We start from the raw sequence: 61,209 nt of genomic DNA on the forward strand, positions 1-61,209 counted from the left end.
CTGATGTAAAGGCCATGGAGGGGTTCTGCTTACTGGCTTGCTTCCCCTTACTTAATCAGCCTGCTTTCTTTCTTTCTTTTTTTTTTGAGACAGGATTTCTCTGTATTGTTTTGGAGGCTGTCCTGGAACTCGCTCTGTAGACCAGGCTGGCCTCGAATTCACAAAGATCTGCCTTCCTCTGCCTCTTGAGTTCTAAGATTAAAGGCGTGCACTACCAACGCCTGGCTGATCAGCCTGCTTTCTTATAACCCAGGACCGCCAGCCCAGGGATGGTATCACCCACAATGGACAGGCTCACCCCCACCAATCGCTGATTAAGAGAATGCCTTACAACTGGATGTTATGACGTCATTTTCTCAATTAAGTTTCCCTCCTTGCAGATAACTCTAGTTTGTGTGTCAAGCTGACATGAAACTAGCCAGAATTTTTAAGTCTTCCAACTTTTCTTTTTTGATTTCTCAAAAGCATTTGGAAAATTTTAATCAGTGTTCATTAAAAGTTCATTTGAAGATTTTAGAAAAGTGAAATTATTGCAAACAAACCTTGCAAACAGGAAGGCATTGAATTTATTTCAGGGAACTGAAATTAAATGATGAAAATTCAAATGATTTCTAAGAGTTAATTTTGCAATTCTTTAATTGAATATTGGAATATCTTGACTTTGACGCCTCTTTTGATGAAGTTCCTATTTTTAATTGGATAGCCTTATAGTTTCAACCAAACTAGAATAATTTTGCAGCATTAAATTTATACAAACCATTAGGAAGGATCAAAAGTAGAGACAAACTATTTTAAATGTTTTGTCACATTTAAAGTATTTGTTAAAGAAAGATACTCCTAATAGAAGCAAAAAGCCACTACTTGAGAAACTATTTGGCCATATATATATATATATATATATATATATATATATATATATATATATGGCCAAGTAGTTGAATATATATATTTCAACAAAATATAACTTGAATGAAGTAGCCTCTAGGTATAGAATTTGTACCACGTCAGCTAAAGGTAAGTTTTTTATCAATCAAGATGTGCCTTACTTATTCATCTATGGTTAGTTGTCATTCAACAAGGGTACCAAGATTGTTCAGAGAAGCACAGAACTGTCTATTTAAAAAATAGTGCAGGGAAAACTAGATATCCTAGCACCACACCATGAATTTACCTTCAATACACCACAACATTGACAAAAATAACTCAAAATGAATTGAAGATGTAAATTTAAGAGTGGGAATTGTAAATTCTTACAAAGAAACATAGATGAACACATACAAGACCTTGAATTGAGAGTCTCTTAGATATACTATTAAAACACAAGTAATTAAAGAATGAAGTCAATAAATTAGACTGAAAATTGACAAATTAAAAACATTTATTTGTGAGTATAGGTATGCACATCCCATGGCACATGCATGGAAGACACAGGACAACACCTGGTAATCAGTTCTATCTTTCCACCATGTGGGTCTTAGGAATCAAATTCAGGTTCTCACTCTTGGTGGCAGACCCTTATATCAGCTGAGCCAGCCCTCTGACCTGAAAACAAACAAATTTTAATAACTTTTGTACATCAAAAGATATTACCCAGGACATGAATAGATAGGGTTGGGGATCTAGCTCAGTCAGTAAAGTGCTTGCCTGGCAGGCATCAGGACCCAGGTTCCATCTTCAGCATTCGTATAAAAAGCCAGGTATGGTATAAAACTTGCAATTCTAGTTCTAGTGAGATAGAACTGTGCAACTGGTTAGCCCTCATAGCCTACTTCATGAGTTCCAGGCCAGTGAGACCATGTCTTAAAAAATGGTGGGTGCTACCTGATAAAGAGCACCCAAGGTTGTCTCTGGCTTTCATATGCATGTGCACATATGCACACCCATATCCACACACCTACCACCCCACACACATAATTGACTAGTCACTAGTTGATCTGAGTGGTGAAAGGCTAAACTTGTTGGCTTGGATTAAGAACAATGTAAATAATGGTTGTCATTAATATAAAAAACATAACTAGCCAAAGTATGAAGACTAAGTGATAGTGGCATGCTTGGCCTTAAACGGGACAGCTATATCACCCTCCAAGGTCACAGAACATCATGGAAGAGGAAGTGGAAAGAATGTAAGAGCCAAAGACTAGGGAAGACATCTTCTGGAAATAGCATAGCTGTCGCACTCCTGAATGTACTGTAGCTGTGGTTATCCAAACAACACTTGTACTAGATTAAGTGTACTAGCATTTCATCATGGATCAGAAAGGGACCCATGAGGCCCCATCCTTCCTGGAGGGACTATTGGTGCTTAATGGTTGTTGGGAGGTGGGTGGCATTATTTTTTGAAAACTGCATCCTCTTTAGTTTGCATACTTTTCATTTCAGGACAAAATAAACAAAACAAATGGACAAGATATAATACACAACGCCCAGACCTGCTATTTGCTGAAGGAGGAGAGACTTTTCTGCCTTAAGACATTAAAGAAAGGAGTGACAAAATAGTCTGTAGGCATCAGCAAAAAGCCAGTTGGGTCATAGTCAGTCAAGGCTTCTGGGGAGCCAAAGGGAAAAATATACAAAGGGCACAGGCTTCCCAGTGGGAACACCACTTGCACGTGAAATGATAGTATCTTTATCATGCAAAAGTGGTGGGATCAGCTGCACTCAACTCCTCTACTGTCATTTCATTTTCATCAGTGCCCAGAGCTAGTATGATCATGCAGTAGATGTAGTTGGAGTGGGTTTTGGGATCCTCAAAGGAGAAGTCCGGGGAGAGTAAAGTGGTTTTAAACGGTAGGACTACTAGGTTCTGACAGCCTTGCCAGTTATTCTGCCTCAGCCTTTTGCTTCAGGATTTCCATAATGGGGTGGTCAGAATTGATCTCTATGTGCTTTTTGCCATTAAGTAGCAAATTGTATATTTGTCTTGGAGTGCTTGCGCTTTCATGATCTGCTACATGATGACTGTCTATCCGTAAGTGATTTTCATAAGGCAGCATAGTGAAGTGACAAGCTTATTGGAGATTGTCACATTTTCAACTTTCTTATCCAAGATCTTCATGTGCTTTCAGAGATTCTCAAAATTTCCCTTGTTCTACTCCATTTTCTTCTCCTTCTCATTCCCTGGTAGCTCCATGCCTTCATTGATCAAAGACACTGGACTTTCCCCCATACAACTCCTTTACCTGCTGCTTGCTGCATCTATAAATAGACTTGTTATACATACCACCTCAATGCTCCACTTCTTCATATGCTCCATGAAGGCAGAATTGCCTACCCAGTCTTTGCTTTCAATAGTGATGTAGTAAACCAATTTCTGTGTCTCCTTCATGGGACATACATATTTTGATATGAAAGTTATCTCATATCCAGACTGAAAGGTGTGGTCGCTAAGTAGCTCCGAGAGACATCATTGCTAGTTGGTGGAATATTCATGGATTCCAAGATTTATTTTCTTAGAGAACACCTCATAGAATTTCTTGTAGTTCTCTTTGTCTTCTGCTAGCTTAGTCATAATTTCAAGGTCTTTCTTCACAATGTTTTTGTTGATGGCTTTCAAAGTTTTGCTCTGTTGGAGCATTTCTTGGGGGATGTTCCTCTTTGGATCGGCCACATTACAGATGAAATTGAGATAGTTTGGTATTAACTCATCATAGCTGTCTGTGATGAACATATGATGGACAAAGAGCTTTATGTTCTCAAAGAGGACAACAGGAACTTTCCAAGACGTGACAAGCAGTGCCCTGGATTCCATTTGACCTTCTACAAAGTGTTCGACTGCCAAGGGGTCTTCCCAGACACTGATGAAACTCTTACAGAATTCACTATATTCTTTAGTGATACTACCAGGAGTTCTGGTCCTAATGGTCTTGGTCTGGCTCATTTATTTCTGACCAATGTATTTCTCCTCAATTTTCTTGTTTGTTTTTCTTATTTTTGCCAATATCATCTGATCTTACATCTTCAATCTTAGGCTTCTCCTCATTCTTATTGTCCTTTTCTTTCTCTTCCTTTGCCTCATTATCACTGATCTGCTTCTGTCTTTCCTTACCCAAAGAGTGATAGGACAGCTCATGAACTGTGAATGCTTCTTAACTGCTTCATTGACCCTCCTTTCATCTAATTATTCTGTCTAGTCTTTGGGGTGAAGGATCACTTCTGTATCCTGGCCAACAAGCTCACCGTGATATGCCTGTACCATCAGCAGAAGACTCACAGGCATAGTGTTCATCATTATTGTGCTTTGTGATCACAATTTTCTCTGCCACCAGAGAAGCAGAATGGAATCCAATACTGTCATTTTTGTCAACTTGACTCAAGCTAGGGTATATGAAAAGAGGTAACCACAATTGAAGAAAATCACTCCATAAGATTGACCTGGAGGCAGCTGGGTGGTGGTGGCACACACCTTTAATCCTGTACTTGGAAGGCAGAGGCAGGCAGATCTATGTGAGTCAGAGGCCAGCTTGGTCTATAGATTGAGTTCCAGGACAGCTAAGAGAAACCCTGTCTCAAAATACCAAAAAAACCCAACAACAGAACAAAACAAAATGGCCCAGAGGCATGCTTGTGGACTCATTTTTTTCCTTTCCCTTTCCTTTGCCCTTCCTTTCCTTTCCTTTCCTTTTTTCCCTCCCTGCTTCTTTCCCTCTGCCTCCACCCCTCTCCCTTCCTCCCACCTCTCTCTTTGTCTTTCTTTTTTTGAGAGAGAGAGAGAGGAACTTTCTGTATAGATCAGGCTGGCCTTGAACTCACAGAGATTCTGTCTGCCTCTACCTCCCAAGTGCTGGGATTAAAGGCATGAACCACAACTCCCAGCCATTTTTTGAGACAGAGTTTCTCTGTGTAACCCTGGCTGTCCTGGAACTCACTATGTAAACCATGGTGGCCTCAAACTCACAGAGAGCCACCTGCTTCTCTCTCCCACGTGTTGGAATTAAAGATGTGTACCACCATGCTCCACTCCTATGGGGCATTTAAAATTAGTGATTGACATGGGAGGGTCCAGCCCATTGCAGTTGATGCTACCCTTGGCAAGTGATCCTGGTGTGTATAAGAAAGCAGGCTGAGCAAGTCATGAGAAGCAAGCCAGTTAGAAGCATTATTCCATGGCATCTGCATCAGTTATTGCCTTTAGGTCTTTAGGTTCCTACTTTGAGTTCCTGACCTGATTATCATGAATGACAGACTACAAGCTATAAGATGAAATAAACCATTTACTTTCCAAGTTACTTTTGGTCATGATGTTCTATCACAGCAAGAGAAAGCCTAACTAAAACAAACACAAAACTGCTGAATCCTGGGAGATGTCTGCACCAGCCTGGAGAGCCTCCATGAAAGTTTTGTGCCAAACTGAACAATGGTTTCAAAATTATCTCTGAGATCAGGGTGGTCATGCCAATGCTTGTCTCCACCAAAGTCAGGGTGTATTTCTGAGTGTTGGAGATGATGTCAATTTTCAGCATTTTACCCCTGTCCAACTTGGATGGGTCTGCCAAGCTATCATAGCAACTCCTGCCCAAGACATGGGAAGCATTAGAGATCAATTTCTGCAGGAAGATTTCCTTATTAGAATAGAAAGTATTCCTTTTTTGGTTTTTCAAGACAGGGTTTCTCTGTAGCTTTGGAGCCTGTCCTGGAACTAGCTCTTGTCAACCAGGCAGGCCTCGAACTCACAGAGATCCGCCTGCCTCTGTCTCCCGAGTGCTGGGATTAAAGGCGTGCACCGTCCTAGAGAGATCAGGGATAACAGGAACATACCTGAACATAATAAAAGCAAATATACAATAAGCCAACAGCTAACATCAAACAAAATGGAGAGAAACTCAACGCAATTCCTCTAAATCAGGAACAAGACAAGGCTGTCTACTCTCTCCATATCTCTTCAATATTGTACTTGAAGTTCTAGCAATAAGACAACAAAAGGAGATCAAGGTGATACAAATAGGAAAAGAAGAAGTCAAGCTTTCACTATTTGCAGATGATATGCTAATTTACATAAGCTCTATTATAGAGCTGTAGTCCTGAAAACAGCTTGGTATTGACACAAATATAGACAGGTAGACCAAAGGAATCGAATTGAAAACCCTGATTTTAACCCACACACCTATGAACACTTGATTTTTGACAAAGAAGCGAAAATTATACAATGAAAAAAGAAAGCATCTTCAACAAATGGTGCTGGCATAACTGGCTATTGGCATGCAGGAGAGTGCAAATAGATCCGTGTCTATCACCCTGCACAAAACTTAGGTCCAAATGGGTCAATGACCTAACATAAATCCAGCCACAATGAAACTCTTAGAAGAGAAAGTGGGAGATACTTTTCAACGAATTGGTACAGGAGACTGCTTCCTGAACATAACAGCAGTAGCACAGACACTGAGATCGGCAATTAACAAATGGGACCTCCTGAAACTAAGAAGCTTCTGTAAGGCAAAGGACACAGTCAACAAGACAAAAAGGCAGTCCACAGAATGGGAAAAGATATTCACTAACCCCATATCTGACAGAGGGCTGATCTCCAAAATTTACAAAGAACTCAAGAAGCAAGTCTCCAAAACACCAAAGGATGCAATTAAAAAGTGGAGTACAGAACTAAATAGAGAAATCTCAATAGTGGAGTGTAAAATGGCTGAGAGACACTTGAGAAAATGTTCAACATCCTTAGCCATCAGGGAAATGCAAATCAAAACAACTCTGAGATACCATCTCACTCCTGTCAGAATGGCTAAAATCAAAAATACCAACGACAATTTATGCTGGAGAGGATGTGGAGAGAGGGGAACAGCGGAGTGCCAGTCTGCAATTCCACTGACAGAGAGTCTGGGAAACAGGAAAGAGATATGCATGGTACTCCAGAGAAGAGGAATGAGGTAAGATCTCCTCAACAGATTGGGAATATGGCAGGGGTTAGGGCGGAGTTGGAACTGGAAAGAAGAGAGGGGGAGAAGAGGAGAGAGTAGGTGATGGGGGAACAGGAAGGTGGAGTTGGGGGTAGAATAGGGGAAGAACAGGATGAGAGATACCCATAATAGAGGGAGTCATAGGTTTGAAGAGAGAGCTGGCACCAGTGAGACCTCTAGAGATCTACAAGGATGACATCAACTGGCAAGCTAAGCAATAGTAGAGAGACTACCCTAAATGCCCATTCCTGATAATGAACTTGACGATTACCTTATATGCCATCCTAGAACCTTCATCCAGTGACTGATGGAAGCAGAGGCAAACACCCACAGTTAACATTGAACTGATCTCCTGGAACCCAGTGACAGAGAGAGTGGAATGATGAGCAAATGGGCAAAGAATGGGTAGCAAAGCCAGCAGGGACGGCTGACTTGAACAAGGGGGAGCTCTTGGACCCTGGACCAACAGCTGGGAGGCCAGTATGGGACTGATCCTGACCCCCTGAATGTGAAAGTCAGTGTGGGCAACCTGTGTGGCCCTGGGCAGTGGATCAGTGTTTGTCCCTGGCATACAAATGGACTTCATGTGTCCATGCCATGGGGAAGGATGCTCTCTCATCCTAGACTCTTGGGGGAGGGTCTGGACCCTCCCCTGAGCAAGGTGACAGACTCTGGATATCCCCTGTGTGGAGGGAGGTGGGAATGGGGTGGGAGGCTGGGGGGAATGGCGGGGGGGTGCGGGAGGAGTGGAGGGAGAGGGAGCTAGAATTGACATGTGAAGCAAGCTCTTTTCTAAAAAAAATGTAATAATTTTTTTCTTGAAAAAAAATAGAAAGTATTCATGATGAGGGACTTTAGTTGACCAAGTTCTGTCTCCATTTCTGTCTGGTTGTACACATCTTAGGCATCTTGAGAAGGAAGCACTGCATGAATCCAGACCAGGTTAGCGTCAAGGCTGTTTAGAGTAAAAACTTGGTTCATCTACGTTGGACAGGGATAAAAAGCTGAAAATTGACATCATCCTCAAACCCTGAAGAGAGTAGGGCAGTGTGTCAATTTTTTCAGTGCTCCAGAAAACTCCCACCCATGCTCAGGCAAGACAGTAATTAAATTCAGTGGTTCATATGAAAACAGAAAGAAGGAAAGTAGGAGGAGGACTTTTTGAGAAGGATTCCAGCAAGAGAGTATGTGGGTGGGGGGTAAGAAAGAGGAATAGGGTAAAAGAACTAAAATTCACTTTAAATATGTATGAAACTGTTAATCAATAAAAATTAAAGTGTATTTGTTCTGAACATTTCTATTTTGACATTGTATTGGAGGTCCTAGCTAGTGGGAAAAGGCAAGGAAAAGAAATAGAATGAAAATGGAAAAGTGAAAAAATACAATTGTCTTTAAGAACAAATGAAATGATCATCTATGTAAAAAGTACTAATCTATCAAAAGCTACTAAAAATGAAATTAGTTACCACAATTTCACAATACAAGATCAAAATAGAATATTGTATTTATGAACAATTGTAAATTGAAATAATATCATGGATAAATAGCATCATTAAAAACATGAGATGTTTAGACATATATCTGACCAAGGGCCTGAGGGGTCTGCAGCCTGTGTCTATGGTCTTGCTCATGATATCCAGCCACATGAGACTGAACCTTGGAATATGTACCACAGGAACTAGTTTCTAGGCTCCAATAAATAGCTAGGCCCTCTTGGCTCATCATCAGAGTATCCCTTTCGTCTGGTTATTGTTACCTTTTGATACAAGTCAGTGGTTGAAATTGGCACCAGTGCTTATGGGATATTGTATAAGGCCCATGATCTGCATAGTGGCTACTTTATAGCCCTTAAGAGTCCCCAGTGGAGGAGGAAGTGGGCCTTCCCATCAGCATGGGTTGTGAGGTAGTCTTACTGAGGAGACTGGAAGCATGTCTATGCCATTCTTTCTGAACTGACCAAGAGACTAAGGTGACCCTAGTGTTTGAACATCTAGACCAAGACCTAAGGACATCTGTGGACAAGGCATCTTCACTAGGTTTGCCACCTAAGACCTTAAAGATTCTCATGTGACAGTTTCTAAGAGGCCTAGATTTCCTTCATGAAAATTGTATTATTCACCAAAAGCTGATGTCAGAGAACAGTCTTGTGACAAGTGATGGGACATGCAAGCTGGCTGATTTTGGCCTAACTGGATTCTATAACTACCAAAGAGAGAGCCCTTATATCTGTGGTTGTTACATTCTAATATCACATTACTGAAGTTCTGAAGTCTACATATATACCACCTGTGAATAAGTGATGTGTTAGTTGTATCTTTGCAGAGATGTTTCCTTAAGACCCTCTGTTCTGTGGAAATTCTGAAGTTGACTGGCTATGGAAAATCTATTTTTTTCTTTTGATACAGGGTATCTCTCTATAGCAATGGATGCCTTGGAACACATTATGTAGATGACACTGGCCTTGAACTTGAGTTCTGGGATTAACAGCATGTACCAATATGCCCAGCCCAAATCTTTGATTTTATAGGACTGCTTCCAGAAGGTAACTGCCTAAGGCCTGGACCAGTGCAGTCAGTGGTATTGGAGATGCAGGGCTCTGAAGCACATCCAGCTGTGCTGCAAATGCTGACTATTCCTTTTTTCTTTTTTCAAGACAAATATTCTTCATGTAGCTCTGACTGTCCTGGAACTTTCTCTGTAGACTAAGCTGGCCTTGAACTCAGAGATCTGTCTCCAAGTGCTGGAATTACAGATGTTCACCACCATGTCTGCTTGCAAATGCTGACTTTTAATCCACAGAAATACATCTCTTCCTTTCAAGCCCCTTCCTGTGGTACTCTTTTTACTAAGGTATGTATGTATGTATGTAGTGGGGGAAGGTTGTGCCATGCTATGCAAGTGAAAGTCCCAATGATGAAACTCAGGTTATCAGACTTTGTAGCAGGTACGTTTTACCTGCTATGATGGTTTGAATAAAAATGTATTTGAATACTTGGTCACCATGGAGTGGGACTGTTTGAAAGGATTAGAAGGATTAGGAAGTATGCCCTTGTTGTAGGAAGTGTGTCTTCGGGTGGGCTTTGAGGTTTCAAAAGCCCATGCTAAGCCAAGTTCACTCTTTTTCTATTGGCCAGGATGAAGTTCTTATCTATTTCTCCAGCATCATGCCTGCTTGATACCATGCTCCTCACCATGATGAAAATGTACTAAACCTCTGAAACTTTAAGCCAGCCCCAATTAAAAGCTTTCCATTATAAGAGTTGTCATAGTCATGGTGTTTCTTCACAGCAGTAGAATATTGACTGAGACAGAATGCTTCATTTGAGTTATTCAAGTATTCATCTATGCCTCTACCCAATCCTGCACTTTTAGTTTTGTCAAAGTGTAATATACACCTTCTTTTAAAAATCAACTTAATTTCTATTTTTATTGAAATATTTTGCACACAACATATTTTGATCATGTTTTCCACCCCCCACTCCTCACAGATCTCCCCCATCTCCCTACCCATACAGCTTTATGCTCTTTCTCTCTTTCAAAACAAACTATAAACAAAACCCCAAATAACAAGAAACAGAAAAAGAATCCCATAAAAACACAACAATGAAAACCAAAACAAACTTACAAAAGAAGGAAAAAACGAACAAACAAACAAATTAATAAAAGTCAGAACAAGGCAAAATGAATTGAAAAAATCCACAAAAAAGAATGGTGTTCATTTTGCTGGTCAATTACTCCTGGGCATGGACCCTCCCTGTGGTGTGATTGATATAGCCAGCTACTCTCCATTGTAGAAAACTGATTTCCCCTTTTCCAGTGGGTATCAGTTGTAGAGAGTATTTTAAGCCTTACATGACAGTTCCTCTTTTTGAGTCTTCTACTCTTGTTCTTTTATTTATTTTTATCCTGTTGGCAGGGGTGTGGGTGAGCCAGTCTTGAAGTTACTATCATGGGAGAGCTGTCCTCATTACTCGTCTTTCATGTGGCAGCATGGGCTAGGGAGAGATGCCCCCCAATGCCTCCACCCCCCACATCTCGCCCATCAACACATGAGGCAGGTGGGAGAGAGAGGTCAGAAGGGTGAGAGAGCTGTACTTGGCCATCTCCAGCTGCAACACAGAGGCAAACCTGTTAGTGGCAGTTGGTTGAGTCAGCCCCGAAGTTGTGCGCCTGGGAGAGCTGTTCTGTTACTTATCTATCATGTGATGGCATGGGCAGGGGAGAGATGCCTCCCACCCCCACACATAAATGCCTGAGACAGGTGGGAGATACTGAGGTCATAAGAGCAGTCCCTCATCAGCTGCAGCACTTAGGAAAGTGGCCCCTATACCTTGCCTGGGCAACACAGTAGAGCTGACCCTGAAGGTGTAGGTATGGGAGATCCCACTCTGAGTGTATGAAAGCAGGAGAACTGGCCCCATCCCTTGCTCATTGATGCAAGGGGTGAACTCACCAGGGCAATGCAAGAGAGCTCACCCTGGTGGGGAGGACAAAGGAGTGCTGGCAGGCTGACCAACTCTGCAACTACCCAGACCCAGAACCATGGTTATATGTTGGTCTACCCTGACATCCACCACATCTGGGATCTACTGGAGCACATGAAGGGACCAAACATGCAGACCCAAAACTTCAGGACTTCCACAACATAGGGCAGCAGCCAGATAACCAAGAGGAGTTGCAGTAAGGGCTCAGCATCAATAGTGTAGCACAAACTATTGTTGAGGTACCTTGTTCTTAAAGACAAGGCCCAGACCAGTGACTCTGCAATTAACACTTGCAAGTATATAGATAAAAGAGTTTACTGCGTGATTCACTGTATCATACTACAGCTTCTATGAGATTGATTTTTTCCTTCCCTCTTTTGTTTTCTTTTCTCTTAAATTTTATTTTATACTACTTTATTTGGGGGGATTTGCAGGGGGCAGAGAGTTGATACAAAAGGATGGGGAAATAAATTAAATGGAGATGCATGATGTGAAAGTCACAAAGAACAAATAAAATGAAGGAGAAAAAGTCTGACCAAACAACTGCAAGATTTTAATGCTTAATGTAGAAAACATTGCTGAAAGATCAAATGAAACATCTAAAGAAATAGAGAACTATTTTTACGAATATAAATACAACTGTCACTTACAAATATTATGACAGTGCTCTCTGACTTAATCTACAGATTTAATACAGTCTTAATCAAAATCCCTGCCAGAAGTTTGGGTTTCCAAGTCGAATCTAAACTTTGTATTCCTGTGCAAAAATATAATGCCAGATTTATTGTTAGATAAAAGAATGCTGGAAAACATTTATGGAATATTTAGTGTGTGCTAGATATTGCTTCATGTACTTTGAATGTTTTGATAGATCTAATCCTCTTAATATGTTACCCTCAGTTTATGGATATGCAAACAAAAGCACAGAGTGTGAATAATTTATCTGAGCTCATCCGATTTTGATTCAGAGAGTTTGCCATTGAACCCAAGCAAATGGAATCCAGAGTTGCACTTTTGAGTTATTTGTAATACATAGTTTTGTATCCATTACCATTTGGTGCAAACAACCACAAGATCTCAGTAACAATGATAATTTAGTATGCATATGTCTGCAATCTGGACAGAGTGGCTTTTGTTGGGATCAGTGGAGTAGCTCCAAATTCATGCCGCATTCAGAATTGCTTCATGTATTTATTCTCCTTGAATGACAGGATTAGCCAAGGCCCATTCTCTTGGTAGTAATAGAAGCAAGAAGGACACCTCTGGTGAAATTAAGGTCCACATCAATCTGCCTATTATTTTCCACTCTAATTATTTAAATAAAAATTAAGTAAGTAGAAATGTGAAGGTTTAGCCAGGTGTGGTGGACTATACCTAATTCTAGTACTTGGATGACTAATGTAGGAAAATTGCAAGTTGGAGGTCAACTAAGGCTACATAGTAAGTTCTAAGCCAACCTGAGCTACACAGCTACTGTCTCAATTAAAAACAAACAAACACCAAACAAACATTATAACCAACTAACAAACATAAAACCCTACAGCTTTCTTTTCAGATCAAGGAATCCTCACTCTGGTTTTCTGATAATAGAGGGAAGTGACAGTAGAGCCAAGCATGTACTCCATAGGCAGGTTACATTAGAAAAGTCAAGAGCAAGAGGAGGGCCATTTCTTTTCAGTTCAGTGACACACACAACACATGACAGAATGATAGGGGAAATCCAACTTTGATCTGGATTTGTTCAAGGTCTTATGGGGAGGAAAGCAAAGCATCCCTGAGGAGGAGAAATGTTAGAAGAAATGTCAGAACCATAGAGAGGAAGGCTTTGTCTCCTCTATAGTATAAGGGCCAGGTTCTGGCATCCTTGACATAGAACTGTTATCAAATTGTGTTCAAGAATTATTAGTAGTCAAACCATAAAAGAAATGGTTACATTTTTATTATTGAAGAACCTCCAATTTTTCCTCATTTAAACCTCATTTCCTAAGATTCTGTTTGGCTCAGTAGCTGACACACATGTTTGCCTTCTGACAAGTATTTGGGCCATTTGGTGGGGTTGTCCTGAGTTACTCAAATGTAGTCCAGAAAAAGCTTGTTTTCCCGGGGCTTATCACTGATTGCAAAACTAATTCTGGCTAGGGAAACTGGCAAATTCAGCTTAGGGCTTGTGTATTTTTTGTTTGCAGTGTGTGTGTGTGTGTGTGTGTGTGTGTGTGTGTGTGTGTCCATGTGCACTTTGTGCAAAGTTTCCACATGGAAAAGAAAGGCAAGATGTTGCCCAGCTGGATTGTTCTGGCAGACCTTCTTCACATAATCCTTTTGGAAGTTTCTGCAATGCTTCTCTCCTTTTCCATTTCTATAGAACTAAAAAATTCACCGAGTCTGCACAGATGTGACCTGAAGTCATCACTGAGATGATTTCTGACTGCTCTTTCTGGGATGGCAGAGTGTAGGATGGGAGGTATATGAGTATGTGCCTTTATATAAACCAGATATTGTTGGACGGAAAAAAGCTAAAGTCGTCAGAAATGTTACAATATACACTTTGGTCATGCTTTCAGAAGCTGCTCTGGTCATGGGCAGTAGCATTTATCATTTCTTAGCAGTGAAAACTGTTTAGTGCAGTGCTATTCACAGTAGCAAGAATAGAAACAAACTATAAATACGTATCAATTGATTATTGGCTATAGAAAGTGTGTTACATACACAGAATAGAATGTTATTCAGGCATTAAAAGAATAAAAATCCTGTCATTTGTGACAATATTGGTGAGATTGTAGATTATTATTTTAGTGATGGAATCTAGGCACAAGAAAACAAATACAACATTATTACATACATATGTGGTCTAAAAAGAAAAATCTAATTGCTAGGTCTCTAGAATAGAATAATCATTACAAGAGGAGGGTACAGTAGGAGAGGACGATGATGAAGAAAGCTTAATTGGTAACACATTTGTCATTAAAAACTCCATCTATATTGAGATGTCAAGTGATATTGTCATTGTGTGTGTGTTATTTAGGTAACTAGCAAACCCCCAAAAGGGAAACACACAAACACTAACACCACCACTAACAAAACCAAATATAACAGGAATTAACAACACTGGTCATTAATATCTCTTAATATCAATGGTCTCAATTCACCTATAAAAAGATATAAGCTATCAGAATGGATAGGAAAACAGGACCCCTCCTGCTGCATGCAAGAAATGTACATCCACCTCAAAGACAGACATTACCTCAGAGTAAAGGGTTGGGAAAAGATTTTCCAATCAAATGTACCCAATAAATGAGTGGGTGTAGCTATCCTAATATCTAACAAAATAGACTTCAAATTAAAATTAATCAAAAGAGACAGAGAAGGACATTTCATATTCATCACAGGAAAAATCCACTAGTATGAAGTCTCAGTTCTGAATGTCTATGCCCCAAATACAAGGGCACCCACATTTGTAAAAGAAATACTACTAAAACTTAAAATCACACATCAAATCCCACACATTAATAGTGGGAGACTTCAACACCCCACTCTCACCACTGGACAGGTCTGCCAGACAGAAACAACATAGAAATAAGGGAACTAACATATGTCATGACTCAAATTGACTTAACAGACATCTATAGAACATATCAACCAAACATAAAAGAATATACCTTCTTCTCAGCACCTCATGGGACATTCTCTAAAATTGACCACACACTCAGTAACAAAACAAATCTCAGCAGACAAAAAACAATGAAATAACCCTCTGTATTGTATCAGAGTACCATGTCTTATAATTGGAATTGAGCAACAACACTAATTGCATAAAGCCCACAAACCCAGAATTTCAAAGAAGAACTAATACTTATACTCCTCAAGTTTTTTCACCCAATAGAAACAGAAGGGACATTGTTAGACCCTTTTAGAAGGCCATAGTTACCCTGATACCCAAATCACACAAAGGCACAACTAAGAAAGAGAATTACAGACCAATCTCCCTCATCTACGTTGTTGTAAAAATAGTCAATAAAATACCAGCAAACTGAATCCAATAACACATCAAAAAATCATTCACCGTGATCAAATAGGCTTCATCCCAGAGATGTCGGGATTGTTAAACATATGAATATTAGTCAATGAGATCCACCATATAAATAAACTGAAAGGAAAACATGGAAAGAAAAAATGTTTTCATATGGAAAAACAAAAAAACCAGGATATCCAAAACAACCCTGTACAATAAATGAACTTCTGGAGGCAGCACCATTCCTGACTTCAGGCTCTACTATAGAGCTACAGTAATACAAGTAGCTTGGTATTGACACAAAAATAGACATGTGTATTAGTGGAATTGAATTGAAGTCTCTGATAATAATCCACAACTATGAACACCTGATCTTTGACAAAGAAACCAAAATAGTACAATGGAAAAAAGAAAGCATCTTCAACAAATGGTGCTGGCATAACTGGATGTCAACATGTAGAAGAATGCAAATAGTTCCATATCTTTCCCCATGAACAAAACTCAAGTCCAAGTGGATCCAATACATCAACATAAATCCAGTTACACTGAACCTCATAAAAGATAAAGTGGGAAGTATCCTTGAATGCATTGGTACAGGAGACCACTCCCTAGATATAACACCAGTAGCACAGACTTTGAGGGAAATAATAAATGGGACCCCCGAAACTGAGAAGCTTCTGTAGGGCAAAGAATACTGTCAGTAAGACAAAATGGCAGCCTACAGAATGGGAAAAGGTCTTTACCAACACCACACCTGACAGAAGGCTGATATCCAATATATATAAAGAACTCAAGAAACTAGACACTAAAATACCAAATAATCCAATTTAAAGATGGGGTACATATCTAAGCAGAGAATTACCAACAGAACAATCTCAAATGGCCAAAAGATATTTAAAGAATTGCTCAAAATCCTTAGCCATCAGGGAAATGAGAATCAAAATGACTCTGACACACAATCTTACACCTATCCGAATGGCTAAGATAAAAAACCCTGATGACAGCTTATGCTGGAGAGGATGTGGAATAAGGGGAACATGCCTCCATTGCAGGTGGGAGTGCAGACTTTTACAGTCACTTTGGAAATCAGTATGGTAGTTTCTAAGAAAAATTGGTGATCAATATACCTCAATAACCTGCAATACCACTCAGGGCATATACCCAAAGGATGTACAATAACACCATAATGACATTTGTTCAACAATGTTCATAGCAGCATTATTTGTAATAGCCAGAACCTGGAAACAATGTAGATGCCCATCAAATCAAAGAATAGATAAAGAAAATGTGGTACATTGACACAATGGAGTATTAAGCAGTGATAAAAAATGACATCTTGGAATTTGCAGGCAAATGGACGGAATTAGAAAAAAATCCATCCTGAGTGAGGTAACCCAGACCCAGAAAGACAAACAGGGTATGTATTCACTCATAAGTGGATATTACACATAGAGCAAAGGATAACCAGGCTGCAATCCACAAACCCAGAGAAGTGAGATAAAAAGGGGGACCCTAAGAGGGACACACATGCCAGGCATTGGTGGTGCACGCCTTTAATCCCAGCACTCGGGAGGCAGAGACAGGAGGATCTCTGTGAGTTCGAGGCCAGCCTGGTCTACAGAGCAAGTGCCAGGATAGGCTCCAAAGCTACACAGAGAAACCCTGTCTCGAAAAACCAAAAAGGGGGGGGGACACATGTGAGGTCCCCAGGAAGAGAAAATAGTTAAACTGGGGGAGGGGATGGAAGAGAGGGATAGGGGATGGGAACATGGGGGATCAAGAAGCCAGAGTTGGGGGAGAGATGGATGGGGAGGAGCAATGAAAGAGATACCTTGATAGAGGGAGAGCCATTATGCAGTTAGGAAGAAACCTGGTATTAGAGAAATTCCCAGGAATTCACAAGGATAACCCCAGCTAAGACTCCTAGCGATAGTAGAGAGGGTATCAGAAGGGACCTTCTCCTTTAATCAGATTAGTGACTACCCTAATTGTCATCATAGAACCTACATCCAGTAACTGATGAAAGCAGATACAGTGACCCACAGTCAAGTACTGGGTTGAGCTCCTGGAGTTCAGTTGGAGAGAGGGAGGAGGGATCATATGAACAAGGGAGAGTCAAGAGTATGGTGGGGAAAACCACAGAGACAGCTGACCTGAGCTAGTGGGAGTTCAGTGACTATGGACTGACTACCGGGGAACCTGCATGGGAACAAACTAGACCCTCTGAATGTGGACTGCAGCTATCTGGCTTGATATGTTTGGGGAGGGGCTGGCAGTGGCACCAGGACCTATCCCAGGTGCATGAACTGTCTTCTTGGAACCTATTCCCTATAGTGGGATACCTTGCTCAGCCTTGATACAAGGAGGAGCGGCTTGCTCCTGCCTCAACTTGGCATGCTAGACTTTGTTGACTCCCCAAGGAAGACTTTACCCCTCTGAGGAGAGGATGGGAGTGAGAAAGGGGTGGGGTGGAGGGGCGGGAGAAGGGGAGGGCGGGGTAGCTGGGCTTGGTATGTAAAATGAAAAGTATTTTTTAAACAAAAAAAATTGGAAAAAGGAGAGTAACACTTTTCATTCAGAAACCTGTATTTTTCCTTCAGTTTCTCTCAAAGCTTCCCTAATGGACACTAGGCTATAATCCAAGCTCCTTATATTGAGATCAAGTACTGAAAGTAGTGTAAGACAAGCCTTGGGGCCACAACTTTAGGAGGCACAATTCCCAATGTGGGTCAAATCATGGCTGGCACTTGAGAGTGAATGTCATTTCAAATGCTGCTTCCTGTGTAGCTTGCTTGCCTACTCTGGTGGCAACACCTTCGTATTGACCTCTGATGTTCCGTCTGGCTTCCTCTATGACCCCTCCTCCACCTGAGTCCTCATTTGTAACAGTGGACTGCTTTGCAGTTCTTGAAAGTCTTATCAAATGACGACATGAAACAGCATGGCTTCATACTCATCCTATATGGCCTAGGTCCCAATATCATGTCAGAAGGAGGCAGATGCGGTCCAGAAGTGTATGATATCCTTTTACAGTCTCAGGTTCCTGATTGTTGTGGCCTGAAGGTAAAATGTCCCCTACAGACTCATGTGTACAAATACTTAGTAGGATCCATCTCAGAATAGCAACAACAAAAAGTATTGTGAATACAGTAGTGACAATTGCTATTATACCTCCTAATGACCATGTTCTGTGCTCAGTGGAGATGCTGCTTTTAGCACTGGCATGGGTGGAGAAATGTTCCCCAGCTCTGAGTTCATTGAAGTTTACACAGTGAAGTTTAAAAAGTACATTTTTAAATGAAAGTTGGAGAGAAGTCTATGCTGAGAGAAAGGAGTAAAAAGGGATAGGCAAGGCTGATACAGAGAGTCATGTGGGAAGGAAAGAAAGACATCACATTGTCTTTCATGTGGGGTGTGTGTGTGTATGTGTGTGTGAACTCACCCTCCCTGGGGAAAGGAGGGGGTATTGGGTGAGTGGTGGGAGGGGGTGGGAGGAAGGGAGGGAAAGGGAGAGGGACGTGAGATTGACATGTGAAGAAACCTTGTTTCTAATTTGAATTTAAATTTAAATTTTTTTAATAAAAAAATAAAGTCTTATCAAAACATCTGTCTTACTAGTGCAGAGGGACAGAAACTCATGTAATAATATTGTCCTTAGGATAAATCACAAACAATAGGAGAACAGCAGATGTGAGTGAACTTTCATTCATTTTACTATAGGAAATTACATATAAAGAGGTAAATTTACTGTAGTAACCATTTTAACCACACACACACACACATACACACACACAAAACTGGTGGTAAGAATGATTATATTGTTGTGTAACCACCATTGTCATCTATTTTCAGAATTCTCTTCACTTTGAAAAGTTGAAATTCGTATCCACCGAATAACTCCTTATTCTCCCACCCCTCAGCCCCTGACCACTAGAACATGAGTCTCTATGAGACATTCCACATTCAAGCCACAACATGTAGGTAACTCATAAAAGTAGGACTAGATAGTAATTGTCTTGTACTTAACATTCCATTTGAAATCCAGAAACTTTATTTATGTTGCATTATGTGTCAGAGTTTTCTTCAGTTTTAAAGCTTAGTAATGTTCTATTTCATGTGCATACTGCATTTTATTTATTTATTCTGTTCATGAACACATGTTGTTTGCGTATTTTAGCTGTTGTTAATAATGCCACTATGAACATGTGTGTTCCAACTTTCTTTGAGACCCTGCTTTAAAATTCTTGAATATATATTCAGAAATAGAATTGCTGAATTACCTGGTAATTACAGTAAATGTCATGTTTACCTCAAAGACATTCAGATTGACAAAAGCTGAACATGTAAAACAAAATTGTAGAACACACCTTCTATTATAATCACTGCCATAATGCCATCATGTCTCATAACATGTGGTTGATCTGATGTGATTTAAAGTACCCTAGCAAAGATAATATGAATTTTGTGCATGTTAGCTTTAATCTACGTGATAGGGTTGGCTAATGTACATTTGAGATTCTCTGATTAAGGATGCTCATTCCAGAGATTATGAACTTTCCATAGACTCTAATCAGAAATCAACATCCCCAAAGCAATTGCTATAATTCTTCAAATGCTTTAATCTCAAATCAATATTATAGGCTTTGTTAATTAGCCTAATGGATGTTAGAAATGATTTTTCATTGGTGATATGAATGACATCTTAGTAGTGTGCATTAGGTATAAATATTGTCTAGAAAGTATTGCCCTTGTACACTGGGGTATACAGCCAAAATTCTATATATAGCCTTTTAGAATGTTGCTCTAGAGTGAGGATTCCATACTTTTCTCCTGCTTAGCCATTTATTGAAGGATTTGTTTACTTGATTCTAACCAGAAGTTTTGAAAATTCAACACTTCAAATACCCGCATGTAACTCACACGGATCTGTCATAGTTTGAAACTGCAATTTCTTTTACAGGATCATGCTTTGGTTCTTGTTCCCCTCTGTTATTGTCAGAGTCTGTGGAACCTTTGTAAGGTGTGGTCTGGCTGGAGAAGTAGCTTACTACAGGATGGTCTTTGAAAGTTATAACCCAGTTCTGGTCTTGGTCCCATTCTCTGCTTCCTGGTTTTCTATCACATGAACAGCTGTGACTGCATCCTTCCATCACCACTGATAGAGTTGCACTGCCATGCTTTCAATGATCAGATGAAGGATGGATTGAAATTGCTCCAAAATTGGGAGTGAAGAAATGGCTCAGCTGACCAGACAGCATGCTTGTCTTGAAGAGGGCTTGAGTTTGGTTCCTATATTCACAACTGCCTGTAACTCCAGTTTGAGGGGCATCTGATGCCCCTAGTCTCTGTGAGCACCTGAACTGACATGCAAATACCCCCGTACATACATATAATTAAAAATTAATAAAAAGAAGTCTTTAAAAAAGAAATATTCCCAAAATGGTAATGCAAAGTCAGTCTTTAAGTTGCCCCTGTCAGGAATTTTGGCCACAGTGATACAGAAGTAACGGATACAGGACGTTTCATGCAAGGTACACTCGGAGTAGCTAAGATGTCAAGAAGACAGCTTCCTCGAATTTCCAGGTCAGGGTAGGTGGCTGTCTAGGGCTCTCCTTATGTGCCTATATGAGTGTCAGAATTTGGTCCGATACTTGCTGCTAGCTTCCTACCTGGCAGTGTGATTGTTGAAGAGATCCATTGCCCTCATCTCTTCCTAAAATGATACCCATCCATTAAATATATCCTAAAATCACTGAGTCACCTGCTTGCTTAGGTTGAGTTGCAGCACATACTCCATTTGAAGCAAATTAAAGGGGAAACTGAAACTGAAAATGAAGTATTTATTCCAAGTTGGAGATGTTTTCTTGATTGTAGAGGAGAGTTTACTGCCATCCTTTGGCCCTTAACATGTTGTAACATATAACCCCTGCCCAAAAGAACTGGGAAAAATCATTCCAATGAAGCTGGGTACACCATACCTTGCAACTAGGATTTACTTGCTCTCAACAGTAAAATTTACTCAGTAAAATTTTCAAATTATATATAAATGAAAGTTAAATATGAAATGTTTTAGAACATTTTTCTTTAATTGCCTTTATCCTGAGAAACATAAAATGTTGGATATATCTAAGCACAAAACATTGTCTGCTAAATGTGTGCCTGCCAGGGAAAAAATCCTGATAGTTTATGATGCCACAGCAAAGGATTCTAGACTTATCTACCTGGGAAATCATAAATTTTTTGACAAACAATTAAGTGGGACAAAAGAAAAGTTTTAGTTTGAGTAAGAGCTAACTTTTCCTTTAATTTCTGAAGCTGTAATAATGGAGAGGCACCTTACATGCCCTTCCTCTATAATGAGACTGTTGACTACTTTATATGTCATCCTAGAGCCTTCATCCAGTAGTTGATGAAAGCAGAAGCAGACACCCACAGCTAAACAATGAACTCCTGGAACCCAGTTGCAGAGAGGGAGGAGGGATGAACAAAGGGATCAAGACTAGGCTGGAGAAGCCTACAGAAACAGCTGACCTGAGCAAGGAGGAGCTCACAGACTCCAGACTGACAGCTGGGGAACCTGAATAAGACTGAACTGGGCCCCCTGAACATGGGTGTCACTTGGGGGCTTGGACAGTTTATGGGACCTCTGGCAGTGGGACCAGTATTTATCCCTAGTGCACAAATGGACTTTGGGAGCCCATTCCCTCTGGAGGGTTAGTCTCTCAGCCTGGATACACGGGGAAGAACCTAGACCCTGCCCCAAATGATGTGACAGCCTTTGATGATACCCATGAGAGGCCTCACTCTCCCTGGGGAGTGGATGGGGGGGTAGGATGGTGGGGGACATGGGGAGATGGGAGAGGGAACTGGGATCGGTATGTAAAATAAGATTGTTTTTAATTTAAATAAAAAGAAAATATACAAATTAAGAAATTTAGCAGATGAAAATAATTCCTTAATCTGTGACTATAATTTATGAGCAGAAAATTTGGGGCTATAAATTCATGATATAATTATAAAACCAGAAGACAGATTTTCACATACTGCTCATAAGTATATCTTATGTATTATTGCCATAATCAAATATTACAGAGGCCTATCAACAGGACACATTTTAATGATATATCCACAATTGCTGCTGTGCTGATGAGCGACTTATCTTGAATGGTAAACAAGTCACTTAAATGGCATAATTAATATATTTACAGAGTTTAAACATTGTGCTGATTTTTTGCCTCATACTCTGTGGTATATTATAGACTTTGGAGAATTGACTGACAATTTCTCAGCATCGTTAAATCGTCTCATGTGTGCACAAAATAGCAGCCACTTAAAGCAGAGGCTGTGGTAAGACACAGCAGCATGCAAACTCACACTGTTTCTTATTTACCACTCATTCCGGGATCCAGGGTGGAGGTTGTCAAATACTCCCCCAAAGGGCTCATATGCTGCTGCCACCCTTTAAGGCCCTTGGATAGCTTTCGGCCTGGGTCATGGCATTAAGGATGTTTTAAAGTTGAGAGAATTCTGGATCACAGATTGTGATGATGTTGTTAGGAATAGAATGCATCCCTGGGAAATAGAGAGTAAAACTTAGAGAAGGAAATATGTGGCATGTGAGGAACATGTACCCAAGTGTGACATTCTCTTATACTTGCCATTTTTTGTTTTTTTGTTGTTTTTTCAGAGCTCAGGGCAGGGAAAACAGAAAATGAAATTGAACATTCAGTGCAATGACTTGGCACCAGATTGCTCTGAAAAGCTGTCAAAATCAAAATTTTTATGTCAATACATATTAATAGTTATTTGTGAATAGATAAAATCTCTGGAATTTTTTTAAAAAAATTCTGTTAATTTTTAAAAACCCTTCCTTAGGGACTCTCTTTGGACTCATGGATTCCCTGACTCTATTTTCCAAAGTGCCCACTCCTCCTTCTGAGACCAATAATGTAGATGTGTCACCTTCAGCTCAATGGCTCTCTGACAACCCTCACTGGCCCGAAAGCAGATTGAAGGATCTCAAGATGAGAAGTGGCAGGCAGCACAATTCCCCTTTTGAGGGATATTGAAAGTCTTAATCTTAGGCCAAAGACAGTTAGGGGAATCAGAGACAAAGGAAACACAAGGATACATGTATTTAGGTCCAGCTTTTACCGGTAATCGGGTACCATTTTTGCACAGAAGTGAGTGTCAGTAATTTTGAGCCTGGAGAAAATCAGATGGGATTGCCTTTGAAATCTGATTTACTGGAAGTCCTGAAGTAGAGGATGTTAATTTTGTAGTGGAAGCTGAAGGGAGAAGAAAGGAAGATGAAAGGATGTCTTTGTTTTGTTCTTCTACCAGGGAACACCCAATGGGAACACCTAATGAATACATTCCCAGGAACTGAACTTAATTGCATGTTCAGAGGCTAAAATGACTTCCTGTGGTTAGTGGATTGAACACTGTCTTTGGATTCAAATCTAACTGGAAGACTTTAGAATAGTTTCTTTATCCTCTGTAAGCCTTACTTCAATCATCTATAAAATGGGGATAAATTTGGATTTATTTACTGAAAGAATACACTAAAGCATCTAGTACTACAGTACAGAGAAACTGTGTAGTCTTTTATATCAATAGCTCCCAGAAAGTATATCCTTCAGCATTTTTGTCCTTGTGTAGTAAGAAGCTTTAATCAAGTTGACCTTACGATCCACTTTAATTGACAAAGTATGCTCAGGGATTAAGCATAAGAACTGCAAGCTCCTGCTTTTGTGGTTTTAGTAGCTCTGAACCATTGTGTAACATGTTCAGCTATTCTGCAGAAGAGAATTTGTGGAGGGAGATCTCACACACACACACACACACACAGAGAGAGAGAGAGAGAGAGAGAGAGAGAGAGAGAGAGAGAGAGAGAGAGAGAGAGAGAGAATCCTGGCATTCTAACTGAGCCCAGGCCTCAACCAACCTGAATTCAAGCACATGAATGATTACTGGCAAGACCAGCAGAATTGTATAGCCAAGTTCAGCCTAGAGTGTGCATTTGTGAGTAAATATAATTTTGTTTCTTTAGCACACCATGTTTTGGGCTATTTTCTTTTGCAAGAATAGACAAGTGAAATAGGGATCAGGAAAGTTGTACAGATACTATGTATGCAATAGAACCAAGCTGTCCTTCTGCTCCTCTCTTCCTACATCAAGTTTGTTTTCTAGGTCCTTCTTGAATACATTATGGCTTTTAAAGTTGCAGTATACACTCAGGCAAGGCTGAAAGGTTTAGAATCTATGTTAGTTACTTTTGTATTTTGTTACAAACTACTGATAGGGTCACTTTAAGGGATTAAACGTTTATTTTGGCTCACAGTTTCAGATTGTTCTATCCATACTAACACAACATCTATACTAATATAACATCCATACTAACACAACTAACATACTAACAGTGTGTCTGGGTCTATTGTCAGGTGGAGTATTATGGTAGCAATATATGATGGAGGAGCTTTTTCATTTCATGCTGGGTAAGAAATAGAGAAAAAAATATAGGAAGGGGTCATTGACAAGGGACCCCTAAGGACCCTTGCCCAGTGAGCTACTTTTTTCACTGATGTCTCACCTCTTAAAGTTGCCAGGACCTCTTAAAATAGCAACATCAGATGGACACCAAGACCCTGAGTAATGAGCCTTTCTGGGGTACAATTCATATTAGACCATAATCAGCTTATTTAGATTTCTGATGAACTTTTCTCTTCTTAACCCAACACCACCCTGCCATCCCCGCTTTGTTCTCCTCCCCTCCCCTTTCCCCTCCTCTTCTCTTGTTTTCTTTTTGTGAGACAGGGTCTTTGTATGCTGCAAAGACTGGACTTGACCTTGAAATCCTTCTGCCTTAGCACCTTCCAAGTGCTGGGATTACAGATGTGTGCCCTCACACCTGGTTTGCATTTTTCTGATATAATTCATCAGTTAGTAGTCTATTTGTAAAAGACTCAGCCAGTTCTTCACTTTCAGTGGCAATATCACTAGTTTGCTGTTTCTCGGGAGCTAAATTTCCCCCTTGTTCTCATCTTTCTGTAGATGCAGGAGAAAAGATCAAAGCCAATCTGAGATATGGTTGACATGTGGTCAGCTTGACTCATTAATTAACGAAGTACTTTTCATGGCTTTCTGTAGCATGAGCAATGTGATTTCATGCCTTAGCAAAGCTATAAATTACAAATGTCATGGGTGCTTAAAGTGACTCCGAGTTCAGCAGTTAAAAACACTGGCTGCTCTTCCAGAGAACCTAAGTTATTGTCTATATAGTTTATTGTTATTCTTTCCATAAGCTATCAGCCAAAAGAGGCTCCTAAAATTTACCAAGAGGGCAACATATACTGAGTGGACAGCTTGGGTTATCTGTCCAATCAACCCTGCAGCAGAGAAAAGCAGTTGTCTCCCATCAATTTATCTGGACTAGATTTTCCATAAGCAAAATTAATTGTACTAATAAGAAGGTTGAGGAGAGAAAAATATGAATGCAGTGCCTGCATATTCTTTGAGACTTGTTTATTTTTTAAGTGGGAAGTTTTATTAGAAAAGGAAGAGAGGGAGGAAGAAAAGAGAAAAGGGGTAAAGAGATACAGAGAAAGGGAGAGAATGGAAGGGAAGAGGGAGACAGGAAAAGTCCTGTCTGGGGAAACAGGGGGGAAAGAAAGCTTGTTTCTATCCTTGACTCATCCTACTTTGAGTAGGCTAGCTTTGTTTCTGCCGAGACTTTGGGGAGCTGTTGCTTGTCCAACAGAGGATTTCACATATAGTTAATCCTAGGGTTAAGATTGACTTTCATTGAGCCACATATTTGATGTTGGTCATGTGGAAATATTTTGAAAGTACAATGTCATAGAGATAATGTAACAATCTTCCTGACAGTCATGATTGGCTCAAGGGCAGTGCAATCACCCCAGATGGACCAACTGGAGCTTTGCTGGGAAGTTTTCCTTGTATAAGTATTAAATATGTAAGCTCCATTTTGCTGTAATTACTACATGTTAAGGTAGGAAAGCATCTGAAATTCTTGTGGATATTTCAATTACCTAGAGAGGAAATCTTAGAGACTAAAAGTCATGGAGAGGAAGACTGAAGTGAGAGATGGATAAAACCCAACACATCTTGGTTGCATCAGCAAATGCCTGTGCTCATCTAGTACTGAAGTTGAAGTGCTTATTATTTGATTCTTCAAGTGCAAAAGGGATATCTTTCTGTTTTGTTTGTGTATCTAGTATAATTTCAATTGGGGTTTATTTCTCTTGCAATTGAATAAGTCTTGGCAGATAGACCAATTGTCGATTTTTATAATGCTCTTATATATTTAGGGACAAAAGCTGCACTTTCATGAGGATGAAACCTGCCAATTTGAGGATTGCTATATTTTGACAGAAGAGGTAGAGACTTTTTCATGAAAGGGTAGCTGGCTTGGGTTCACTAGCATGGAGAGGTCATTAAGAATATGCATATCGACACTTATATGTTGCAGGCCCAGACTACTGACTATGAAACTGAGGCTAGTGGAGTCTGTGGGTTGGATTTTGCCAGTCAGTCTAATAAAACAGTCACTACTACATACATGTAAACTAAATCACAATGGAAAACCCGCTGAGTAGAACAAAGAGTTTGTAACTTACAATTGACTATCTCTTTTCTTCTCTCTCTCTCTCTCCCTTCATATCTATCTATCTGTCTGTCTGTCTGTCTATATCTCATCTACAAAGACAGCCAAATTATTATCCACAAGTCTTGTTGTAGTGCAAGAAATAAAAACCAGGACAGCAAGTCATGAAGGACCAAGAAATAGGTAATACAGAGTTAACTGTGTGGATGTAATGGTTAGTGTTCCCCTGTTCCAAATGCCCAAGGCACTCGCCCTGGGGTAGCCAGTGGGAACAAAGTGGTGGTGTTAAAAGCCATATGGAGCTGGGGATTTGGCCCAGTTGGTAGAGTGCTTGCTTAGTGTGCACAAAAACCTGGATTTGATTTCTAGTAGCACATACACCAGATGTGGTAATGCATGGTTTTAACCCTAGCACTTGAGATGAGGTAAAATGATCAAGTTTAAGGTCATCCTGAGCTACATAATGTTTTTTAGGCCATTCTGAGATACATGGGAGGAGAGAAAGACAGAGACAGAAACAGAGAGAGACAGAGACAGAAATTATTTCATTGTACTGGAGGCCAGAAAACCAGTCAGTATCACTGAGGCAGAATCAGGGTATAGATAGGTCTGTGGCCCTCTGCAGATGCTAGGTGATTATCCCGTTTCTTGCATTTTCTAGCTCCTTGTGACTGTCAAGCATTGCTTGACTTGAAGCTCAGTCACTCCAGACCTGACTCCTATTTCCACATGGTTTTCTCTGTGTATGTCAGATTACCTTCTGCTGCCCTCTTATAAGGATATGTATGATGTCGTGTGGGGCCTTCCTGGATAAGAGGGGATATTACTTCCATCTCAAACTTCATCACATATGTAAATCCAATTTTGGCATCTAAGATAATATCCACAGGATTTGGGAAATAGGATGTGACTATCTGCTTGGAGTGCATTTTGCTGTCAAGGATCAGTTTAGGAAATGTGGGATCCTCATTTCAGCTGTGGAGTGCCCCTTCATTTTCTAAAGAGTTGTAAACACATTGACAATTCTTGTTTGTGTGTGTGTGTGTGTGTGTGTGTGAGAGAGAGAGAGAGAGAGAGAGAGAGAGAGAGAGAGGGAGGGAGAGAGAGAGGGAGGGAGGGAGGAAGACACAGAGAGAGACAGAGACGGAGAGACAGAGAGAGATATGTACATGTGGTAGACACCTGTGACCTGTGAGTATGACAGAGAATGCCGTGCTCCCATGTGGAGGGCAGAGCATGATGACAAGCATCTTTCTCTGTTGCTCTCTACCTTATTGCCTTGGGACAGGGTCTTTCATTGAGCCTCAAATTCATGCTTTCACACAGGCTAATTGGCCAGTAAGGTCTCAGTATCTGCTTGTCTTGGACCCATAGTTCTGATATTACAGATACGCATAACCTTGCCTGACTTTTTATGTGGGTGCTGGGGATTTGAACTCAGGTTCTCATACTTTGAGTGTAATTGCTCTTCCCCACTAAGTCACCCTCTTAGCCTCTGAGTCTTCTTGTATACTCTCTCTAGTATAAGCATTTTTCTGTTATTTATACTGCATACAATCAAACCAGCATGATTTTTAGGTTCATTAACATACTAAAACTGTGTTCCTAGGTTCATTCTCAAAATTTTTTTGTTTGGATGCAGGTATTCTTGAGTATTTTCAGCCACAAGTTTATGAAAAAATTGTATGGTTATTTGGGGGGGGGTAATGCTTACCTGTTAGTTAAAGTCATCCCTCCCAGGAAGTTCCTAGATGTCATACTTGCTCCTCTGCATTTACTTATGGCAATAGTATATATCGGACATATACAAACCAAAAATGTCCCTATACAGGCTACTCTAACCTGCTTCCCCCTCCAGTATGTATGTGCACACGTGCACGTGTATACACACACACACACACACACACACACACACACACACGGTAGGGGAAGAGTTTTACATTACTGGAAGCTTCTGGATAGCCGTTTCAGTTCTTTAATTTTTCTTGGCTTGTTTAGATTTGGGCAGAAATGAATTTTCACCTCTTATTAAATGTCAATACAAATAACATTTAACTAGCTTAGTGCTTTCAGCCAGCTTTGAATTACTCAGGAGTGCAAGTGTTTGCAACAGGCACACTTGCTATGTTCTGTTTTTCTCTTACTTAGCAGAGAACATTTCAGGTACCCATAATGCTAGGCAGCCTTTGGCAAACACAAGCCACTCCTTCCACTTTGGCAGGCACAAGAGCTGCGAGGAAGCTGTCAGCATCTGCTTGAAACCATAAAGGGCAGAGAATGCAGCTTGTAATGTTGACAGGCTCTTCATGTTCCACGCATACGGGTTGGCAAAGCACAGATCTTGATTAAACACTTACTTTCATATTATTGGCTCTCAGAAGAAAATATTTAATTCTAATCTGATGGTAGATGATTTTTCTTGGGACTTGTGCCTCTCTTGATGACCCCAAGGAAAATTTGATTCCATTTGAGAATGCAAATGAATAGTTTAGTTGCATGGGTGACCATGTCTGGTCACCAGACCTAAGTTGAGCACAGCATCTCCACTTTGGGGATATTTGTGTCTTTTAAGATGATTGAGGAACTTGGATGGATTTCCCTTTTTGCTATATACTACTCCTTTAGTAAGTGACAGATTATATTCAATTTGCTGTGAAATCCATAGTATGACAGGGTTTTACCTGTTGACAAAAAAGAAACAATTTCCTGAGGAAAGCTTATCTGATGCTACTTTATTGTTTAAAATACTGATGTGTCATTCTTTGTGGAATGAAGAGTGAACTCATTTTCCTTCATTCATCGGTCTCTATCACAAGCTCCTTGCAGCATCTCTTCAATATTATCAGGCACCAGGCATTTGTTACTATGAAGTGATCCGCAAGTACATTTCATTAATTTCTTCTTCCCTTTGTCCTCCGCCTCCCCTTCTTCCTCCTCTTCCATCTCTCTTTCCCTTTCCCCACCTTCTATCTCTCCCAGTATCATTTCATTTTTTATTTTCCCTTTGCTCTTTATTCCTTGCCTCTTCTCCCCTCATTTCTTTCAGCGCATACTTAATGAAACACCTACAATGTGAAGGAGTCTGTACCTGGGGGTGGCCAAGAAAAACCTAAAACAGCAGTGTATCTCCTAGTACTGTGTCTGCATTGCCCAACTTTGTCGGGGAAGGTCAGAGGTGTCTTCAGAGAAATAATAACTCTGAAGAATAATTGGGGCTCAACATGGTGACAAAGTGGACATGCTTATTGTCAGCGTAGGCAGTAGCACAAACGCAAGAACTGGGATAAGAGGTACCACACTCAACCCCCCAACCCCAACTTTCCCTGTGTCCATTTACTGAATACCTATAATACAGTCAACAGTGCTGTAGGCCCCGAGACAAATAACCCTATATAAAAGGCATTATTCCTGCCCTGGGCAACTTATTTGCTACTAGTAAAATGGCACATGATTTTCTGTGATTGGCATGTCTCATAATGTGTTCCTAAACTCTCTCTAGTTCCATGAGACTATTCAAATAATATTTGGGAAATATTGCATTTCAAACTCTCTCTCTCTCTCTCTCTCTCTCTCTCTCTCTCTCTCTCTCTCTCTCTCTCTCTCTCTCTCTCTCTCTCCACAAAGTACAATTTTTCAGACAAGTCCCTGGGAAGTCCTCCATCAAGAAACCTGTTATTTTCATTTATTCAGCCTTTCTCCAATGTATTTAACCAGCAGAGCCTTATTTTAAGTAGTAGTTATTAAAATCACATGAAGCTAGTTTTCCAAAGGAATCTCTGCAGGCAATACTCAAGTGTTCCATTCTCGTAACCTCTGCTTATTATATCAGTTACTTATTTTCATAATAATGATGCCTGAAACAGTCACAAAACCTCCATGGCATACAACAATAAACACTCCGTGCTTGAAACAGTTGACTAGGTGTCTCTGTTGCCCTTGGCTGAGCTTGCTATTGGTCTGACAAGCTCTTCACAGGAATATCTAGAGTGAATTGGCTGTGGCCTGCTTGTCTCTGCCTCTGGTAGAGTAGCCTAAGTTTACATTCTTAGTGATAGATGGAATATAAAAGGCAAGTGGTCCCATTTGGTAATTTCCCAGACCTCTCCTTTGAGTAGTCTAACATCTCAATGGCTAAAGCAAGCCACAAGGCCTGATCCCTCAGGAAAGGGATGGGAAACACTATGAAATTACAGGATAAAGGTGGAGGATACAGGGACAGAGTGAGAATTAAGGGCATCCTATTGTTCATTCACACCTAAGACCTCCCAGCTCAGATACCAACTTTCCCATGAAACCTTTTCTGATTTTCTTAGACCCATAGCTGTTGTCCCTTCTGAAGTCTTCTATGAACATCCACTTGTTCCTGCAGAGTTCAGGAACCCTTGAAATGAACAGTAAATTCCATGAGGATAGAGGCCACATCACTTTTTACTTTCATCACATCACCCACAATACCTGACACATTGCTAGCAACACAGTAGGCAGCAGGATTTACTAAAGACTAATTGAAGTAAGAAGTCTCTAGAGCAGTTGTTCTCAACCTGTGTGTCACGACCCTCCTTGACACACCTCTGTCTCCAAAAATATTTACATTATGATTCATAACATTAGCAAAATTACAGCTATAAAGTAGCAATGAAAATAATTGTGTGGCTGGGGGTCACTACAACATGAGGAACTGTATCAAAGGGTCTCAGTATTAGGAAGGTGGAGAACCACTGGTCCAGACACCGAGGAAAACAAAGCTCCAGCTGAGGTTGGCCCCTGGTTCTACCTCCAAGGTTTGGTTTTTATACTCTCTCTATGACCTGGGCTTGTGCCTATTTATAGCGCTTGGGTCAGCCCCAGGGTGGGTAGGCTTTCCTGTCACAGAAAACTCAGCAAGCATCTGCTGCAGAGCCAGAGACTAGGCTGTCTGTAGTGCTTCTTTGCTCTCAAATTGTCAGCTCTCACAAGGACCCTAACCACTTCCTCTGTACCTCAAGACCATGTGGGAACCTCACCTCCCTTGTGGGGTAGCAATTCTCCTAAATTCAGGACACTTAGCTTAGTCCTTCCTGTCTCATGTTTGCTTCCTATCTGTTCAGGTTATGGGGGCTGCACTGCTGACCCGGAGGCATCGTTCACAAAGCATTCTGGGTGTTTGCTCCTCAGAGCCCATTCCTTGACCAGCAGCAGTAGGATACAGACACCCACAACCAGCCTCTGCATTTGAACAAGACATCTGCAGCCATAACTAGGTCTGAGAAGCATCAGTTTGTGTCAATGGCAGGCATCCACGTATCTCAGCCTTATAACCTTGCAAGTCACTTCCTGGCTCTGCTTCCTCATTGGACTCGGAAATGTGGAATCAGATGCAGTTAATGATGCTTGTGGTCATTTACATTACTTAGTTGCTTTGTCAGAGAGCTGTAAAGGTGTGGGGATCACATTCTGCCCCACATCAAGAACTTCAAGAGCCAGAAGGAACTTTATTGAACATTTCTAGTTCTCTTTTGTTTTATAGCCACTAAAATCCAAGCCTTGCTAAGGACAATGCCCATCTCTTGATGTCTCCACCCTCCCCATGCAAACAGTGCTCCCTGTGTGGGCAGCACCATAGCCAACTGGGTGCCTGTGAGAAGTGCAGAATCTTGGGCTCAGGCCCACATGTGATGAGCTAAAACCTAAATTTATCAAGACCTCTGGATGAAGCACACAGACAAATTTAGGGAGCACTGGGCTACATGCTACATCCCTGAGAACACTTGAAGATAAATGAGGCCTAGAATAGAAGTCCCATTTTTACAAGTATTAAGAATATCAGCCCTAGAGGCCAAGAAATGCGGATCTGAATCTCAACTTGTCACCTCTAGATTTGTGGTTTTGAGAAAGATACTTAACTCTCTCTGAGCTTTAGTTCCCTCATGTGTAAAGCACTTAGCATGGTATGTGGCACTCAGGAAGTGCTTAGGAAATGTTAGCACAAAATGGCTTCGAATTAAAAGCACAGATTCTATGGTTGAGATGACCTGAGATTATCATCCTGCCTCTCCCACTTAGTAGTTGTGTGACCTTCGAGAAGTTACTCAACTTCTCTGTGTCCCAGCTTCCTTCCTTCCTGAATGGAAAAAGCAGTAAGATTATGATGTGAATTTCATGGGTTAATATTTGCAAAGTGTTTGAATTTCTGGAACATAGTAAGAACTAAGTGTCTGTTAAAAATTATACCATTGTTGTTTTATAGACTTGATGAAAGGAGTAGAGCCAGGCATCATAAACTCGTTCAAGCTTCATAAGCGAATTAGGAAAAACGAAGCCTGTTGTTGGTTTCTGGTACTGCTGGAACCCAGATGCCTTTCTTCATTGCCATCCTCATGGCATAGGATGACTGCTGAAGCTCCAGTTTCCATTCCTGTATATCAGTTAAGTGGGATAAAGATGCAGAGGTGAGTCCAGGGATTGTAGGCTAGTTATGAGCTCTGCACCACCGGACCAGAACTACCGTTGTTCTCATCTTATCATTCACATGGGACATAGTCAGGAGCTTATTGGCTGAGTGGTTGTGGCCTAGGATATCCCAGGCTGCAATCAGGATGTCAGCATGGAGGTTCAATTGTCCCCAGGTTACTGCAGTTTTTGGCAGGTCTAGGATAACCCCTTTTCAAACGCAGTCATGGTGGTCTCCCAGAGTGCCTCATGACATGGCAGTTGCTTCACATATTAGGATCCAGAAAATATTTAAGGGTAAGGGATTTCAGAAAGGCTGGACAGCATGGGCTCCTTTCTAGGGGTCTTTCTCCCTTTAAGCAGGATTATTGCAGTTCTCACATAATTTTTCTCAGAGCTAAAAGGCCAGTATTGGGGAATATTGAGCTACACAGGGTAGGTTGTCATATAATATTTATTGAGGGCGAAGTTACTTACATGAGAATCGGAGAACCTGAGGTCAGCAGTCTGCTGGTCTCTAAGGCTTGACAAGAACCCCAAGAGACTGCACATCTCCTTTCCCCTAGCTCTTATCTCCTGTCCCTACTGTGTATCTGTGACCATGTCCAAGCTCAGCTGTATAGGTGACTAAGATCTCTCCCTACAGGCCAGGACTTAGTTATGTGGCCATACGGAATTGCAAGAAATATTGAAAACTATAAACCTTCAGCTAGCTGCATTTCTATCCTAAATGAAACATCAGGCTTTCATTGCTATAGAAGAAAGGGAGGAAAATATCCTGTTCAGGGTGTGTGTGTGTGTGTGTGTGTGTGTGTGTGTGTGTGTGTCTGTGTGTGTGTGTGTGTGTCTGTCTGCCTGTGTCTTTGTGTGTGCTTGTGGAGGCCAAAGGTCAACAGTTTATTTTTTGAGACAGGTTCTAGAAATCAGCCCATCTCTGTTTCTCCCCAGCATTGTAATTACAAAGTGCATGCTACTTTTGCACCAGCATTTTTACCAGGGTTCTCATGGTTTTCATGGTCACCACTTTTACCAAGAGCCGTGTGTCTAACGCCAAGTTCATTTTTTATGCCCTTCAATAGAATGATGGGTCTCAAAGTGTGGTTCGGGACCAGCAGTGCCAGCATCATTTGGGATCTGTTCAGGAAGGTAAATGTTGGGGATCTCCCCTGGAACTGCCCTTTCCAAACTCCACCCTCAGTGCGCCAAGCAGCAGCCCCTTTCCTGGAGCTGCCCTCTCCAGACCCTGCCCAAAAGAAAGCCCGCCATGCAGCGGCTCTACCCCCAGAGGATATTTAAGGTCTGGTCCATGGACTTCCCTTGTAGTGCCCCCTCGTGGCTTTTCCTCTTTACTGGGACTATCCGGGAATGTTGTGCTCAGATTAAACCGGAATTTATTAATTTGGCCTGATCTGCATTGGTGGAGAGACTTAATATCGGGAAACAGAAACCGTTTAGTAAATATTTGAAATTTCATTCCAGACTCAACTCCCCTACTCAGATATGTGGAGTTGGGGGGTTGGGGCTGGTGATCTGTTTTTAACCAGCCCTTCAGAGTGTTTGATACACACTCAAGCATGAGAGCCACCACTTAGAGAGGACAGGCTCAATTGACCCTCTTCAAATAAAGCATACAAGATAGAAGCAACACCCTGATGTTCTCTCTAGTTAGTACCATAATGAATGGAGTGGCTATTACAGGTGAGGTGTAGAACATCAGTGAATTAGTTACAGTTCACTTTGTTGTTCTAAGCCAAGCCTTCACTGGTGTTTTATCAGGTGATAAATGCCACTGTGTGGATAAAGCCTGAGGGTACACTTGACAAAGGAGATAATAACTGAGGTTTCCTTTCTGATGAGCTAAACTATAGATTCTTAGTGACTGCAAGTTCCATACTTAAATAGTAGAACCAAAGGAGGCTTATGTAATGCACCACTTACATAATTGAATCCAGCAAAACTGGTTTTAATCAAAACTCAGGAAATGATAAGTGAAGGCAGGCTGCTAAACGTTGGGGGCTTCACTAATGTACATGTAGACTGTTTGGAGGCAGCTGTATGGTATGGAAGACAGATTATGGCATCTGTAGCCCTATTTCCGTTGCTTATGTGCCCAAATTTCAGTAAGACCCAAGTCAAGAGCTTCATTTTCCTCCTCAGCTGGGGATGGTCAGAACCACAGGTTTATTTTACTGAAGAGAGGAAATGTACTGATGCCATCTATGTCACTTGACCGCAATCCTTGACACATAGTAGGAGCCAACACTGTGATATGGTCTCTCTTCTTTCCCTTTGTCCAAGTATTGTGTAGAGATGAGTTGTAGTAATGGTACTTTTAGGTGGTTTCAGAACTTACAAGTACATAGAGTATTCTAAATTTGGTTCTGATTTCCTTGAAAATCTGCCTTTTCTTTTGTTTTATGCCATTTATCTTCATCATGCCAGTTTATATCAAGTTACATAATTTTTGAAATGTTCCATTTGGGATTTATTGTCAATCTTTATTTTTTCACTCTACTGTTGTTCTGCCCCCTTTTGTAGATGGGTTTTGCAAATTTAAACACTCTGGTTCTTTGTATCTTGTTGGTTGGTTGGCTTTCCTTTTAATTTAATTAATTAAATCTTTCTAATAACTTTGTGCTTCTGAAGATCCAAAGATGCTCGAGCAGCCAAAATCCACCACTTCTGGTGCTATAGATGGGAACTATGACTCATGCCAAGGTGACACACAGCTATGGCATTATAGCTCTGCATGTCTGTGTGTCTCCCTGGTATATATAGGGGGTTCTCTGCTTAAATTTTGGCCTCCTCTCTTCTCCCTAACTACATCTGCTATAGCACAACACCCTTTCAATGCTCTGTGAAAGGCCTATTGCTGTGGGTAGAAGCTCCCCAGATCCCCCAGGAGAGTTAATCCTTTTGTCAGGTGCTGAGCCTTCCTCTTAGAGTAAGACTATATGGTGGTCCAGTTGCTGTGAGAAATTAAACAGTGAAAACTTACAGGTCTTCTGAACTCTCTTGGTCCCACCTGGGTTAGCAAACCAGAAATTTCTTTTTAGGCCCTCTTCTCTGCCTTGCCTCTTCTCTTTTTCTTTTTCTCTTCTTTATTCTTCTCTCATATAATACATCTGGGGCACAGGCTCTCCTCCTTGTACTCCTCCCAGTCTGCCCCCACCTCCCCTTTCCCCAAGATCCACTCCTCCTTGTTTCCTTTCAGAAATGAACAGGCCTCCCAGTGACATCAGTTGAACACAGAATAACAAGGTGTAATAAGACTTTGCACAAACCCTCTTATCAATACTGGACAAGGCAACCCAGTAGGAGGAAAAGAGTTCCAAGAGCAGGCAAAAGAATCAGAGACACCACCCACTCTGACTGTTAGGAGTCCCACAAGAATGCTATCAACATATATGCAGAGGACCTAGCACAGACCCATGGAGACTCTGTGATTGCTGCTTCAGTCTCTACAAGCCCCTATGAGCCCCGCTTAGTTGATCCTGTAGGCCATGTTTTCCTGGTGTCCTCCATACCTCTGGCTCATGTAATCCTTCCTCTACCTCTTCTGTGGAGTTCCTGGAGCTCTGCCTAATGTTTGGCTGTGGGTCTTTGTATCCTCTTCCATTAGCTTCTGGAGGAAACCTTTCTGATGACAACTGGGCTAAGCACCTATCTATGACTATAGCAGAATATCATTATGAGTCTTGGTCCTCAAGTTAGACCATTGTTTGGTTGGCCACTCTCACAGGCTCTGAATCGCCATTGCTCCAGCACATCTTGCAGGCAGGACATGTAGGTCAAAGGTTTTGTGACTGGGTTGGTGTCCCAGTCCCGCCACTGGAAGCTTTGCCTGATTACAGAAGATGGTTGGTTTCAGGTTCTGTATCATTCATTACTAGGAGACCTCCCTAGGGTCAGCCTCATAAGTTCCAGGAAGTTTCCATTGCACTAGCTTTCCACATCACTGCCCCAAATGTTCACCTATTCCAGTTGTATCTCCCCATACTCTCTCCCTTCACCCCTCTCTCCCTACATCCTTAGACATTAGGGAAGTACGAATAAAAACTACTTTGTGATTCCATCTTAGACCTATCAGAATGACTAAGATAAATAAAACAAGTGACACCTCATGCTGGAGAAGATATAGAGTAGGGTAATACTCCTCCATTGCTGGTGGGAGTGGAAACTTGTACAAACACCATGGAAATCAATATGATGGTTTCTCAGAAAGTTGGGACTCAATCTATTTCAAGACCCAGCCATATCACACTTGGTCATATACCCAAAGAACTATCCATTCTACCACAAATGCACTTGCTAAATCATGTTCACTGCTACTCTGTTCATAAGTGCAAGAAACTGTAAACAACCTACATGTCCCTTAATTGAAGAATGGATAAAGAAAATGTGGTACATTTACACAATGGAGTATTGCTCATCAGTTAAAAACAATGATAAGAAATTTGAAGGCAAATGGATGGAAAAAGAAAAAAAATCATCCTGAGTGAGATTTCCCAGTCCCAAAGAAACAAATATAAGTGGATATTAGCTATAAAATAAATGATAATCATGCTACCATCCACAGACCCAGAGAGGCTAAGTAGCAAGGAGGGCTCAAGGGTGACACATGAATTTCAGTGGGAAGGGGAAGTAGAATAGACATCATGGGTTTGCTGGGAGTGAGTGGGGAGGGGAACAGGAGTGCTTCCTCTTTAACTTTAGTTCTGGCCTCTAAGTAGAGTTAACATATCCTCTGAGGGAGAAAGGCCTTTTCCTGAGAAGCACGCAGTATATTGTTCTTTTTGTATTTTCCTTGTGCTGAGAAGGGTGTAGTGGAAAGTCACTAGGCTGCTCATGGGAACTGTCCCTGAGCTAGTTATATTATATTACTTTATGACTTTCCGTTTTTCTGTGTGTGTGTGTGTGTGTGTGTGTGTGTGTGTAGGGCAGGTGTGGTGACCAGAATCCTCAATCTCCCCCTCAGTCATTGAGGCAGCATCTGTCAATCAAACCTAGAACTTGCTGATATGGTTCATGTTGCTAGATATGTAGCTTGGTCTGGGGACTCCTTGTTTCTCCTTCCCAGGTTGGATTACTGAAGAGTGGAGACATGCACTGAACATTTGCATGGGTTTCTGGGGATCTGAATTCCATTCCTCATGCTTGTGTGGCAAGCACTTTAACTGCTGAACCACCTCCCCAGCCAATAGTTCTTTAGGGCCCAGAAGACCTACCGGTTATTTGAACAGTGATGTGCCTGTGTGAAACATTGTCAATGAGGTATAAAATTGCTCACTAGGTAGCCAAGCAGGAGAGGAGAGAATCTAAGGTGTTATGGGGTGTTGCAACTGCGTGGAACAACTCCAGTCTCTGAGGCTGAGCAAATAAAGGGAAAGGCTGGAAATACCCAGACCTAGAAAAGTAGAGGACAGGGCTCCGTCTTACCAACACTTAGACCTCTGAGGATAAGCATTTGTTTGTTGCTAAGCTGAAAGGTGAGGATGGTGGTGAGGATGGGCTTGATTACAGACCCTTGGGGGAAGTGTTATCCAGATAGCAAGGATGAAAAGGATGCAGGTTCTTTCAGAGCCTCACTGTCAGATTACAGAACAGAGTATGGAAGGGTAGGCTTGGCTCCGAGAATCAATTGATTACCGAATCAGAACTTAATAATTGGAAAAAAGTCTTTTAAAACATATAAGTGGTCATTTCCTAGGACAATGCTTCTTAACTATAATGTGTATACGAATCATGAGGAAATCTTGTTACAAGGTAGCAGGTCTGGGGTGGTGTCAGAGTCTCAGTTGGAAAGAGTTCCAGGTGATACACATGCCACCAGTGGCAAGATCTTGTGTTTAGGCTTTCCAGTTAGGTACAGAGAGCACACCACTGCAGGCCTCTTCACTAGGGTAACTTCCATTCTCCTCTCTTCGGTTCCTCATGCTGCAACTTTCTCATTTCCTTTCTCCATATCAAGTTTTCCAGGGTTTGCCTAGCTGATGTGATTATGCATAGCCATTAAGTGAAAGCCTGGCCTCTTCTAAGTGCTATTACCATTTTAAATGGAAACTTCTCACCCTGTAAGTCAGATGAGAACATAAGAAAGGGCTCCCCATTGGGCCAATTTTAGGTCCTCTAATGGACCCAAAGAGGCTACTTTATCAATGACCACCATTTTGTGATAACCAGAATGTGTTTATTGTTCAATTTTCAGCTCAAGAACTAAAGAATCTCTCTCTCTCCCTCTCTGTCTCTGTCTCTGTCTCTGTCTCTGTCTCTGTCTCTGTCTCTCTCTCTCTCTCTCTCTCTCTCTCTCTCTCCTCACAGGTTTTTGGGATGATATCTGTGTTTCCCTAGTGGATTGTTTGCCATTTCAGAGTAAGGAGAAATTTTATTGTCCACAAACTTTTTGGATGGCAAACTATGCTTCACAAATTGAAGGTATAACAAACAGGGTAGAAACCAAAGCCAAAAAGTAGAAATCTGGGAAGATCTTGGGACAATAGCAGCCAAAGAATAAACTGAAAGCAGCCCTGGCCACCGTCAGCCTTTGGCAGTTAGCTGTGGTATCTCATGTTGGTGCTGCGCCCAGGAGCTCCATAACTGGACTCAGCCATTGCATTCCTCCTGCTGGGGGATTTAAAACTGGCTGGATGCCTCCTTTTCCCCAAGTGAGCTCTTCCATCTGGAGAGAGATGGTACAAAGGTGAGTGGACAGATAAAAATAAATACTGCAACTCAGACACTGCAAGTTGCAAAACTGAAGCCACATTTCTTGCTGAGGTGGCTTTTACCCTGGTCTCCATAGGAACACCTGCCTCCTGACATCTGAAGTGACAGTGCTGCACTGTCTTTCTCCCACACTTCTTGTTTTTAGTGTTATAGATGATCACTACAACCTTCTGAAGTGTGGAAGAGAATGACTTTTGGGAAGAGTGATTTTGTAAATGACAGAGCAGCAAAGAGAGGGTGAGTAACATCTCAGGAGTTCAAAGAGACAAAAGTATGCTGTTAGCTCCTCCAGAGACCCTGAAACCATAGCTACAAAGTTCCAGGCCCATATTTGAATTGACATGTCTCTGTCCCTCTCTTCCTTCTCTCCTTCTTTTTGTCAATTTTTTTATTTTTATTTTTAGATATAGTTTCACTATGACTTAACCTAAGTTACCCTTAAATTCAAAGCAATTTTCCTGTCTCAGCCTCCCAGATGGTAGGATTACAGGTGTAGGTTATCATGTCTGGCCTTGCATGTTTTTTCCATAAAAGGCCAGATAGAAAATGTTTTTGTCTTTGAGGGCCACCTGCTCTCAATTCCTACTATGCACCTCTGCTGTTGTTCTGTGAAAGAAGTTGCAGACAATACATAAATAAACAAATTTGGCTGTGTTCCAATCAAACGTTATTTATAGACACAAGTAGGAGGCTGATTATTTCCAGCACACTGTGGCAGGCCAATTCCTACTTTATATTCACAACAAAAGCTATAAACAGGATACACGATCCTGATCTAATTATGACGGGAGCTGGGAAGGGTAAAGAGTCTGGGCTGGAAAAGAAGGTGGCAGGTGGGAATGAAAGAGTTGGGTGGGAAGTGGGAGTAGGAGCTAAGTGGGCTAAATTCATGGGAGGAGCCCATAGATTAAATGAAAACCAAGAAAAGAAGAAATGAGTATTAACACAACTTTAATTTTTGAAACCAAAGAAAATTGAATGTTGAACTTTATTTCATGCTGTATGTAAGCCAATGAAGTATTATAATATTTTTTTCAATACACCATTAATTGACTTTTCTCAAGGCATTTTATTTTCAAATGACAAACTTAATCAGAGCAGGCACAATGAAGTTTGTACTATGAAATCACTGTCAAGTTATGCCTCTGTCAAAGTAATTGTCCAACTGACTCTTCCAGCTGAGTACCAACAATTTAGAAATACATAATTTATGACCAGGGATGATGGAATGTAGAAAGTATTTCCTAGGAAAGAATGATGTTTCAGCTGCCAGAGAGCAAAAACAAGTCCTTTTTTATTAACACACTCAGTGGTGCTGATGATGTAGTCACCATCTCAGAGAGTGTGTGTGTGTGTGAGAGAGAGAAAGAGAGAGAGAGAGAGAGGAAGAGAGGAAGAGAGAGAGAGAGAGGAAGAGAGGGAGAGAGAGGGAGAGAGAGGGAGAGAGAGAGAGGGAGATGTCAAATGCTTTGTCCGTTTGCTAAAGCTTTCAGAAGGCTCTGGAGATAGTATTGATGGTTTGGCAATCATGCTCTCCTTCTGCATACTTTGAAAGAAGATTTCAGGTCTCTTCAAAGGAGCCTTCTTCTCCATAGTTTCTGAATCAGCATTGTTGCTTTGCTGAATCAGCAGCACAAAAGGGAAAAAATAGTTGAAGAGGCAATTTGTTCTACCACTTTAGGGAATGTATTTTTCTCCCAAATATGGAAGCTGGGGGAGGACAAATTGCATGAAATTGGAATGTTCTCTGAATCTTCTCTGTCTCTAATCACATCCAGCTCATTAACTTGACAAGTTTCTCCTCTGCCATATGAATGCTTGTGTCCCTCTCTCTGAAGTTTTTGGTAGAAAGTCATTCTTCATCATGATAAAAATGAGAAGTTGGGGAAACTTTGGAAATAATTAAGTCATGAAGGCAAATCCTTCATGAGTGGGATTAATACCCTTACAAAAGAGGCTCAAGTGAGCTTTATAGCTCCCTCCTCCCTTTACTCATATGAGAGTGTTGTGGAATATTAGTTGGAAATGTGTTAACATTTGTTTATGCTGTGGAACATTTGTTTAATGATGCAAAGATGTGTTGCTTTTGTTTATGTTGCATTTGTTTAACTCTGTAAATCTCTTTTACTTGGCCTGTCTAAGATACCTGATGGTCTAATAAACAGCTAAGCAGCCAATAGTGAGGCAGAAGAAAGGATAGGTGGGGCTGGCAGGCAGAGAGAATAAACAGGAGGAGAAATCTGGGAAGAAAGGAATGATAAAAGGAGGAGGAGAGAGGATGCTGGGAGCCAGCCACCCAGCCACATAGTAATCCACAGGGTGAGAAATAAAGAAAGGTATATAGAAATAGAAAAAAGGATTTTACCCAGAGGCAAAAGGTAGATGGAATAATTTAAGTTATGCCCTCTATCCTCATGGGAGCCCTTACCTGTGAAAAGGAGTGGACTGGGAGTGGGCTGGGGGGGGGGGGAGGCGAGGGAGGCAGGAGGAGGCAAGGGGGCGGGAGAAGGTGTGGGAGGAAGAACTGTGGTTGGAATGTAAAATGAAATTAAAAAGCAAATGTGAAATATGAAAAAAAGAAAAACTCCCTAGAAGCAAGGCAAATTAAGGTTGGGCATTCAGAAGTAAGAATAAGTCTCCATGGGATTTATTTGGGAGCTGGGTGGCAGGCCCCACAAAGAGCCAAAAGAGTGAACAAAAAACCCAGCAACTACAAGAGGGTTCAATGAGAAGGTGCCACCTGACAGAGCTGGCCATTATTAGACACTGAATAAGTTGGTGCTTCTATCTTGGACTTCGCAGCGCCTAGGATGGTGAGCAAGAAATGTGTTTCTAAGGTAGCCTATCTGCAACTTATTCTAGCATGTCAAATGGACTAAGATACGCATAAATGTTTTATAAACTTGGATTTACCTTTTTATTACCATGATACATAATCAATATTATCCAGGATAATGACATCTGACATGTCCTGTCATATTAGACTTCTACTTGGCCTACAACTACTCCTTCTTTGCCCCTTCAAATCAATTCTCCTTGGCCAAAAGATGGCTCAATGGGTAAAGGTGCTTGTTGCACAAACCAAATAACTTGAGTTTGATTCCTTGGCCCTTTCTCATGGAAGGAGGAAATCAACCCTAGGAAATTGTCCTCTGACTCCCCACCTGTACTGTGGCATGCAAGGACCCACAAAAATGCACACATGCATACAAAATAAACAGTTTTTAAAAGAGATCAGTTTCCAGTGAAAGCTTCCTCCTCTTTAAAACCCACATTCAGTTTCACTTAACTTACACCCACTTGACGTGCTAGATATACCTGTCGCTTTTTTTTTAGTTCTCTGTAAAATACGGAGCCCATGCCCACGGCGTACTGACTGTTCATTGCCTGTGGATTATTTCTTAGGACACTCCTACTGGTTAAGCTGTGTGTTTATGAAGAGTCTCTAACCTGTTTTGTCAGTTTTTGAAATAATTACATAATTTAATGAAGTATTATGTAAGCCGACGAAACATGAACACATTCATAATTCAAGGAGTTATTTTTTCCTGCGAAAATTGGGTTGAAGGCTTTAGGAAGATTCAATAAAGACAGGTTGCTATAAAGAAAATTGCTGTTCAATTAGGCCTGAGAAATCTGCAAAAGATCTCAGAAAGCAAAGATCTAGGAGGATTCTGTACTCTGAATGCTTGCAAATATATTTTAGTTCTTCTTAAATGAAATTGGAAAGGAAAATCAGAAGTAACAATTTATAGACCAGAGAGAGGGTAAGGCAAGATATTTCTCTACCAATAAGTAAGACCAAGTCTTGGTTCTGCATGGGGAGACTGGTGACCAACTACAGATTGTGAATAATAATGGTAAAGGTATGCATGCATCATTTTAAATGATTTTCATTTTATAGTGTTTTTTAATGCAACTGCTTAATTACTTTCATGAATTACATATGATCATATCATATCTTAAACTTAATGTATTTGAATTCTTTCCTCTTTGTCTTGCAGTCACAAATGTTTTTTTTGTTTGTTTGTTTTTTTACGAGACAGGGTTTCTCTGTATTGTTTCGGAGGCTGTTGGTCCAGCCCGGCCTCGAACTCACAGAGATCTGCCTGCCTCTGCCTCCCGAGTGCTGGGATTAAAGGCATGCGCCACCACCGCCCGGCGGTCACAAATGTTTATAATGGCTAATGAAATCTGGTCTGGATGACTTAACCTAACCTCACGATGAAACCTCAAATTTGTCTTGAAAACTGTTTTCCCTGATCCATGTACTTCCTTTAATCCATTGTGCTAGGCATGAAGTTTTCCTTCACTGAGACTTTTGATGTCCCATTTCCTCCTCCTAAAGTACCCACTTTAGCTCCCATGTCTGATGTTGGCAAATATTGGAGATAGTTTAGTTTGGGACCCCCATTTGATTCTGGTTTATGAACATTCCCTTTTGTAATAATGTACTTGACAGCTTAGTTCATTCACCTACTCATACTATGGACTTGTACCTCTTTCCTGACAATGCACATAGGAAACTCAGAACTCCTTAAGCCCCATATCTGTATTGAAATGCAATGGAATCCAGGGCTTTGGCCACACTGGACAAGCACCCTAGCACTGAGTTATATCTCCAGCCTACTGATAAGGTACTGTCTTGTGATGATGTATCACATCTCCAAATCCAGTGACCTGTGTTGCCCAACTAGATTATCAGTGGGTTTGGTGGAGCAAATGCATTTTAGATTTAAGATATTTTCAAAATATGAGGCATTTATTGGAATATAATCCCATTTAAAACTGTGGAATATCTGAACTCTACAGCATATGCTCTTCAAATATATTAGAGTAATATGTTTCTTGGCAATGTTATTAATTATGAGTGTTTCAGCATTTAATAATAACAGAAATTTCACCTGTGGTCAAAGAGAAACAAATCTTAACAAATCCAAAGTGCACTCTCTTCCTAAATGCCTGAAACACAGGCCACTGAACTTTTTGCCTTCAGTTGATGGGGATGTCCTTCTGTATACATGTTTCTCTTATTGGTTGATGAATAAAACACTGTTTGGCCAGTAGCCAGTAGAGGCAGGAAGATAGGAGATGAGGAGAATTCTTGGAAAGAGAGGCAGAGAGAGAGTCTGCTGGAAAGGATGCCATGGTGAAGATCAGGAGGATAGGACATTCCAGGTGTTCTCAGTTAAGATAAGGCCATGTAGAAATACATAGATAAGTAGTTATGGGTTAATAATTAAGACAGAGCTAGCCAATAAGAATCCCTAGCCATCGGCCTATAGCTTATAATTAGTATAGTGTCTCTGTGTTCATTTGGGGCATAAGCACCAGAACCTGGCAGGACAAGAAAAACCAACAGCAACATTCAGTCAAATGTGGCACAGCCACAGTGGTTTCTGCATCAGATCTATACATGCTATAATTAAAGAAAAGTAGATTTATGCCATAATCTTCCAGGCAGAAGCTGTGTCTATGTCTGTAGACCTTATTTGCCACTGTGGAATTTAAGAAATTAGCAAGAGAGAGAACACAAATCATTCTGGTTGTAGATGTATCACTAGTGAGCACCTTCAGAGAACAGGTCCCTGTCAGATGACATTAAAACTAACAGTTCACTAGATCAAGGTTCCTAGATTTTTTTTTTCTGTTGAAGAGACAGTATTGATTTCTGTGGAGTCCTCTTTTGGCTGATAGATGTAGAAGTAAACTGTTGCCTTTATTTTGTAGAAAGAAGAATCTTGGAAACTAACCAGGAAAGGCTGTAATTCCCATTAGTGTATAACTGCAATAGTAGCTTACCACTTATGCATCTGGAAGGTCTTGAGCACTTTGCCTATATCATGGCAAATCTTCACATCAGCCGGTTAGGATCTAAAAACTCCCTACTTCAATTTATAGATAGTAAAACCAGGGCTCTGAGAGGTTAAAAAATTGACTCAAAATCGCAGAGTTTATACATATTTCTTAAAATTGGAACCCATCTTGAATCCAAAGCCTACATAATTTCCATTTTGCCAAGTTGCTCGCTCAAGTTTTCTCTAGGGAAAAGCGCTAGTCTTTTGTTGACTTATTGCTAAGATACTATCAGGTAGTACTTAGATTTCTTTCTATTCAAATTAAGATGCATGTATCCCAGTCAGGATAAGTCAAATACATACCCAATGGCACATCTTTCATGTCAAGTCTTTTATGAGGCATATTTTTTTATGAAAATAAAACTTAAGATGCGACAAGGAATCAAAAAAAACATTTCTTGCCGTTTGGAAACTGCTTTTGACTAAACAATCAGATGCCAGGACTGGGGAACATAAGAACTCACATTCATCTTTCTTTACCTTTAGAAGGTACATTTGTCAAACACCTAAAAACTTTATCAATGGTATGGAAAGCTACCATAGTGTAGTAATTAGGGATCAGGCAAGAACTGAATCCACTCTAGGTATTTCAGAGAGAATTGGGATACCAGGCATTGTTTACAACATGGCAAGATACAAGGAGCAAAATAGGAACAGTAAGGAAATGGAGAGTAGTTACTATAGGAAGTGCCCCTCCCTCAGGGAACAGAGGACTCAAGAAACAAAAAATAAGGGTTGATATTACCCTGTTACCAGAGCCTAGTAGCATGCTCTCCACCAAAGTCACCCATAGCTACTGATTTGGGAGTTATGTCACCCCTCAAGCTGAGTCCCTGTAGCTGTTCATATTGTCAGCTCTGCTAATATCACTACAGCACTCAGTTGCTGGCAGCTACCAACATTTGCCCATCATCACAGCTGCTGGAAAAGCAGAAGGCCATCTGTTGAGTCAGAGATCCCACGAGAACCAAATGTCTTACCCTTTTCTTCCCCCTTCCAATCTGCTATCATTTTCTCTCAGTTGTAGCATCTAACCAGAGATCAACAGGCAAGGAGGGGTGCTGAGAATTTTAATTTGCATTTTTATAATAAAGAGGCAAGCAAAATAAGTGAGGATGGTGGAATCTCGTGATTGGCCAGCCATGGTCTACTATGTGGTTGAGAATATGACCAATTTATGTAAAGCTTTACCTTATATTTTGCCCCAAAGGGAGATAAGGAATTCTATCTCATTTAATAGAAATCTATATGTGTCCACCTATCTATCTGCTTTCTGAGTTCAGATAGAGTTTGCATAACAAGATCAGATAGTGAATGTTATCTGATGTGTATGTATGTGTGCACACACACGTGTGTGTGTGTGTGTGTGTGTGAGAGAGAGAGAGAGAGAGAGAGAGAGAGAGAGAGAGAGAGAGAGAGGGAGAGAGAGAGAAAGAGATCAACTTTTATTCTATACTCGAGTGGCATCCCTCACACAGAAGATAATAAGTGCTGAAAACATCTATGGGTTAATTCCTCACTCCAATAAGCATTTACATAATGTCTCTATTATTAATCACTTTCTTGGGGAAGAGATCACACCTCCATGCCCTGTGGTTATTATGTATGATGCAAAAAAGTTTGCATGTGCCAGGATTTTTTTGGCCTAAATTGCGTATCACAGCTTCCTCTGTATAGCTTTGCTATGCACACTATATTAGCAGACTTTGTCTTCAGGTGACAACCAAATCTAATCTAATTTTGTTTGGTCCAGAAAGCTCTTTACACACAATTGGCATTGTCCTGTTAACCTGTTGCCGCAGTGAACCACCATCAGAGCTCTCCCAGGCAAATTGTAAAATGTATCCATGTTTTATTTCAGTGAAGTGTGTGCTCAGAAATGTGCTCCTTGCTCTAGGTTTCCTAGCTTTTTGCCTTTGGTGAATCTTTTTTTTTTTTTTTTTTACTTTCTGAGTGTTTAGTTCTCCATCTACACAATGGAGCAGATAATCCAAAAACAGCTAATCTAAAGACAAAATGAGGTCATATGAAAGATATATGGAAGATATATGTAACACCACACCCATAAATGTAAAGATTCCTCGATTTTAAATGTCCACTTGAGGTCTCCCAACTCATCAGGGATTTATGCTGCCTCTCCACTGTGGTTCCTTTTGGACATAGTGGTAATTCTAGAATCATTTCTTTACCTTCCCATGATTCAGTACTTACAGGGCTACCATGCTCTTCTGACCCTAGCTCTCAGGTGACTCTTGCCAGTCACAACTTAATTTACTTAGCCCACTTTGTCCCTCTCTAAGCCATACTAGATGCTGTTGCCAGACACACACTAAAACATTTCCAATCTCTTTTTTCTCACACTTAAAACAAAACAGAAACGTTAAGTCCCCCTTGCTTGCCATAGCCATGCCCACCTTTTCTTGATAGATGATAATCAAGGCCCTTTCCCAACCTCATATGTTTCTTCTTACCTGCCACATGGACTACCCCTTGTTCTCTGCTAAAATTCTAAGAAACTTGGACTCGAGTTCTAGAAAAGACTCTCATTAGTAATGTAACGTGGGACCTATTACTTTTAAATGCCTCAGATTTTTCCTCTGTAAAAGGAAATGATGATGATGATGATGATGATGATGATGATGGTGATGGTGATGGTGATTGTAACACTCATTTTACGGGATTGCTTTTAGAATCACATGAAATGATGTATATGAAGTTCTTAGTGCAGGGACTTGCATAATTAAGTGGGCAAGAAATGTCATTCACTGTGAATATTTGCATCAGCTTTAGAAACTATAATTTTTTTTCATCAGGGGAGTCCATCTTAGATCAACCATTAAAATCACATTCATTTGGCAAATGATTTTTAGTGTTCTCAGCCTTTGTCTGCAGAATGCAGAAAGTCATTGCTATAGTATTTCATTGGACTGTTCTTTGGAATACATGAGATTATGTGCTCTTTCGTGGACTAAGTTATGGTGCTTACCTGTTTTAGGAAATTTCTTTGCTTATCCCATAACTACTCATCACCACTTTGCTAGTCCCTGAATGTATAATTCATACTACATTTTTGGCATTTGTCATAGCACAGCTTTGGTATAATTGGTCTTGTGATTTATATCAATATCTAAATTGGATGGTTTTTCCTCTTTTTAGAGATGGGCTCTTATTTTGTAGTCCAGGCTGGGCCTGAACTCATGACAATCCCTCTGCCTCAGTCTCCTGATACTGGGGTTACAGGTATGCACCTCTACATCCAGTTTGGATGGGATGCTTTTAAAGGTTACAAGTGATGTCCCTGGCTTTTGAAGTACAAGGCAGCACAGTAAGCTGGCTGAAGTGAGCTGAGACTGAAATTCATTGTACATCTTCAGCGTGGATAATTTGTATGTATATGTATGTTTGTGTGTAGGCAAGAGATTGGTGTTGAGTGTCTTCCTCTATCACTTCCTCTCTCCCCCTCCCCTCCCCTCCCCTCCCCTCCTCCTCCTCTTCCTCCTCCTTCTATTGTTCTAGTGTTTCTTACTGGCCTGGGACTCCCCCTTTTAGACTTGGCTAACTGGCCTGAGAGCCTCAGGGGTCCACCTGTCTCTAATGCCCACCCCAAGATTGGGATTACAGATGCAGACCACTATGTCTGGATCTGAATTCAGGTTCTCATGGTTATGTGACAAGCACTTTATTAGCGGAGGCACCTCTGGAGCCTGAGTTGGTATTTTGGTTTGTGTCTTTCTTTACCATTGGACAGGAATTCTTCACAGGGAGGTTTCTACCTTTACTGGCTAGGTTACCAGCCCAGACCAGGACTATGTCAAGGGTAGTTTCCAGCAGCTACTGGGAAACTGTTAGAGCTGAAGAAACTTGAGCTTCACCCAAAACCTACTGAATCAGATTCACATGGCTTGATAGGACTCTGTTTGAGCGAGTCTTATGCACATAGACATCTCAGAAGCATTGGTTTAGACAGTTTGAAGGAAGAAAAAATTTTAATTTTAATTTGACACTTTTATAAAGGAATGATTATTTGTAATAGTCTGTTTAATGAAAAGGCAATTTATTGCTGACATACCATATGTTTTCAAATAAGTAATATTCCTTACAATTTAACAAAGTCCCCCAAAATGTGAGGAACAGTCATTTTTATTGGTATTGCAATATAAATATGGAACATTTTAGGTTAAAAAGGAAAAAGGAGAAAAAATGAAAGGAAAAAAGGTACTCATAGGTATTTTGCTGATCATGTCTATAAAAGCATGAATTGTTTTTGCAAGAGTATGAGGCTGTTGACTGTATACCCTCCTTAAAGGTCTTATCCCAAGCTGTTAAGTGAAGGAAAAGTCTTCCAACCTCTACTTTTCCACTTTGAAGGCTTTCTGCTTCCATATTGAAAATAGGAACTATGCATTGCAAACAGTAATGGTTCTCTGTTGAAACCTGTTAGAAATGTCATCCTCTCGGCTCTGGGAACAAACACTTCAGAGCTTAGATGCTAATTACTGTCACATGAAAAGCAAGGAGACATATTATGACGTCTTAGCTGTCAGAAAACACATCTTCTTGCAAATGGCAGCACTTCACAGGAACTTTTATACTGTACAGTTTATAATTTGCATGGCTGACCTGTTATTTTAAAATACCAACAAGAAGATTAAGGATGTTGACACAAAGCAATGCCAGCCAATACCCTATGGTCTTCTTAAAGTTGGTGCGAAAATATCCCCTGCTTTTTAAAGAAGATTATGATCTGCGACAATAGAAAAAAGAAGTTGCCACAGGATTATGTTCTATAATAAGTTTTGAACAGCTCAGAATTTTCCTCAAGCAATTAAAGGCTGTAGTATGATTTGGTTGCACAGGCATGACTTGGTAATTTGGGCATAGGTTGTTTCTAATAAAAGAACAGAACAGAAGATTGCTAAGCTCTGGAACAGATTCTGTTTGGAAGTTTGATCTGTCCCTGAGTTCTGGATCATATTTGGTAGATTGCTGAGGGAATAAATCATCCAGGACTTTGGTGAAACACATATGACTGCAGGACATTGGAACTTCTCTAGAACCAAATGGAATTGAGTTAATGTTTGTAAAACACATTACACAATGCCTACCACATGGAAACTGCTCTGTAAATGTTTACTAAATCTTGAGATATTCTGCTTTGAACTGAGGAAGGCCTCATCTGTGTGCCTAGAAAGATTCTCTCTCAGAAAATGGATGGATCTTGATGAACTGAGTGTCCTAGGGTTTGGGCTGTAGAACTCCCACTCAGTTGGTACCAATTACTTGTTTTGCTTATGACTGCCATATGTGCAAAATTTCTACCTAGGATTCCAAGTGGCAGAGGGAGTAGTAGTAAGCACATTGTATTCTGGGCTCATTTTAAAACCAACACTGCCATTTATTAGCTGAGACTTTGGGGCAAATTGTTTCACCTCTCTTTGTTCTTTTTTCTTAAACATCAAGACTCAAATGAGATATGTCCAAGAGCTATATAAATGTGAATGCTGTACTCAGACAGCTACTTCTAGTTCAACTGTTTGGGGGGGGCTTCATCTTGGGTGAGTCACCCAGGATAAATAGGTAAAAGTTGACATATTTCCCAGAGGGGTGGTGAAATACTGTAGCAAGAATGTTAGGAAACTCCCCTTGAATGAAATATATGTCTGGGAGAGCCCTCAGTCCCTACTACTACAACTTCTATTGAAGAGTTATCAAAAACACTTCAGAGTCATCTTTCTGACTCATAAAAACAGCAGTAAATGGAAGGCCTTTATTGCAATTGTCTGTTTCTTGCCTACCAAGCATGCTTCTGCCTTCTCTTCTGACAGAGCTGTTCTCCCCCTCCACTTTCCCAGCCATGTGTTCTGAGGAAAACCAATTCTATCCATATATTCTGGGATAGCCTAGTTGGCTGAAGGTTATCCCCAGTCTCCTTAAATAGACACATGACCCAACTCTGGCAGATGAGACTTGGGACAGCTTGTTCAAAGGTTTCTAGGAAATTTCTTCACTCCTAAGAGAGCTACAAATAGAGACAGTCTCTTTTACATGCCTTGAGCACATGCCTAAAACAGCTGCAGTCTTCTGGTTGCTTGTTCAAGGCTGATGATGTCAGAATGGAAAGATACTAAGGGGCAGAACAGGTCAGGTTAAAGATTTTGTGAGCTACCCAAAGGACACAGAACTTCCCATGTGTTATCTCATCAATCATTCCAACAGTGTTTGAGGTAGGACATGTTATCCCTAATGGGCAGGATGAGTAAACCAAGAGGTTAAACTGCTCAGGGCCATTTAACTCGTAGGCAGACGATTTCAAACTTAAACGAAGTCTGTTCAACTTCAAAGGCTGTGCTTAAGTTGTGTCCAAGCCTTATTTCAGCTGAAGAGTGAACAAGAAGCAGAACCTGAGAGGTGACTGGCCTGTGTTTTTCTTCTTTCCTTTATTTTTTTTACTTTGACTTTGCTGCCCAACATTTGACCTTTCTTGACCTCCATTTCATCATATGTAAGGCAGTTGGAACAGATGTTTACTGAGGTTCTTTTTGACTCTAAGATATTTTGAAATGCTTGGTAAACCACAGGGAGGGATAAGAGAAAACAAATAACATACGTTTGGTATCTTGAGAAAGGGCACCGGGTAGGATTTGCCCTTTGAGTCCAAGATTCAGGAACCCAAAGAACAACAGAAGCTCCCATGTGACAGTACAGGGAACAAGCCCAAACCAGATTCCTTGCCACCACAAGAATAATAGTGCTGGAAAAGGACGGGTGAGAGGTATTTTCTGTAGGTTCCTCTTTAGCAAAGCAACTAGCTTGATTGCTTAGTTCCTGAACAGGGACTGAAATTCTAATGAACATTGGTGCTATCTTTCATGGTTTCCATTTCCACAGTGACTAAAGCATTACCAAAGTCAGGTGGGAAGAGGGGTGTGGTGGGGTTGGTGGGGGTGTCATATAAGATGCTTTTTATTTTTTTGCTTTTTATTTTTTTTATTTTTTTTATTAATATTTTTTATTTTCCATTTTAAATTTAGATAAGAAACAAGGTTGCTTCACAAGTCAGTACGAGGTCCCTCTCCCTTTCCCTCCCCTCCTCCCGTGCCCTCCCCGCATCCCCCCCCCCCCCGTTATCCCCTCATTCCCCCAGGGAGGGTGAGGCCCTCCATGGGGGTGTCCATAGTCTGTCATTTCATATAGGGCAGGGCCTAGACCCTTTCCCAAGAGTTCAGGGTGAGAGTGCACCTCACATTGTTCTATGGGAGTCCAAAGTCCGTGTGTATACTTGGTATGGGTACTGATCTGCTGCCCAAGGCTCAATAGATTACCTAGGCCTCCTCACTGACACCCAGATTCAGGGGGTCTTGATCAGTCCCATGCTGGATTCCCAGGCTGATGCCTGGGATTCTAGAGTTAACCTTTGTCTGGTCAGCTGTTTCTGGGGGTTAAACCAGCCCAGTCTTAATCCCTTTGATCATCAGTCCTCCCTCTCTGATACTGGCTTTCTTGCTTTAAAGGTGAGCTACATGCCTCCCTTTGGTTCATTTTTATCTGTTTTTGTACTTGATTTTGGATTGATAAGTAACAATTGAAAATGCTAGGGATGCCATGTGATATTTTGGTACCTGTATACATTATGCAATGATGAAATCAACACAATCAACCTATTCATTGCCTTAAACATTTATCTTTTCCCTCCTGTGGTGAGAACATTTGAATTCTTTCAGCTATTTTGAAACATCTACTAGATATTTCCAGAAAACTTGCTTTTGTGGTGTTATCATCAGAGCCAGCAGTGGCTCACAGAGAAACTTCATCCCAGGAGGCCCCACTTGTAGGAGGTATTCCTTTAAGGCTTAGACAGGAGTCAGATCTCTTATAGGTGGTATGAATCCATAAGTTCTTTGCCTGGCTATATTAGGGATTTTTGAGATTTATTTACTTTTATGTGCAATGGTGTCTTAATTGCATGTATGTCTGTGTGAGGGTGTCACATCCTCTGGAACTGGGGTTACAGACAGTTGTGAGCTGCCATGTGGTGCTGGTTGAGTCCTCTAGAAGAACAGCCAGTGCTCTTAACTTCTGAGCCATCTCTCCAGTCCCTATATTAGTTTCATAGGGCTTCTGTCACAAAGTTCACTAACTAGGTGGCTTAAAACATCAGAAATATGTTGCTCCATACTTTTGTTGCCTAGACATTTAAAAACCAAAGTGCTATCAGGCCACACTCCCTATGAAACCCAAGAGGGAGGGTCTTTTCTCACTTCTGCTAGCTTCTGGTAGATTGTTGGAAATCCTGAATATTCCTTGGCTTTACATCAGGGGACATATCACTTCAGTCTCTGCTTCCATTATCATGGGACTGTCTTCTCCTTGCTTGTTACTTCTTATAAGGTCACCAGTTATATTAGATTAAGTGTCCACCCTACTCCAGAATGACCTCATCTCAACTAATTGCTATGACTTTATTTCTACATAAGGTTACACTCTGAGGGATTGTGGTTTAGGAATTTGATACAACTTCTGGGGAATTCAACTCAGTGCTTAATACCACCCATCTAGACAAAGTCCTACTCCCAAACTTAATTGAGTTTTTACCATATGAAGCAGTCTTTTTTTAAAATTTGGAGTGATTGTTTTCTTTTACTTTCATTGTTCCCTCTCTCCTCCACTCTTCCCCCTCCCTTCTTTACTTCTTTCCTTCCCTATTTTTGAGAAAGTCTTGCCATATAGCCTAGGATGGCCTCAGTTACACAATCACCCTGCTTCAGCCTCTCAAGTGTTTTTGTTTGTTTTTTGAATTACAGGCATGAGTTACTACACCTGTACCATTTCTCTTCACTGTCACTTTTTATGTGTGTTGAAAATGGATTCCGTTTGCCAGAAGGGGGAGGAGTTGACTGTTCCTAGAGTAGTAGCCAAAGAATGTGGCACCCTAGTGTTAAGGGAAGCTTTTTCTTTTGCTAGCTGCTTTGGTTTATCCCCGTCAGTCGCCTGGGCTCAGCCTGGTTCTAGAGCCGCATTAGTCCCAAATAAACACACAGGAGGCTATATTAATTATGAAGCTGTTGGCCTTGCTTGTTTGTTACTGGCTAGCTCTGACTTAAGTAATTACCCCATAATTGTTAATCTGAGTATGTTTCTTACCGGAGAATAGTTCCCGGCTTCCTACCCCATGCGGTTACATCTCGAACTCTCTTGTCTTTCTCTTTCCCAGAATCCTCCTCGACTCCTAGTCCCTCCTATCTAGGTTTTCTATAGGCTCAACAGTACTTTATTGACAAATAACAGGACTTCCCCAACACCCTAGACCACTGCTTCTCAGTGTATTGTGCAGGGAAATCCCACGAGAACCTTCTTAAAAACCAGTTCTCAACATAGTAGGTCTGGTTGGTGCCTGGGATTTGACTTTTCTAACAAGCTGATACTGCTGGTCCACAGAGTAGAAGGCTCTAGATCTAGGGTAGATGGTGTTCACATCTGTTTGTTCAGAACAATTTATAATTATTCTTGGGAGGTTTCAAAATTTTAGCTGTGTATTAGCCAGAAAATGTCCCAGTAAACTATTTCTCATAAAAAAATCCCAAATTGGAAAAGAGAAATTCAATTATTTTATTTACATGCAAGAGTGAAGTAAAAAACATCTGTGTGCATTTATCTGGATGGAGACCTTTTTTATTGGTGACTAGTCGAGATGTGCATGTCTGAAGCTGTGACTCTTAGGAAGAGATAACTTCAAGGTTTAGGACAACTATACAGCTTCTTTTTCAGAAAATAATTTCATTTAGAGAAACCCGAGACTGATTTTGACAGATATTGCTCACTTCTTGCTTCAAGAAGTCAAGTATTCAGATTTCTTTCTTTCCAAATCATACTGGGAGCTCTATTTCAGGGCCCACCCAGACAATCCCTGAAGACCACATCTGCAGAATCCTCTTGCACACTCAGAATCCTCTTCACTTGCTGCCTTACTCAGACCCTCAATGACTCACAGACAGTCCCCATCCATGCTAGATCAGGTGGGAGAACCACACTTGGAGGGCTCTGCCTTTGCATGAACCTCTACAGAATAGGCTCCAGAGATGTGCAATAAATCTGTAATGGTAGGGGCTGGCAATTTATTTTCCAAATTCAATCATGACTTGATTATTTCCAACTCAAAACCACCCATGTATTATTGGCTCACCAACAAATCTTAGTTGGAAGTTTCTAGGGAGATAGCTGTCTGTTTGGCAATTACATCTTTTGGGTCAGAATGTTAATTTGTTTTTATGGTCAGCATTGTGTCTATAGGGTTTGTGGTAAAACCCAACTGTATCAAACTACAAGACCCTGCAGCATCTTATAATATTTGAGAGGATGGCAAGGAAAAACAACCACATTTGGTTACCTATCACTGCATATCAAACTATCCCAAACTTAGTGAATTAAAGAAAAAGCTATTTTGCTTATGAATGACTATAGATTAGTGAGTTGAAGAGGCACAGTTGGGATGCCTTGTCTCTGGCCTGGAATATCTAAGCCATACTGGCTTGGTAGCTTGAACGTGTGAGAACTGGTTGACATGCTTATATTGGTATCATGTAGGGGCCTTAGGTTTTTGCTACCTGGCTTCTCCAAGTGGCTGGTTGAATCTGCCTTTGGTGATGATTTCAAGATAATTTGCAGTTGTTAGATTCAGAGAATGAAAACTTTCCGGTCGTCCAAAAGCCCGATGTTAAGTGTTATGGCTGAGAAGCAGCACACTATCATTTCTGCCGTTTTCTACTGGTCAAAGCAAGTAACAGAGCGTGCCTTAAATCTTGTCTCTGGAAGGGAAGGATGACCAAGATTTCATGGACACCTTCAAGTTATTGCTGACAGAGAAACATTCTTCACATTCCTTTCAGATTCTGTTCAGAATAAGTCAAGGCCTCTACTAGCAGAGGGTCCTGTGATTCCTGAGGTCATCATCCAGTGGCCAATTTTTAACTTGTAGAGTGGAGAGTCAGCAACTAGTCTTTGAACTTGCAGCTACAGTCACTCTCTTGGACTTTTCACTTTTAATTTTCAAGACTTCTCCTTTGCTTTTCTGCTTTCCAATAGGTAGTCTCTTGCAAGTGAATGATGTTTTTTTAAAGAAGAAATTGTCATGCTTTTGTTGTTTAATAAAAATCACTTAAGTGATTATCTGGGTACTGTTATACTAGCAAAATTTTGATGTTTTTAATACATATAATAAAATGTAAAAGTGTTTCCTTGCTCTGAGTCTCCAAAGAAATAACCACAAACATTTAATCTTGTCTCTTTTTATATCCTTTTCTGCACATATACCTTTGAGTCTATATATTGAGGTTCATAGTAGTTTTTTTCTTAAATTAGACCACACATTATGTTGCAACTTGCCTTTCCTGTTTATTGATATGCCATGGTGATTGATCCATACTAGTATAAATATACACTGCTTTCTTTTAAGAAAGATTATAGTTTTGCTTGAGTGTAGGTTCATGCACGTGAGTGAGGTACCTGTGAAGGTGAGAAGAGTGTATTGGAACCTCTGTAGCTGAATGTAAGTGTTCATACTGGGAACCAGACCCAGGCCATCTGCAAGATGGTACTGTTAACCACCAGCACTTCTCTAGTCCAAACACACTGCTTTTTTTTTAAAGAAAAAAAATGGATGCAAGTTATTCCACTGTACTGACATGACATAATATAAACTTTCCTGGTAATATTTACAGACCTTCTGTTTGTAATTTTTAAAAACAATGGCAATTGCAACAAATATTCTTATATCTACATCTGGAGATTTTGCACATGTGCAGGTATTTCAATATGATAGATGCCTGGAGGTGTAATAGCTATGGGTATTTGTAATTTCAATACATTCAGGCAAGTGATCCTTAAAACCTGGTGCACCAGTTATACCAGGTGCTGTCATCCTTGACAATGGTGGATATTACTGAAGTTTTAAATTCTGCCAGGTTAGTTGATGGGAGGAAATATCTTACTTTTGCTTTTCCTGCCTGTTATTATTTCTTTCTGTTACTTTTTCTTTTACTGCCATCTAATATCATTTGTCAAGCAAAATATGTGTTCTTTATATTTTTGCTCAATATTTGTGAATTCATATATATTCATCCTTTGTTATTTCTAAGGTGAAATTCCCAGATGTACAATTGTTGGGTCAATGGGTTAGCCCATGAGGGTACATTTATTAGATGAGTTTCAGGGGATCTTTCTTCAGACTATACACTTGGTAGAGAGTCATTTTACCTCACTGATGATTCAAATTTTATTTCTTGGCAGTTACAAATCTTCTATATAAAAAGATAGAACTGTGAATTAGACACTAACAAATCAGAAAAGAATTGAGACCCAGTGATGCTTAGTTACTATGTGCAAATAAGCAATAAACTTTTTTCCTGAATGTAGATTAGCTAATAGGTGGCTCAATCGCCACAATAAGAGCAAAGAACATCTTTCAGTCAATGACTATACACTTTTTACCCTGAAGAAAGAACTTATAATCTGGTTAGTTTTTGAGGTCTGTGTTGAGTACCTATTAGGGCCCAGGCATTATTTTGTTCGGACTTGGAATCTCTAAAGATGAGTCAGTTTCTGAAGCTGATAGCACGGTTGAGGGCCTCTGCTGTTCCAGATTCTTGCTTTAGCTGTTTAAATTCTATTTTCTGAGGCTGTGTTATGTCAATGCAATTGTATCATTTAATCACTAAGTTTTGAGGCCGCCTAGCCAGTCAACCCAGGTGTGGTTTCTGTGTTCTCCACTTACATCAGGTAAAAAGCAGTTAAAAGATTTTTCTTTGTTAGACTTGGCTGTAAGTGAAAGAGAAAACGTTGGTAAAAGTTGAAAAGCAGATAAGTTGTGGTGTGTGGACATGAACAGGAAATAAGTTGCTCTTAAAAGGAAATATGATTTAGGAGATAGCCAGGAGCTTGCACAAACATTTTTGTCATTTCATAGTCTAGAAATATGCAGAAGTTTCAGATTATAGCTCACCAGTCTGCACCACATGATATAGTCTAGAAACCTTCCATTAAACATTGATGAGACAGATATACCTGTGGTTAGATTATTTATGTTTAATATATATATATGTATATGTGTGTGTGTGTGTGTGTGTGTGAGTGTGTGTGTATGTATACCTTAAGTGACTAAAAAGTTATTATTGGAGGTGATTTTTAATACTGTTTTTTCTGTTGGGTGGAGTAGTGGTTTGTTCAGTTGAACTCTTTGAAACAAGTGTGGGTACTCTGTACACGCAGAGCGCAGATATATTTGCTCTCCATACTGTCAATAATTGGAAGGACATACTTATCCTAGTGGGATGTAGCCATATGATTGAAGTCTGAAATTTTATTTTTGTAGTCACGGTTCTTTTTCTAATTGACTGTCATCTTTGGGAATCCACTTAGTGTCAGGGTCTTCTTTTTTTATGTGTATTTGTGAATGTGTGTGTTTGTGTGTACAGGTGCCTGTGTACATGTGTAAGCATATTTGTGAAAGCTAGAGGACAACCTCAAGGGTCATTCCTCAAGGTGCTGGCTACCTTGTTTTTTGAGACACTGTCCCTCACTGGCTTGGAACTCACCAAGTAAGCTAGACTTTCTTGCCAAGGAGTTCCATGCTTCTTCTAGTGCTTCCTCCCTGGTGCTGGTATTATAAGCACACAGCACAATACTTAGAGCTTTTGTTATTTTTTAAAATGTAGGTTCTGGGAATTGAACTCATGTTTTTGCAGCAAGCACTTCATTGACTGAACAGTCTCTTCAGCTCAGTGGCTTATTTTCTTATCTGTAAAACTATAAACGTTGGACCCCAAATTTTGTAGACATAAACTTTGGATGGGAACCAAAACCCTTCAAATAACGTATATTATAAGCAGAAATTGTTTGTATTCCTTCACTCATTACCTGTGAAGCCAGGCACTTGCACTAATGGCTGGAATAGTGTCATCAACAAAGAACTGGTTTCTGCTTTGTAGGTTTACCCACCAGTAGAGACAGTGATCAGAATGGTCTAGTCCAGTCCATGCTGTGCTGAAGCTGGTTTATGCAGGTTCACAAGAACTGATGTCAATTTTCCAGAATTCTGAAAAGGGTTGCTAACCATATCTATTATTAAAAATAAAACTTAGTAGGTGGCTCTTCTTACTCACAGATTCCATATCTCTGAATTTGCCTACTCAATAAAATTTATTTGTAACTGTAAGTCAATACTGTGGCCATTTGTGAACATGTGCATGTGTGAAGCTGTGAGAAATTTGAGTTGCCCCATGTGCATGTTCCCAGCTGAGGTTGAACAAGGCCTTTTCATTTCAGCTCCCATACTTTAAACAAATAATCCTTTGTCGTATATTTAGTGCCAGTTTTTTTTCACATTTTGTGGGTTATTTTTCTGTTTAAAATAACTCCAAACATAGTGCTGAAGTACGTTTTAATGTTCCAGGGCACAAAAAGGCTATGGTGTGCTTTTTGGAGAAAAAAATATATATTATAAGCTTCATTCATGCCTAAGTTATAATATGTTAAGCTGTGAGTTCAATGCTAATGAATCAGCAATATATATTATAGAAAGTGTCTTTAAATAGAAATACAAATAAAACAAGTTTATGTAGAATATCACATGATAAATACAAGGTGTTTTTTTTATTTAAATTGGAAACAAGCTTGCTTCACAAGTCAACCCCGGCTGCCTCTACCTCCCTTCCCCCCCACCCTCCAACCCTCCCAATCCCCCACTCCATCCCCCCCTCTGCTCCCCAGGGAGGGTGAGGCCCTTCACGGGGATCTCCAAAGTCTGCCATATCATCTGGGGCAGGGTCTAGGCCCTGTCCCATGTGTCCAGGCTGAGAGAGCATGCATCCATGTGGAATAGACACCCCAAGTCCATTCGTACGCCAGGGATAAATACTGATCTACTACCTGAGACCCCATAGATTGCCGAGGCCTCCTCACTGACACCCACGTTCAGGGGGTCTGGATCAGTCCCATGTGGCCTCTCAGCCATCAGTCTGGACTCTATGAGCTCCCCCAGGTCTCTGTGTTTTTCACCAGCCAGGTCTTGACCCCTTTGGTCATCACTCCTCCCTCTCTGCAACTGGGTTCCAGGAATTCAGTTCAGTGTTAAGCTGTGGGTGTCTGCCTTTACTTCCATCAGTCACTGGATGCAGGTTCCATGATG

At 40.7% G+C, this 61,209-nt stretch overlaps 2 pseudogenes; one reads left to right on the forward strand and one right to left on the reverse strand.

Annotated features, from left to right (window-relative positions):
* Positions 1–2,629: 2,629 nt before the first annotated feature.
* LOC101843141 lies at positions 2,630–7,498 on the reverse strand (annotated as a pseudogene).
* Positions 7,499–7,826: 328 nt separating this feature from the next.
* Positions 7,827–10,156, forward strand: LOC110341657 (annotated as a pseudogene).
* The last annotated feature ends 51,053 nt before the right edge of the window (positions 10,157–61,209 follow it).

Source organism: Mesocricetus auratus, unplaced genomic scaffold, assembly GCF_017639785.1.
Source record: "Mesocricetus auratus isolate SY011 unplaced genomic scaffold, BCM_Maur_2.0 Super-Scaffold_100003, whole genome shotgun sequence".
Classification (NCBI taxonomy): domain Eukaryota; kingdom Metazoa; phylum Chordata; class Mammalia; order Rodentia; family Cricetidae; genus Mesocricetus; species Mesocricetus auratus.